Below are 72089 nucleotides of genomic sequence, written 5' to 3' on the forward strand. Positions count from 1 at the left end.
AAGGAAAAGTGAGGAAAGGGATGGAAATTTGCAACTTCCCCAGTAGAATTTTGCATAAACTTATGCTTGAAATAAAAAAAAAAAAAAACCCTCCAGACTTACCTGGATGGAACAACAGTAAAAAAAAGGGAAGGAAAATAGAGCCAATCTTGATATACTCACATTTCCATTAATCCCACAAGGACTGAAGGGCCAGAGTTAATATTTTCCTTTAATCATTAATTTCTAGTATTTCTTGAACATTGCACAAATTCATATACTCTATGAAATGGAATGCAAGGGCAATGAACAAATAAGACTATAAGTAAGAAAAATGTACTAAACGGTAATTATGGGCAGCTGGGGTGGCTCAGCGGTTTAGCACCGCCTTCGGCCCAGGGCGTGACCCTGGAGATCCGGGATCGAGTCCCTGCATGGAGCCTGCTTCTCCCTCTGCCTGCACCTCTGCCTCTCTCTCTCTCCTCTCTGTGTTTCTCATGAATAAATAAATAAAATCTTAAAAAATAAACTGTAATTATTGAGCAGAATTATAATATTTATATAATTAGTTCTTTAGCCATATGTATTCTTAATTACAGCATGACAGACAAGTGTATCATTGTTTTGTTTTTCCTTTCCCCAAAAAAGGCCATTTTATTCTGCAGTGAGGATCTAGACTGCTCTTCAGCCTTGTTTCCAAAAAAGGCTTCATGTGATGGAATGTATCAATCTTCCTTCTAAATGTGCATGACATTTTTTGAGTGAAAATGTTTTGTCATGTGTAGCTACAGAATGAAGACCATGATATGATATTCATTACTTTGACACTATCTTTCTGAGGAAACCATGCTTTAGGATTTCAAGACTTTGGTATAACCTGACTCTGACATTCAGCATTATATTCTCAAATTATTTAAAATCTACCCAGTCTGACTTACACAAAGATACTTCTTCTCATCTCAACATCCATGTTAGACTAGTATGAATGGGGTGGAATTAAGGGGCACAAATACTATGATCACTGGAAAAGAAATCTTCATTGATGACATTGGAGAAACCCTAGAACACATATATGTGTGTGCGCATGTGTATAGCAACATATATAATTATATATGTCATATTATATATTGTTACAACTGCCTTTAAATCAAAATGCAAGCTCTTATAGATTGGGAAAATCTATTGAAATGAATATCCAGGTACAAATATTATTAAAACTCAAAAGAATTTATCTAGTGTCCTCTAACCTTTTGAAAACATTGACATTTAATATCTATCTTGGTCTTCAGAGGATGTTATTACCTTAACAAAGAGAAGTCTTTGCTTAATGCAGTAATGCATATCTTAAACCAACAGAACTAAACTACCATTTAGTCTAGAAAAATTAAGAAAATTACTAGGCAATGAACCTCAAAAGCTAAACCAAACCTAGTGATTTAAAATATTTTTCTTCAAAATGAAAAGGATAAAAGCATGAGAAAAGCATATCTCATATCTATCGTCTGAAATAATAGCTCCATGTTATAAATATTAGTAGTGTCATTTAGGAAACAAAAAAGGAAGATTTTTCCTGATCAAATAAGTTTAAGCAATGTTTCTTGATCAAATATGTTTAAGTAATATTGTATAAAATGAAGTTTAACAGTTTTTCTTTACTGCAAAACTTACTGAAACATAGTATTTTGTTGTGGAATCCAAGAACAGAATGTATCTATGATTTTTCTTACAGATTTAGATTACCAACCTTTTTTAAAAAAAATATATTTTATTTATTTATTCATGAGAGACACAGAGAGAGAGAGAGGCAGAGACACAGGCAGAGGGAGAAGCAGGCTCCATGCAGGGAGTCCGACGAGGGACTCGATCCCGGGTCTCTAGGATCAGGCCCTGGGCTGAAGGTGGCACTAAACTGCTGAGCCATCCAGGCTACCCACCAACCTTTTTTTATACACTGAGCTTTGTTCAATCACCAAACCACAAAAATCACCTTGAAACTCATGTTTACAATCAATATCACATGCAAATATAGATATAATTATATTAATACAATTATTTGAAAATGCAACTATGTTAATAGTGCTCATAAGAGGGATCCATGATATACAACTATGTTTTCTCTCATAATTGTTCCCTTAATGGCCGTAAATAAAATATTTCTTTTACAACTTTCTAGAATGCTAATATTGCCACTGTTCTTTAATGTTTGACTGTTACTGAAAAAAAGTTATTAATGTTGTCAATGTATGTTGTATTTTTATGACACATTGATGATCTGTATACAGAGTAAAATAATCAAAAATAAATGTTGATTTACGACTCGACAACTATTTATCTGTTGTTTGATAACTTTCCTTTGAGCCTTTACCCTATACTATAAATGCAAGTCCATAATTTAGCCAATAACAATATTCTGAAAAGCCAAATCAGTGATGATGATGATACTAATGATGCTACCATGTAAAAACATGACATTACAAAAGCAAACTTTGATGCATGTAGATGAAAACTGTATTGACAAGATGGAAAATTAAAAGATATTTTTAAACATACTTGACTTTAGCAGAAAGTTCTGTAATTCTAAATTCCTCTTAGAGACATGGCACTCTTGAAAGTCCAGGTGCAGACAGTTACTGGATATTGCACCTAATTTGCACCAAAAATTACAGCATTTCTCTACTGTCATTAACCTTTTCCTGTATAAGACATTGAATTAATCAAATTTTTTCCTTGAAGGACTTTTTTTTTTTCCCTTTGGTATCATTCTTGTACTTTGCTGTTGCCTCCTTACAAAAAGTAGCAAGGAAACACACATACAGGCACACCCCACACAAATCCTGTCAGCCTTACACTCCTTAGTTACGTAAAAGGTTTAGTCCAAGGTACTCTCTCCCCACTCCAGGCCCTGATATACTGCTTCAAATATTTTTAGATCCATCTCTCATCATGAAAATCTCCCTCACCATTTCTCTTTCCTTGGGGACTTCCTTAAAATTAAGGTAGCATTTACATTTCAGTAAGGTATACCAGATTTTAAGCCAATAAAATTAAAAGTGAAAAATCTGTGCATCTCCAAGGAGGAGGTGCAAATTGTATATTACATTGGCAGACACCTATTGTTCCTAAAAATGAAATTAAAACTGACTCCAAAGCCATGTAGATTGGAATTTCAATAGGAGATACATGCTTTTATTTGATATGCAACTCTCGTTAAAAACTACTGAGATTGTATGTTGTGTATTTTTGTGTCAGGATATCTTTGGTTCTAAGTGACATAAAACATAACTAAGCTGATTAAAGCAATACAGAAGGTTGATAGGCTCACTTTAAAATCTGAGCACAGCCTGGGTTGTAGGTGATGGTCAATCAGCTTCTGATTTAGTTTATCTGCAGTGTTCTCTCTCCCCTCTTCCATCTGTTAGCTTCATTGTTAGTTAGGTGGACTTCTCTCCTCTTTACCAAATGGTGATATGCTTCTTCATTCATGTTGATAGGAAGGAGTGTTCCCAGTCACAACTATTAAAAAGTATCTTGAAATCTTCACTCATTGAATCACCCTTCAGGAATATCTACTTTCAGGTAATGTCACACAGAGATGAGATTAAATCTAGATTACCTGAACCAATGATTGTGGACAGGGAAATGTGATTGCCTTCAGTTGCTCTCTCTAAACCACAGGGCTATTGCCCAGTGTGGCATCGCTATAGCAAAGAAAAGCAAATGCCTAAATGCCTTGTATAGGGTTAGAAAAGTATAGGCTAATGATTCCGGTTATGTGAAATTTGATTTTCTTTAAAAGATGTGTTGCATCGACTAAAAAACATGCTGATATTTAAATCTTTATTCCAAAATTGGCATTGTGGATCACTTCATGCTCCAAATTTGAACTCTGTATGTTTATTTTAGGCTAGCGAGTTCTATGTAGTCTGGGTTTCGGACATTATAATACTTATCCTGCCCAAGTTGGAAATATTCCCCTATGGGTCATCTCCAAATTTTAGTGATATAAAAAATATATATATATTGCCCATGGAGTGCCTATGTTCATGTATTCCTTCACAAACTGTAAAATAACATCTCTAGTGTGCTATTAGAAAGTCTTCCTGGGATGCCTGGGTGGCTCAGCGGATGATCGCCTACCTCCAGCCCAGGGCGTGATCCTGGAGTCCCGGGATCAAGTCCTGCATTAGGCTCCCTGCATGGAGCCTGCTTCTCCCTCTGCCTATGTCACTGCCGTTCTCTCTCTCTCTCTCTCTTTTATGAATAAATAAATAAAATCTTTAAAAAGAAAAGAAAGTCTTCCTTTCTGAATATTAAGGCTTTGAAAAATAACAATTGTAACTCTAGAAAACACATAATTGAATGTAAAACATATTCTTTTGTTAGATGATAGTAGCTGCAGGTATTCCACTCAAACGATTTAAGCATTTTCCAATATAGATTCTTTTTAAGTAAGCTCAATTTAATATTTAATTAAATAACAAAAGTGAGAAAATGGTAATAATTTATGTATAATAATTTATTATAATAATTTATGTATATTGTTATAATAATAATTTATGTATATGTGTTACATATATACATATGTGTGTTTGTAAATGGTAAGATTTTTTTATTCCCCATTCATTAAATACATGGAGAGTCAACAAACACTCCCTCTATCCTGTATTCTGACAAAACCCCTATTCATCAATCAGAATTAACTCAGACATCACTTCTCCCTAATTCCTTTCCTGAATGGCTCAACCAGAATCAATCATGCACTACCCTAATGCCTATGCCCTTTATTTTCATTTCTGCTGTTAAGTTAGTTTCACTCTATTTTAAATACTTGTTTTCACATCTGTGACCCACTAGGCCACACCCTGTAAACTTTCTCTGTACAGATCCAGATAGTAAATATTTTAGGCTTTCAGAGCCATACAGCTTAAGTTGCAGCTATTAAATCTGCCATTAAAGCACAAAAGCTGCCACAGATGATAGGTAAGAAAGGGTGTGGCTATGTTCCAGAAACATTTTATTTACATAAGCAGGAGACAGGTTGGATCTGGCCGTAAGCTGTAGTCCACAAGATGATGGAACTCCTCAAATGTAAAGTCTGGAATTTTCAGTGTTTTGCATGCTTGTTTTGCACCTGTTAGCACGATGCCAAACACACAAAAGAGAATTGGCAAATGTGTTTTTAATTTTAGTTTAGTCGGATCAAATTACAACAAATCAATTTCTAGTAATTGTAATATTTAGAAGTCTGGTGCTTAAAACTAAGATATGTGCTGTACAATTTGTATCCAACAGAGATGTGTGGATCTTTAGTCTTAAATCAATTAAAATCAAATGAAATGTAAAATTCAGTTCCTTGGTTACATTAACCATATTCCAAGGATTCAATGGCTATATGATGCTAAGATACTATATTAAAACAGGAAAGATATAGAACATAACCTTCTTCATACAAAGTCCTATTGGACAGACCCAGATTATATGATGCACAAGGAGATATCTTCAAGAAGAATCTGGTAGTGCATCAAGTGTAGTTTGATAAGGCTCCAATATACCACCTGGAGGGATTTTTCAAAAACAGGAAGTTACAATATGCTCAACAAATTAGAGTGTGAATTCACTTAATAACCTAGGTCAATAGACACATTTATTCTATCATTTGAAGCAGAATGATTCACTAAAATTTTGTGTGTATGTGTGTTCACATGTACGTGGATAACTAAAACTCAAGATTTATAGTGGATGTTATGCAAAAAATATGACAGTTACTGTTATCAAGAAGTATTCAACATTATTGGCAAACTGTTGGAGGAACATGGAAAATACCTCTGTGTTATTTCTTGAGTGTGTCTGTGTGTCATATATGATTTTGCTCAAAGAATAGGATGAGTTAATGACTGTTTCTTAATATTTTAGAGTTTAACCTCCTGTTCTTCACCTTTGTTATTTCCTTTCCAATTTGATTTTTCATGATTTAATAATTTCTCACTTTGATTGCAACAATAATCTTCTAGTCTGTCTCCCTATAGGATTATTACCAGTAATCTATCTCCTACATAGTCATTTATGTGATAGATTTAAAAGGAAAAAAGGACTATGCAATGTTGCTCTCAGCCTTTCAGTGGCTCTTTCCTGCCTATAAAAGCTGAGGCATTAATAGTTTTTTCCAGCATTCGCAAACATATTTTGTCTCTTATACCTCATACTCTTAAATTACTGAACTACTTGAGTATCCCAATCATTGTATTTGTGACTTTATTAATGTTCTCTTTCCCTGTACATCCTTTTTGCCCTTTATCTTTCTTATAACTTACTATTCTTTAAGTCATTTGCTTAACATATGATATTCTTCAATCCACTTATTTCTACTAATAGAATAATAATGGTAGGTGGTTCTGATGGATAAGAACAGTAAGAGAAGACTCCCCATTAAAAGTGAAATCCAAATCATAACCACAAGGATGAATAAAATTCAGTTAAATCAAAAGGGACAAGAGAATATTCCAGTCAATTTCATCAAGGGAACTTCATGTGCCCTATCTCTGGGGGGCAGGGCCTGTGATGGGGTAGCTTCTACCCACCCAGATTAAATTACCTTATATGGCAAAGGGCATGCTATCTTCACTCTTCATGATTGTTATTTAGGATTTTTCCATAGCAGACTGGAGGGCGATTCACCTTCTGGTTTTGGAGAAGAAGCCACCTATGTTATAAGAAAGGCCCCATGGCTAGGACATAATTGTATCCTCTAGGAGTAGACAGTGATCTCCAATCAAAGCTAGCATGGCTGGGTGGCTCAGCAGTTGAGCATCTGCTTTTGGCTCAGGGTGTGAACCTGGGATCCAGGATGGAGTCCCACATGGCTCCCTCCAAGGAGCCTGCTTCTCCCTCTGCCAGTGTCTCCGCCTCTCTCTCTCTCTCTCTGTCTCTCATGAATAAATAAATAAATATTAATTTTTTAAAGCAGCTAACAAGGAAAACAAGGAACTCTGTCCAACCTGAATGACCTTGGAAGAGGCCCTGAGCTCCAGATGAGAGTGCAGCTTGGTCAACACCTTGATTTCAGTCTTGTGAGACCTGAGCAGAGACGTCAGCCATGCCATTCCCAAAATCATGATCCACAGATCTGTAAGATAATAAATGTATGTTGCCTTAAGATTAAAAAACAATTATGTAACTAAATCTTTGGTAATTTGTTGTATAGCAAACCAGCACAAGAGTATCCCAAAGTACCAATGAAGCATGAAACAAAATGTTTAACAGGTATTTGCCAGTAAGTTTGTTGGTGATACAAATGGAAGAAGTTTTAGTGGAAAGAGAGATGGAACTCAGATTTTACCATACAAAAAGGGGGAAAGGAGACAGGAGGTGGGATATTGACCATATCCATATCAACAATGATAATCAAAAACCTTTAATAGGGATCCCTGGGTGGCGCAGCGGTTTGGTGCTTGCCTTTGGCCCAGGGCGCGATCCTGGAGACCCGGGATCGAATCCCACGTCGGGCTCCCAGTGCATGGAGCCTGCTTCTCCCTCTGCCTGTGTCTCTGCCTCTCTCTCTCTCACTGTGTGCCTATCATAAATAAATAAAAATAAAAAAAAAATAAAATAAAAAAAAAACCTTTAATAGTATTGAAAGAATGATCATTTTTCCTTTTATGTCTTAAGATGGAGCTTCTATTATTATTGTCATTGTTGTTTTTTGAGATAGTGGAGAATATCTAGAGAAGAACATGGAGCCTAGAAAAGAGAAAGTGGATTACACAAAAATGAAGCTTCTTTGTAGGCAGAAGAGGATAATATTAGGTGCTCATAAACTCAAAAAGCAAAGCAACTTTGAAAATATTAGGAAAAAATGTGAAACAGAGGACACCAAATCCATTTAAAATGGAAACTTGGGGAAGAAGATTATTTTTATTATTGGATCCTCCATTCTCAGTAAAAGGGGCAAGTTTTTTTTTTCTTTTTTTTTTTCCTTTTTCCTTTCTTTCTTTTTTTTTTTTTTTTGCTGTTTAAGGAGACATTTAAGATTGTGAGGTTGTGAGTTCAAATTGAAACTTTAACTATTATTCATTATAGAACCTTGATATTTATTCTTTACCATTCTTACCTTCAGTTTACCTTCAGTAAAACAAAACTCTTGCAGAAGAGGATGAAACAAGATATTTGTAGACGGTTGAGTAGATTGCTTAGCACATTGAGTACTCAGAGAATTGTAGCTATTTTATTGGCGAGATTGAGCATGGCTTTGTGGGATAAAGATTTTGAGGGGAGTAAGAAACATTTGAAATAACTTTGTGAAGAATAAGAAAGGCAATTGAGTGGGAAAATATGGAATAATCCCCAAAAAGCATTTAGGGCTCAGGTGAGATAGAAGATAAAGAATTTCTTCTGCTACCAGTATTTGAGGGTACATGCCATTTGCGGCTGGGTATATAGAGCTGCCAAAAGCAGGAGAGAATGCAGGGAAACCAATCCTGGATAAAATTTACCTGGGCTCATTGTGATTGAGGAACAACACAGCAAAGGACTTGAGGGATAAGTAAGGGGATGATGAAGTGTTCAGAATTGATAAGGACCAAACTAAAGCCAGGGGTTAGTGATAGAAAGGATAAAGGAGAGAAGCCAAGGTACAGAAATTTCCATTGATACCAAGAGTATACTGTTCTCAGAAGAACATGAGAAAAGGAGAAAACTGGAAGTTTGTCATCACAGACTTTGATGGGAGCATTTACATATTTAGAGGTAAGGGGCACTTGGGTGGCTCAGTGGTTGAGCATCTATCTGCCTTTGGCTCAGGTCGTGATCCCAGGGTCCTGGGATCCAGTCCTGCATCAGGCTCCCTACGGGAAGCCTGCTTCTCCCTCTGCCTATGTCTCTGTCTCTCTGTGTCTCTCATGAGTAAATAAATAAAATCTTTAAAAAATAAACAAATAAATTTCTACAGGTAAAATTGATAAATATTGATTAATAAAACAAACAAATAAATTTTAAACATCCTAAATGTTGTTCAAGATGATGGCAAAAATTGAGGTTGGGAGCACCAAAAGCCAGCTATCAAAGAATTTTAAAAATAGAAGTCCCTTGTCAGTTGGTCGAAGACAGTGGCAGGGAACAATGGGGTGGCCTAGACAAATACTGCCTTAACCTCAAAGGTTTTAGTTTCTTGCCTCATTCTTGTTTATTATTATTAACATTTTAATTATGTTTTGTGAAGTGTTTCTCAGTAAGAATGAGAATACTGTGGAAATGCTGCTCATGCTGTAGATGCGTGTCAATGTCGTGGTGAAGTGTGAGTAAAAAAGCGGCACTATCCGAGCATTTAATGTATATAAGGAATCAAAAATGTTAGTTGTGCTAGACTATTTGGAGTCTCAAGAGTACTGAGGTACCAAGAGTTCCAAGTGCGGCTACATGAATACTAGTTCCTCCTATTGCTCAGTTAATAGAAAATGAACCATTACACAACAATTATTAGTGCTACAGTTCCAAACATCTTTAGAGTTTTATTACATGAACTACTTCATGATGTACCTTTTTGACCTTTTTCAAAATCAGGAGAAACTGGGGGATGAAGATGGAAAATTTCTGCTGTATACTTCCTTAAAATTTTTTTTTTTCAGAAATGCCAACGTCTGTATCTTTTTCTTCAACTCAAGATGGCACCTGCAACCTCTTGAGGTCCTGGCAGCAAAAGTGCCCAGCCTCACACAAACATGCTTAGCAGGGAAGGCTAGAGGCTTGTGACACACACTTTACACCTGTTTAGATGCCTTGTCTTTTCCACCTCATGTAAACTTTGGGGTGAACCTGCTGACTAATATTCTGCAGCAGAGTGTATTTTTGTCTGATTTTCGAACTCAGTTACCTTCTCTAAGTCAGCTCCATCTTCCACAAGTTAAAAAAAAAAAAAAAGTTTATGCTGGTTTTTGTAACTGGACTCTTATGACAGAAGCGTTCCCACTATGTGGTCGTGTAATCAGTCAGCTACGTTCCCCGCTGCATCTTAGTTATAATTGAGAATAGCTTTTGATATTCAAGCTTAATCACTTTTACAAGTTCAAGGACTCCCTTAATAATCTCTGTATGGTTCATGCCTTAGAAGCTATTTATTCTGCATGTCAATTCTGGAATAATCCAGGCACTGCTCTTAATTTTTGAAACTATTGCTTCTGTAGGGATTCGCACACACACAAAAAAATAAAATAAGATGAAATTGTAGGGGGCTTAGCTTCTCTTTTTTTTCCATTGTACTAACTGAAACAACACAGCAACAAACACATAATAAAATATTCTGAATTGGGCCTATTATAATAATAATGTTTTAAAGATATTGGGAAATAGTCTGGCTTTTGATGTTTAATATATAATATAAAATATAGATGGAGGGATTTTTTTTTTTTTTGCATTGCTCTTTGGAGACTATCCTTTCTCCATTCAATCACTTTTGCACCTTTGTTGAAAATCATATATATATATTTGCATCTATTTTTGAATTCTCTCTTCTACTTCATTTATTTATCATAATGCCCCAATACAATAGTTTTATAATGAGTGTTAAAATTGGATATTTTTTTAACTTATTTATTTATTTATTCATGATAGACAGAGAGAGAGAGAGGCAGAGACACAGGCAGAGGGAGAAGCAGGCTCCATGCAGGGAGCCCAACGTGGGACTTGATCCCGGGTTTCCAGGATCCGCCCTGAGCCGAAGGCAGTGCTAAACCGCTGAGCCACCCCGCCTGCCCAAAATTGGATAATTTAAGTCTTTCACCTTTTGCTCCTCTCTTTCAAAGTGTTTGGGTTATTCCAAATCACTTTCGTTTTTTCTATACAAATTGCAGAATCTGCTTGTGAATTTTTATGAAAAATCTTGTAAGATTTTTTTTGTAACCACATTTAATGTATAAATCAATTTAAAAATTATTTTAATATCAAAAATGGCATTATAACTTTAGTTAATTTTTAAAAATATTTTCTTTGTTTATTTGAAAGAGAGAGAGCATGAGCAAGGAGACAGGCAGAGGGAGAAGCAGGTTCACCAATGAGAAGGAACCCAATGTGGGGCTCAATCCCAGGACCGGAGCTGAAGGCAGATGCTAAAACTGAGTCACCCTGGCACCCCTTAAACTTTAATTTAAACTCATACTCAAATTGAGAGCTAAGTTCTTTTTAACTTCCTACGTTAGACTTAATTGGAGCAGGTTTTATTGATTAAAATAATCGCTGAGGGATCCCTGGGTGGTGCAGCCGTTTGGCGCCTGCCTTTGGCCCAGGGCGTGATCCTGGAGACCCCGGATCGAGTCCCACGTTGGGCTCCCTGCATGGAGCCTGCTTCTCCCTCTGCCTGTGTCTCTGCCTCTCTCTCTCTGTCTATCATGAATAAATAAATAAGTAAGTTTAAAAAATATCCAATTTTAACACTCATTATAAAACTATTGTATTGGGGCATTATGATAAATAAATAAATTAATTAAAAAAAATAAAATAAAATAATCGCTGATTTTTATTGGTCATGCACTATGCATCATACACTGTAATAATGTTGTATATCCTATAATTAAGCATTTAGTAACTGATGAACATCCAAATTGTTTCCAGTATTTTGCTCTAATACACAAGGTAGAGATAAGCACCTTTGTATAAACATTTCTAGGCATAAATTCTTAGATTTTGGTAGGATCATTTCTCAGAATTAAAATTGCTGGATCGCAAGTATATGCATTTATAATATACATAGACACTCCAAATTACCCTAAAATCAATATTTCCCAGTTAAATGTTTCCATCTACGTTAATCTTTGCCAACACTTATTTTCATTTTGTTTTATTTTTGCCACTCTAACAAAATAAATATTTTACTTTGGTAATACCAATGTTTATTACGACAAGCTGAGAATATTTAATATATTTTCTCTACAAATAATTCTGTGCATTTGTTTTTTTTTTTTTGTGCATTTGTTGTTAATATGTTTGGCAATTTCTCCTTTACTGTCATTATTCATGCTGAATACAGTTCTTTGAATTTTATGCCAATTCATTACCATGTATGTCACCCAGCTTTTCATAGCCTATTTCACCATTTTGACTTGATATTTACTTTATTTAATTGATACTTTACATATCTATGAAGGCAAATACTTGTTTTTTTAATTTTTATTTTGTTATTTTTTGGCTTAGGAAAGTATTCTTTATTCTGTAGATAAAGCAAATATACACAATCACATACACACACATATTACCCAGTATTTTCTATAATGTGCTTATCCACTCTCATAATAATAAATCTCCATTACAAACAATGTGGGAATGTCAGGCAGTTTAAGTAACACACATTTAATTTTCACGTTCTTGGGGCTGAATCAGCAGGAACCCTGTTGGGCTAATCTGTGATACACCGATTTTGTCCCAGGTTGTATATGGGGGTCAAAGTACTCGAGATATTTCTTCATTCTAGAGCAAAACTCCCTCTGGACCTGTTTTTGCCATAGTAAATAAAAAAGCAACAAAGCAAGTCAAATTGCACAACCACATTTTTAATCTCCTGGTCACATTTTGCCCGATAATTTTCCATTAAGTCACATGTTCAACTTGAAATAAAATGAGAGGTAATTGGATGTAGCCATCACTAAAACTAGGGCAAGGGCAGATAGGACAAGAAGAAATGGGAGTTTATTATCCGGTGTACCCAAAACTATTTCGCATTTTCATTTATAGTTCATTTTCACTTTAAATGTTACAACTTTTTTTTTACATATATGATAGTATATAGGTACTCTATTTTATTAGTAGTATTTCTTCATATATATAATTTAAGATATCAAAACAATATATTACTTGAATAATTATTGTTTAACATATACATATTACATTAATATATATTAAATGATAGCAACGAGATTCATTGAATAGTCCATCTCTTAATCACTGTTTTGAAATAGTCTCACTATCATGTATTTCAACATCATATATTCTTACTTTCTGATCTCATTGAGGTGCTTGTCTATGTTTACCCAACAAAATAGTATTATATTTGGTGAAAATTTAGACTGATGAAAAGGTACCCTTTCTCTACTATTTAGTAAACATATTTATGGCAATTCTGGGTCCCTTTCTCTTTATATGGTGTGATAGTTAACTTTACAAAATGTGACAGCTAATTTACAAGACAAATCAATGTGCCTAGGCTATCGTTCACCATTATTTAATCAATCACTAATGTAGGTGTTGCTCTAAAGCTATTTCGTAAATGTGGTTAACATCTACAATTCTAAAATACTTTAAGTAAAGATTTTCTCTTATGGTGGGCCTCGACCAATCAGTTGAAGGCCTTAAGCAAATAAACTGAGGTTTCCTAGAGAATAAATACTGCTTTAATAATAAAGCATCAACTCCTGCCTGAGTTTCCAACCTAAAAACCCTTACTGATCCATTAGATAGGTAGAAAAATGTTTCAAGTTTCACATGAAGACCTACTGGAAATAGCTTGCAAATTATATTTAAATATAGATTTATTTGGAGGCAGTTGACATCTTTAGAATATTGAATTTTCTTATAAAAGAAAGTGGGATGACATAATTTGCATCCTTTTATATTCTCTTAATAAAATGTTATATATTTCTCGCCCAGACGTGTCAGTTCATTACTAGATATTTTACAGTTTTTGTTCTATTGTGAATAGGTCTTTTTATTTGACATTTTATTTTTTTTTTTTTTTTTTTTTTTTTTTTTTTTTTTTTTTTTTTTTTTTTTTTTTTTTTTTTTTTTTTTTTATTTTATTTTATTTATTTATTTTTTTATTGGTGTTCAATTTACTAACATACAGAATAACACCCAGTGCCCGTCACCCATTCACTCCCACCCCCCGCCCTCCTCCCCTTCTACCACCCCTAGTTCGTTCCCCAGAGTTAGCAGTCTTTACGTTCTGTCTCCCTTTATGATATTTCCCACACATTTCTTCTCCCTTCCCTTATTTTCCCTTTCACTATTATTTATATTCCCCAAATGAATGAGAACATATAATGTTTGTCCTTCTCCAACTGACTTACTTCACTCAGCATAATACCCTCCAGTTCCATCCACGTTGAAGCAAATGGTGGGTATTTGTCATTTCTAATAGCTGAGTAATATTCCATTGTATACATAAACCACATCTTCTTTATCCATTCATCTTTCGTTGGACACCAAGGCTCCTTCCACAGTTTGGCTATAGTGGCCATTGCTGCTAGAAACATCGGGGTGCAGGTGTCCCGGCGTTTCATTGCATTTGTATCTTTGGGGTAAATCCCCAACAGTGCAATTGCTGGGTCGTAGGGCAGGTATATTTTTAACTGTTTGAGGAACCTCCACACAGTTTTCCAGAGTGGCTGCACCAGTTCACATTCCCACCAACAGTGTAAGAGGGTTCCCTTTTCTCCGCATCCTCTCCAACATTTGTTGTTTCCTGCCTTGTTAATTTTCCCCATTCTCACTGGTGTGAGGTGGTATCTCATTGTAGTTTTGATTTGTATTTCCCTGATGGCAAGTGATGCAGAGCATTTTCTCATATGCATGTTGGCCATGTCTATGTCTTCTTCTGTGAGATTTCTGTTCATGTCTTTTGCCCATTTCATGATTGGATTGTTTGTTTCTTTGGTGTTGAGTTTAGTAAGTTCTTTATAGATCTTGGAAACTAGCCCTTTATCTGATATGTCATTTGCAAATATCTTCTCCCATTCTGTAGGTTGTCTTTGAGTTTTGTTGACTGTATCCTTTGCTGTGCAAAAGCTTCTTATCTTGATGAAGTCCCAATAGTTCATTTTTGCTTTTGTTTCTTTTGCCTTTGTGGATGTATCTTGCAAGAAGTTACTATGGCCGAGTTCAAAAAGGGTGTTGCCTGTGTTCTTCTCTAGGATTTTGATGGAATCTTGTCTCACATTTAGATCTTTCATCCATTTTGAGTTTATCTTTGTGTATGGTGAAAGAGAGTGGTCTAGTTTCATTCTTCTGCATGTGGATGTCCAATTTTCCCAGCACCATTTATTGAAGAGACTGTCTTTCTTCCAATGGATAGTCTTTCCTCCTTTATCGAATATTAGTTGCCCATAAAGTTCAGGGTCCACTTCTGGATTCTCTATTCTGTTCCACTGATCTATGTGTCTGTTTTTGTGCCAGTACCACACTGTCTTGATGACCACAGCTTTGTAGTACAACCTGAAATCTGGCATTGTGATGCCCCCAGATATGGTTTTCTTTTTTAAAATTCCCCTGGCTATTCGGGGTCTTTTCTGATTCCACACAAATCTTAAAATAATTTGTTCTAACTCTCTGAAGAAAGTCCATGGTATTTTGATAGGGATTGCATTAAACGTGTATATTGCCCTGGGTAACATTGACATTTTCACAATATTAATTCTGCCAATCCATGAGCATGGAATATTTTTCCATCTCTTTGTGTCTTCCTCAATTTCTTTCAGAAGTGTTCTATAGTTTTGAGGGTGTAGATCCTTTACATCTTTGGTGAGGTTTATTCCTAGGTATCTTATGCTTTTGGGTGCAATTGTAAATGGGATTGACTCCTTAATTTCTCTTTCTTCAGTCTCATTGTTAGTGTATAGAAATGCCACTGACTTCTGGGCATTGATTTTGTATCCTGCCACGCTACCGAATTGCTGTATGAGTTCTAGCAATCTTGGGGTGGAGACTTTTGGGTTTTCTATGTAGAGTATCATGTCATCGGCGAAGAGAGAGAGTTTGACTTCTTCTTTGCCAATTTGAATGCCTTTAATGTCTTTTTGTTGTCTGATTGCTGAGGCTAGGACTTCCAGTACTATGTTGAATAGCAGTGGTGAGAGTGGACATCCCTGTCTTGTTCCTGATCTTAGGGGAAAGGCTCCCAGTGCTTCCCCATTGAGAATGATATTTGCTGTGGGCTTTTCATAGATGGCTTTTAAGATGTCGAGGAATGTTCCCTCTATCCCTACACTCTGAAGAGTTTTGATCAGGAATGGGTGCTGTATTTTGTCAAATGCTTTCTCTGCATCCAATGAGAGGATCATATGGTTCTTGGTTTTTCTCTTGCTGATATGATGAATCACATTGATTGTTTTACGGGTGTTGAACCAGCCTTGTGTCCCAGGGATAAATCCTACTTGGTCATGGTGAATAATTTTCTTAATGTACTGTTGGATCCTATTGGCCAGTATCTTGTTGAGAATTTTTGCATCCATGTTCATCAGGGATATTGGTCTGTAATTCTCCTTTTTGGCGGGGTCTTTGTCTGGCTTTGGAATTAAGGTGATGCTGGCTTCATAGAACGAATTTGGAAGTACTCCATCTCTTTCTATCTTTCCAAACAGCTTTAGGAGAATAGGTATGATTTCTTCTTTAAACGTTTGATAAAATTCTCCTGGGAAGCCATCTGGCCCTGGACTCTTGTGTCTTGGGAGGTTTTTGATGACTGCTTCAATTTCCTCCCTGGTTATTGGCCTGTTCAGGTTTTCTATTTCTTCCTGTTCCAGTTTTGGTAGTTTGTGGCTTTCCAGGAATGCGTCCATTTCTTCTAGATTGCCTAATTTATTGGCGTATAGCTGTTCATAATATGTTTTTAAAATCGTTTGTATTTCCTTGGTGTTGGTAGTGATCTCTCCTTTCTCATTCATGATTTTATTAATTTGAGTCTTCTCTCTCTTCTTTTTAATAAGACTGGCTAATGGTTTATCTATCTTATTAATTCTTTCAAAGAACCAACTCCTGGTTCTGTTGATCTGTTCCACAGTTCTTCTGGTCTCGATTTCATTGAGTTCTGCTCGAATCTTTATTAACTCCCTTCTTCTCTTGGGTGTAGGATCTATTTGCTGTTTTTTCTCTAGCTCCTTTATGTGTAAGGTTAGCTTTTGTATTTGAGTTCTTTCCAGTTTTTGAATGGATGCTTGTATTGCGATGTATTTCCCCCTTAGGACTGCTTTTGCTGCATCCCAAAGATTTTGAACGGTTGTATCTTCATTCTCATTAGTTTCCATGAATCTTTTTAATTCTTCCTTAATTTCCTGGTTGACCCTTTTATCTTTTAGCAGGATGGTCCTTAACCTCCATGTGTTTGAGGTCCTTCCAAACTTCTTGTTGTGATTTAGTTCTAATTTCAAGGCATTATGGTCCGAGAATATGCAGGGGACAATCCCAATCTTTTGGTATCGGTTCAGACCCGATTTGTGACCCAATATGTGGTCTATTCTGGAGAAAGTTCCATGTGCGCTTGAGAAGAATGTGTATTCAGTTGAGTTTGGATGTAAAGTTCTGTAGATATCTGTGAAATCCATCTGGTCCAGTGTATCATTTAAAGCTCTCGTTTCTTTGGAGATGTTTTGCTTAGAAGACCTATCGAGTATAGAAAGAGCTAGATTGAAGTCACCAAGTATAAGTGTATTATTATCTAAGTATTTCTTCACTTTGGTTAATAATTGATTTATATATTTGGCAGCTCCCACATTTGGAGCATATATATTGAGGATTGTTAAGTCCTCTTGTTGAATAGATCCTTTAAGTATGATATAGTGTCCCTCTTCATCTCTCACTACAGTCTTTGGGGTAAATTTTAGTTTATCTGATATAAGGATGGCTACCCCTGCTTTCTTTTGAGGACCATTCGAATGGTAAATGGTTCTCCAACCTTTTATTTTCAGGCTGTAGGTGTCCTTCTGTCTAAAATGAGTCTCTTGTAGACAGCAAATAGATGGGTCCTGCTTTTTTATCCAGTCTGAAACCCTGCGCCTTTTGATGGGGTCATTAAGCCCGTTCACATTCAGAGTTACTATTGAGAGATATGAGTTTAGTGTCATCATGATATCTATTCAGTCTTTGTTTTTGTGGACTGTTCCACTGAACTTCTTCTTAAAGGGGAATTTTAAGAGGCCCCCTTAAAATTTCTTGCAGAGCTGGTTTGGAGGTCACATATTCTTTTAGTTCCTGCCTGTCTTGGAAGCTCTTTATCTCTCCTTCCATTTTGAACGAGAGCCTTGCTGGATAAAGTATTCTTGGTTGCATGTTCTTCTCATTTAGGACCCTGAATATATCCTGCCAGCCCTTTCTGGCCTGCCAGGTCTCTGTGGAGAGGTCTGCTGTTACCCTAATACTCCTCCCCATAAAAGTCAGGGATTTCTTGTCTCTTGCTGCTTTAAGGATCTTCTCCTTATCTTTGGAATTTGCAAGCTTCACAATTAAATGTCGAGGTGTTGAACGGTTTTTATTGATTTTAGGGGGGGATCTCTCTATTTCCTGAATCTGAATGCCTGTTTCCCTTCCCAGATTAGGAAAGTTTTCAGCTAGAATTTGTTCAAATACATATTCTGGCCCTCTGTCCCTTTCGGCGCCCTCGGGAACCCCAATTAAACGTAGGTTTTTCTTCCTCAGGCTGTCGTTTATTTCCCTTAATCTATCTTCATGGTCTTTTAATTGTTTGTCTCTTTTTTCCTCAGTTTCCCTCTTTGCTATCAACTTGTCTTCTAGGTCACTCACTCGTTCTTCCACCTCGTTAACCCTCGTCGTTAGGACTTCTAGTTTGGATTGCATCTCATTCAATTGATTTTTAATTTCTGCCTGATTAGCTCTAAATTCTGCAGTCATGAAGTCTCTTGAGTCCTTTATACTTTTTTCTAGAGCCACCAGTAGCTGTATAATAGTGCTTCTGAATTGGCTTTCTGACATTGAATTGTAATCCAGATTTTGTAACTCTGTGGGAGAGAGGACTGTTTCTGATTCTTTCTTTTGAGGTGAGGTTTTCCTTCTAGTCATTTTGCTCAGTGCAGAGTGGCCAAAAGCAAGTTGTATTGGGAAAAAGAGAAAAAGAGAGGAGAGAAAGAAGGAAAGAAAAGAGAAAGAGAAAAAAAAAAGGGGAAGAAAAAGAAAAAAAAAAACGAAAAAAAAAAAAAAAAAAAGAAGAAAAAGAGAAAGAAAAAGAAAGGAGAAAAAAAAGGGGGTGGGGGAAGGAAACAAATCAAAAAGCAAAACAAAACAAAAACAAAAACAAAAACAAACAAACAAAAAAAGAACCACCGGGGAGTATCTTCTGATTCTGTGTACTTTAAGTCCCTTGGCTTCTCCTGGAAGTTGTCCGTCTAGCTGGTGTTCTGGGGGAGGGGCCTGTTGTGCTGATTTTCAGGTGTTAGCAGTTGGGGGAGCTGCTGTGCCCCTGCCTGGTGCAGGGCTCGGTGGGGGTTGTTTACCCCGTGAGGCCGCAGGAGGAACAGCCCCAGTGGCGGGGCAGCTCTGGGAACCTGGATTCAGCTCCGGCAGGAACTCCGTCTGCAGGGCCTGGAGGCTCCGGGCGGGGCCGCTGATCTGCTCAGCTGGGGCAGGAGCGTCCTCGCTGTCCTGGGCCCTCCCGGCCTCTGCCTGTCCCGGGGGAGGCGGGATCCTGGGCTGTGTCCCGGCTCCCTGTGCTCCGGAGCCTGCGCTGGTGGATTCGCGCTCCCGGGCCGTGCAGCCCCCTCCGCGGAGCCGCCGCCCAGGCCCCTCCGAGCTGCTCCTGGAACCGCGCAGCCCCCTCCGCACGGAGCCTCTTCTTCTGCCCGAGCCCCTCCGAGCTGCTCCCGGGGCCGCGCAGCCCCCTCCGCGGAGCCGCCGCCCGAGCCCCTTCAGCTGCTCCGGGTCCCGCCGGTCCCGCCGTGCGCGCTGCAGCCCTTAGGGAGCTCGGCGCACTCTCCCGGGGCGCAGGTGCCTGTTAGTGTCCCCGGGAGCCCGAGGGCATCCCCGCCCTCCTGGGTCCTGCTCCAACTCCCCACGAGCCCCTTTCCCCCGGGAAGGTCGGTGCAGCTCCTGCTCCTCCGGGACGGGGCTCTCCTGTCCTGGGGACACTCGCCCCGGCCTCAGCCCGGCTCCTCGCGGGCCCCTCCCCCTTGGAGGCCTTTTGTTTCTTTATTTCTTTTTCCCCGTCTTCCTACCTTGATAGAAGCGCGAACTCTTCTCACTGTCGCATTCCAGCTGGTCTCTCTTTAAATCTCAGGCCGAATTCATAGATTTTCAGGATAATTTGAAGGTTTTCTAGGTAGTTTGGTGGAGACAGGTGACTTGGGGACCCTACTCCTCCGCCATCTTGCTCTTCATTCCCTTGACATTTTAAAGTTGTGGCTGGTATCAAGTTCAGATTCTTTTTTTCCATATCTATCACTCATACCTGTGCCTACTGTTAACATTTTAAAAACTATTCTCTGGTCAAATATTTTGGATTTATTCAAACAGAATATTTAGGAAAGACATCTTTTCTCTGTGAAAATGTCTTCCACTTAGAAGTATCTCTCTGTGCATAACATTCTTGGACTTCCTCTGGCTTTCCATTCACTCATTTGTGTGAGAAATTTGAAGAAAGAAATATGTGTATCTTCTATAAACTGTTTTCTCCCAGGATAAATGAAGGAAGGAAGGAAGGAAGGAAGGAAGGAAGGAAGGAAGGAAGGAAGGAAGGAAGGAAAGAAGGAAGGACAGACACATTTCTCTTAATTGCGCTTGGCTCTTTGGTAAACTTCGTGTATAGGCCCTGCCTACAAGGAAGCCCTGTGGTGCTCTGGCATGACTGCAACCAAGTGTCTAATTTCTATTTCTGAGTTTCTGTAAAACGAAAAGCATCTGCTGCAATTTTAACCACCATTTTCCAGTACCAGCTCCAGTGATAATGAAGGTGATAGATCTCTTTCATCTATTACACTTCTGTTTCTTTCTAATGTTTTCAACACTCAGGAGGAGAAAGATGAGTTCTTAATTGAGTGCCCTAGGTATCCACTGAAATAGAAATCATTTGTAATTAATTAATGATTACTTTTTTCTTCTTTTACTTTTTGTCTTATTGCACTGAATATGATTACTAGCAAAACTGTGAAAAGTAGTTTATGCAAGAGAGTTTTCTTATTTTGTCCCTGGAACAATTCTGAGGTTAAATCATAAAAGTATTATATTTACTCTAAGTTTCTGGAAGGTGGTATTCATCAATATTAGAATGATACCTTTTAAATCTTGCTTATAGGGGATCCCTGAGTGGCTCAGCCTTTTAGCTTTTTAGCGCCTGCCTTCGGCCCAGGGCGTGATCCTGGAGTCCCGGGATTGAATCCCACATCTGCCTCCCTGCATGGTGCCTGCTTCTCCCTCTGCTTCTCTCCTCTCTCTCTCTTCTTTCTCTCTGTCTCTCTCTGTCTCTCACTCTCTGTCTCTCATGAATAAATAAATAAAATCTTTAAAAAAATAAAATAGGGATCCCTGGGTGGTGCAGCGGTTTGGCGCCTGCCTTTGGCCCAGGGCGCAATCCTGGAGACCCGGGATCGAATCCCACGTCAGGCTCCCGGTGCATGGAGCCTGCTTCTCCCTCTGCCTGTGTCTCTGCCTCTCTCTCTGTGTGTGTGTGACTATCATAAATAAAAAAATAAATAAATAAATAAATAAAAATTAAAAAAAAATAAAAAATAAAATAAATCTTGCTTATAAAAGTGTAATCAAATCACTACGGACATGATTTATCTCCTCTTTTATATTAAAGCAATGATTTTCTTTAATATTATGAGATGTGAGTGAACATTTAGATGGCTTAAATTGTGTGTATACACATACCTCTGCATGTGTAAAAGCAAATCATTAGGATGAGCTTCTGAATCAAACATATTTGTAAATATGCATTTCCATGTTTGGGTGACACTTCATTAATGAATTGTGTTTTTAGGTAGAGTTTAAGGTTATAGAGATAACAAAATCATAATTTAAAAAATTCTTTCCTAGCTCTATATCTCACTTCCATGTTCCTCCTCCTTATTTACATATGTTCTTTAAAAATGAATATTGTTTTGAATGCAAATACTTTGTAATTCACACATAAATGTCACTGTAATTTTCTATCTTGTAGTCATTCAATATTATTTAAATGATCGACTCCATGTTGTTATGTATACATGGAATTTGTTGTTTCCTACTTGTGCCTAGTAGTCCATGATATACATTTGATGGTGGACACCCAAGATGTGAGACTTACCAAACATTACTGCAATAAATCTCTTTCTATCTGTCCTCCTATGCAATGTGAGCACATTGTTTCAGGATATAAATCCATAATCAGAACTGCTATAAACAAGTTTATGTGAATATTGAATGTGAGTATATGGTACTATTTTTATTTAAAATTTCTTCACAATTCTACAATCCCACCAATAGAACATGATCAGTCCTATATATGTACTCCTCATTCAACACTTGACATTATTCAGTTTCTTCACATGCACTATTCTAATTGTCTAATAGGACTTTTATATCATAACTTCAAAACTTAAATTTCACATCTTTGATTTCTAGGCATTTTAAGAATTTCTTCAAATGCATGTTAGCATTTGTTTCTTCTCTTGCATACTGCTTTACTTACATAAATGATAATGTTCTTTTTTCTTGCACATGTCTCTTTTGGGATTGATATCTCTTCTTGTTGTCAATACAGTGTAAGTAGTAGAACTTTGAAAACTTTTAAACCTGTAATTGCCTGTCTCCTTTTGTCATCTTCTTTACTTCGTTACTGGTTTCTTTGCAAAATCGAAATCCTAAATTTTTATATAATCAGTTCATCATTTTGTGTCATATGATCTGGCTTTGGTAACGTGGTTAAGAAGTTTTTCCTACTCTAAGTTACATTTATAAAATAAATACCGTGGAAGTACAATGATAAGATATTACTATCTATTTTAACTGATTGTAAACTTTGATTATTTGGTAAGATCATTTATTTTTGCCTGAACACTTCTCTTTAATACCCCATATTTAGTTTGTATCTCTGCCTTTTTGTCTCTTTAGAAGTTATACAATACTAATTTCAGAAATAACTGAAAGTTTCATAATATGATTATAGCAAAGTACCTTAGAAATATGAGAAACATGATTCATAATAGTCTTCCAAGGAAGAATAAAGTTCTATCACCACTCACTCTAGCTCCGTGTGATTTCACTGACTCATCCCTTGCTCATTTCCTTTGTACACACTAGTTTCTAGTAACACTGTCCTCATTTTCTCAGACATACCGCTAGTTCCTACAACGGGGCTTGTACCCTGGCAAGTCTCTGGCTAGAAGGTTCTTCTTTCAGACTGAAACACAATTTGCTTCTTCACTCCCTGGGTCATTTTTCAAACATCACCTTCACTGGCATCATTTCTTGTAATTGCTCCCAATGCACCTTCACTTCTCCCTTGCTTTCTTTTTCTCCTCCTGACATATCATTCTGTAACCAGTAATTATTTTAATAATACATGTCATTTACTGTCTGACTCTCTAACTAGAAAATAAACTCCATGAAGGCAAGAGTGTTTTACATTCTTTATTCCTGTTTTCTTATCATATTGAAGAGTGACTGAATGGATAATCTCTTAAATACTTATCAGCTGAATGAATAAATAAATCAATAAATCCAGGTTAGTAAAAATTCAATTGTCGCTTTTTAATCTAGGAACTATCAAGTGTGACTGAAAGCTGTTGACACCCTTCAAGTACTCCACAAGTAACACAAAACAAAAACAAACAATAAAACCTTTTTTGGTCATTCTGACCAGCCCTTTCATAATTTAGCAATGATTCTAAACATTTCTAAATATGGAAACTTGACAGTAAAAAATAAATGATCAGAGATTACTAACAATGGAAATAATTACTTCTTCAAGGCTTCTAAAAGCATAGGATATCAGGGACAGAAACCTAAATGTATATTTAAATTTAAATTGCATTTAAAATCTTGTCTGCTTACCAAATATCACATAACTGCATGACATATACTTAAATTCCTCTGTGTTCAACATGTATAGTATGTGAAATGAGATAAATATTTTATAAATATTTTATCATGACCCTTATTTTCCAGTAGGGGGGATAGATAATAAACGATAGAAATGACTAAAATAATACCAAGTAATATGAGCTCTATTTTTCTGGACTAAAAGTAACACAAAATGTACTAAATAACAGATTTATATTTTTCTCCAAAAACTGGGACAAATTTAGTAAACATTTTTTCTCGTAAGATTTCATTAATTTCATAAAATATGGCAATGTGTTTATTAGCATACTGTGAAACATTACCATAGATGATTATAATTAAACTACACTTATCAAAATAATGAATAAAGCACATTTTGTGGTACAGCAGTGTTGATGTTTTTCATATTCATTCGTTCACCAACTAATCTGCCAAATTCAGTAATCTCTAGTGAGTCTCCCAGTTATTAGTGTAAATTACTGAGGGTCTACTCTGATAATAAATAATAATAGCAATTCTGGGAAACAAAGCATTAGCAGTTTAATGTCTAAACATATTTTGGTAGACACTATAAATTAAGAACACAGTGAAACATTTTTCATTCAATTAAAATATGTTTCCAGAGGGTTATAATGCAATTTAAAAGGCTGCTTATAATAGATATATCAAAGCACCTGGATTTTAATTCTATCAGAAAGTTTTCAAGATGGTCTAAAGATGAGGATTATGTACATAATGTATCATTCAAAAAAGAACCTACAACATGAGAACGTCTCTAAATCTAAGATGTCTAAAATCTCTTTGATTAGTTCATTCATTGCCTTAGATTTGAAACTGGAAACTACTATGCCTAAGTTCCAATATGGGCCAAGGATATCAACAAAATCTAGACAGGATATTAATCAATTAATTAGTTAACTAATTAATTAAAAAGTATCAATTGAGCAACTACTATAATCTGGTACTCTTCTAGACACTGAGGTATAATAATGAGCAAACACAACAAATTCCCTGCTTGTGTTGTGTTTTCAATTGAATTTGGAGAGAGAGAAAGACAAAATAAGATACATAAGTAAAAGCACATAGTCCATACTATACTAGTTAGGTTTCTAAATCTACCCTCCTTCTTCCTGAGCATATGTCTACCCTGTGTTTCCGGACTTCCTTTGCAATTAGGTGTAGCTGTGTAACACATTTTTCAAGCATGTATGGTAAGAAGCAGAAACTTATCTCTCTTTCAAGCCTGATCAGAAAAACCTGGAAATGGGTACCGTGACTGAATTAGTCACATGGACACATATCAATATGGCCTAAGATTATAAGCTAGGGTATACCTTAGGGTTACCCAATGATTACAAATTTTCCCTGGATCCGGACTTCCATCTTGAAGTACTTTGAGGGTCAGAAATAATGGTCTATTTTCTTTAGGAAACTTAATTATTTTTGGGTCACTTTGTTTCAACACCACAGGTTCACCCTGACTGATTCAGCATGTCTGATAGTGTTAAAAATTAAGGAGATAAACTATGTTAGATGATAGGGAGAATATGATGGAACATTTGCTTCTCTGCCATGTTTGGCAGCTGCCTCATGATCAGTATGACTGCTCAGTATCTAAATTTCATGTTTCTTTGCAGCCAAAAAGAAGGACAAAGATATTAAGACGAGACTGTTTAAATCCAAAGGATTTGGTGAAGATTAAATTGAAGAAAACTTCAAAGAAGTCATATGGGACAAGTCTGCTTGCATATTTCTGACTCAAATATTACATCATATGACCTCTTTGGACTTGAGAGGAGATTGGGAAATGCACTAATTTTTCCAGGCTGGCTTTTGTACACAAAAAAGGCAGAGCTTTTCCTAGTAGAGATCAAGGATATATATGGATCCACTAGAAATCTGGACACATTAAGTATGAGAGAATTCCTAGTGATACACATTGTTTAAAGTTGAATCTTGAAATAATTTGAAATTATCTAGGTAAACAAGTGTTGAAAGTAAGGGTGAGCTCAGGCAAAAGAATAGGCAAGTAGGCAAGAGAGAGTCTGGTGCATTTAGAAGATTCTTAAGCCTGCTCTGTATTTCACATGCTCAACAAAACTAAATCATCATCATCATCATCATCATCATCATCATCATCATCATCAAGCAGGGCTCAGAAAATGTATAAGAAATTAGAGAACTAAATTTGAGAGTTATCACAATGTAGGTAATTTGGAATTCAGGAATGTTGATTAGATTACAAGCTTGAATGTGTAGAGAAAGATGTTGGAATATATTTATATATCTGATGAAGAGAAATGAGTAGAAAAGAGAAAAAGGAATCTGAGGTGGGAAAAAGAGAGATTACTTATTATAAGGTTACTTAGTATTGGCACACTTAATGTTAGGGGCATCATCAGAGACATAGTCATACCAAGAAAGATAAAATTGATCAAGACTATGGAAAATTGAGTGAAATGTAATGGGAAAATGTAACTGAACTTACCCTTATTGATAAAGGATAGCAGACTATGCCACCCCAAAATATGACTGTGGGATTTCAAAACATGTCATCCAAAAAAATGCCTTTTTGGCATCTTGATTATTTTGAGCTGTAGGTACTTGAAAAACAGCAAATGGAGGAAGGGCTTTCTCTGAATTCTTGGTCATCTCCCTAAAATAAACTAAACAAAAGGAGCTCTATTGTCACATCCTCTTCTGAGGACTTTGCCAATTGGGGTAAATTGATTCTCATCACAAAAGAGGAGACAAAAATTGACAACACACCCACATAGACATATCACAAATTGTCATACTTTTCCATCTATTTTTCCAATAGCCCCTTCATCTTTCCTAAAAATAATTTACTCTTTCCTAAGAAGTCTGTATCCCTTCCTCTCTTTCTCTATGAAGATGGCATTTACCCTGAATTCTAAGCCACTTGAGGAGTTATTCATTTTTCCCTGAGTATTTTCCATGTATACATGAGGGATACATGTTAATAAATTTATTCGTTTTCCTCTTGTTAATTTGTCTTTTACTACACGGGTCTCAACTAGAGATTCAAAAATGTAGAAGGTAAAATATTTTTTCTTCTTCTATAATGGAACTTCTAAAACTTTGCTTTCTATGGAATATTTATTAAAAAATCAATTAAATCAATTAAAAAAGATTAAAAGGCAGTAAACAGAGGGTGTGTGGTGAAACTGAATGGGGGTGTTGGTCCACAGGTGAGCCCCTAGAATCAGACTGTGGCTAAAATCACAACACTAGCACTACCAGAAAGTGATATTTAAGAAAACTTACCTTCTGCATGCCTCAGTCTCCAACACATACATTAGTTTTAATAGTGTCAATTCCAAAAATAATGAAGATTAAATTGAATGATAAGTTAAATGATTTAAATTTCAAACTGTACTAAGGATAATCCTAAATTCATAGGAAATACTCAGTAAAAATTAGTTATTTATTGATGCACATTATTATTAAACATTTTGACAATAAAAGAAGGAAAAGAAATAGAAGAGCAGTTCAAGAAGGCTATGAGTTGATGGAGTTTTTGTTTTTTTTTTAGAGGGAGAAGAGTGAGAATATGTTTAAAAGTTGTGGGGTGGGCAGCCCAGGTGGCTCAGTGGTTTAGCATGGCCTTCAGCCCAGGGCATGATACTGGAGACCCAGGATCAAGTCCCACGTCAGGCTCCCTGCATGGAGTCTGCTTCTCCCTCTGCCTGTGTCTCTGCCTCTCTCTCTCTCTCTCTCTCCCTCTCTGTGTCTCTCATGAATAAATAAATAAAATCTTAAAAAAAAAGAAAAAAAGTTGTGGGACAAATGGACTTGTTAAGTGAATGAGAGGAAATAATGGTGATAGCTAAGATGCCTGACATAGATGTAAGTCTTAAAGGAAGAAGAGGTCTAGAGGTCCTGAAAATATCTGGCAAGCAGACACTATGCATAGGTCAAATAAAGTGTCTAAAAACTTGGCAGAAACCTGCTTTCCTTTTTTTTTTTTCCTCCCTTTTTACAGAAAGAAGCATTCAAATCAAGTTAGTGAAGAAAGAAAGAAAGAAATATAAGAGGTTGTAGAAAAAGAAAATAAAAGTTTAAGAGTAGTCAGGCAATCGGGTGGCTCAGTCAGTAGAACATCCAACTCTTGATCTCAGGCCCGAATGTCAGGGTTGTTAGTTCAAGCCCCATATTGGGCGTAAGGCCTACTCAAAAAAAAAAAAAAAAAAAAAAAAAGTTTAGAGAATAATAAACTTTACCAGACTTCATGATTATTCCAACACCCTCTGACCTTATTCTCAGTTCCTCACATTACATTTTGGAGGCTTTTTTTTTTTATCAGAGAATAATGAGGACAGTGGCTAACACTTGGTATGAGGAAGGTCTTTGGGTATTTTGAGAATGTACTCTTCTACTTTATTATAATGATTGCTTTTTCTAACAACACAGGGGTCTTGACTGTATAATTCCTCTTGTCTTGCTTTGGGTGACCTCCTGTTCAGACCAAGTCAGCTCATCTCACACTATATTCAATTATGACTAGGAAACACTTATGGCATGGGGGGATTGTTTATTAATTATAGACCATGTATTGTTCTTTAGATGTCTTCAGTCAATTTTGAGACACAGCTTTAATAGCTTTTTAATTTTCTTAGACCCTTGGCTTTTTACACATAAGGAAATGGGATTCTAAAGAGCAGTGTCACTTTTTATTGCCTTTAGAAATATCCGTTTATCATTCTCTAATCTGCATTCCCCCTCTTCTTGATACTACATGTTAATAAGATGAATATGACTCAAAGCATGAATATACATGACCCATCTTTTAGTACTGAATGATGAAAATATCAAGCTTCAAGATTTTAGAAGAGCAGATAATAATGTTCTCTGCCAAGCAAGAATTATATGTAAGGAATAAATGAAGTATATATAGTTGACCCTTGAACAATACAGGGGTTAGGGGCACCAAACACCTACACTGCTGCATATTTCCATATACCTTATGACTCCCCCAAAACTTAACTACTGATAGCCTACGTCAACCAGAAGCCTCTCTAGTAACATCAACAGACAATTAAGACATATTCTATATATTATGCATATTATATACTGTATTTTTACAATAAAGTAAGTAGAGAAAAAAGTAATTAAAATCATAAGAAAGAACAATTTTACAGTACTGTATTGTATTTATTGAAAAAAATCTCTGTATAGTGGATCCATGTAGTTCAAATCCTTGTTACTCGAGGGTTGGTTGTATATGCTTTTAAGAGGAATAATTTTTTTAATGTTTAAAAAAAATAAAAATACCAAAGAACAATGAAGAAAACCACACTAGTGTTCATAGTGTTAGAATAAATTTATGGAAAGTAATTAAAGATAGATAAAGCACTAGAAATAGTATTATGGAAGATCTTATATGACATACCAAAACCATGAATTAGTACATATGTGAACTTTTCTTCACATTATTTTCTCGTATTCTTTTTTCAGTTATAATGTCAATTCTTCAGATTAGGCCCTTGTTACTTCATGCCTGAATTGTTTAAACAACCTTCTTAATCAGTCCCTAGTACTTTGAGATCTTCTCGTCAACTAGGTTTTGAACATCATCACCAGATTTATATTCCTAATGCAATTTTTAGATTATGTGTTGGTTCACAAACCAGTTGGTAGCTTCCAGAGTTAAATTAGAAACCTCCATATGTGGAGGGCAGGAAAAGAGGGAAGAAAGAGGTAGACCATTACAGTTAGGGGACAGTTTTAAAAAGCAAGGGAATTTATATATGAGACTTGCCTTGGGTGGCCTCAAGATGAACAGATAGATCTCCCCACCCACCCACCACATCCTCCTGATGACTGTCCAATATTGTCATTACCCCAATAGTGTTTTTCAACCATTTGATCATTAGTTTGATCAACCATCCATCAGCCTACTGTTTTTAAGGCAGAACTAAGTCCTTATGCTTGATATTAAGGTAAAAAAGGCATATAATTTCCTTGAAGGAATTTACAAGTTAGCAGCTCTTTCCTCCTCCAGGATCAAGTCCAAATTATTTAACTCCTATGTAAGCAAGCCCTCTTTACCTAAATTTTAGCATCAGCATGTTTACTTACACTGATCTTCTGTACTCTAGAAATTCTTTTCCATAGTCTACCTTTAATTCATCCTGCCATTCTTTTGCCTTAAGTTCCCCCCTCTCCATTTACTGAAATGTTGACCTTTAAAAAAAAAAAAGCTCAAGTGCCACTTTTGCTTTCAAACTTGCCATAGTCATAATATTCTGAATCACTTTAAAATAACAGCAACACCAATAAATAGCTCATGATTATAGGGAATTACTGTGTATATAACACTGCACTAAGAGCTTTATATGGATTATCTTTTTAATACTTAGAAAAACTCATTTATTCATTCAACAAATATTTGTTGAACACTTACTCTGTAAACTGATCTGAAGCTAGGATGATGTGTAGACATTACAGTGAATCAAATAAGACCACTGTGCTTATTTAGTATTCCAGACTAGAAACACAAACAGACAAATATCAAGTGACATAGCTCCAGATAGTGATAAAACGCTCCAGAAAATAAAAAGAGCAAACTGTAGGAATAATTAATGTAATTCTTACGTTGTTTTTTGTCTAAACAACTAAGGTGTGTGTGTGTGTGTGTGTGTGTAATATTTTACATAAAAGTAATTTGTGTTTTTTTTTTAATTTGTGGTTTTAATTAAACACATTGACTACTTCAATTCTTCTAGACATAAATATCTTGAGATGAGAATTCACGTGCTCTAAAATAATTATCTTTCCTCCACATGGCCTATCCTAGTATCTTGTCCTAAATAAACCTAAACAGAAAATTAATAAATAATTTTATTTTTATTTTTACAGCTGTAATACAAAAGCAGAATATGGTAAGGCACATGGAAAACACATTTCCATTTTGTTGTATAGCATGTTTTCTTTACATAAGAATGTATTATAAATATTTTTTCATCTCCATGTGATGATCATGACTGAAAAAAAAATTCCTATGGTATGGAAAAGATGAGGTGCATTTAACCAATTTTAGTTGGTTTTAGGTTCTGCAATTTGTAGCAAAATATGAAATAGCTGTAAGTCTCCAGTGTACAGTAAATTTAGCCAATATATGTGCCAAAATTTTAAAAGGTAAGTGGAGATTTCAAACAATTACCCCATCGATTGACCAAGAGATAAATTATTAGAGTTCAATACACATACATTATAACATATATTATTACCTTTTGAATGTGCTTATGTGCAGCTAAATTTTCACTTCGGTTTAAAATTTATATTTCCTCTCCATCTTCAGTAATAAAGAATTATAATTTAGCTTATCTAAAATTTTTTTAAGTATATTTAGTCCTTTGCTGCTTTATAAGCTTTGCAATAGAATATAAACTTTCGTTTATTAAACTAAGTAAAAGTCTTAAATAGTTTTCAAAAGAATTAAGATATTTGTTTTTCTCTCTCTTTCTTACAATTCTTCTTCTCTATCCTTTAGTTTAGCTAATTGCTATTTTTTAAAACATGGGTTATAGCAATGTTTGAATGGTTATCCCCACAGTTTCTTTCTAACATTTAACTATGTAGCAACAACTATTGACATTGGAAATGCCAGGATTGTGTTCTTAAATTAATACCATTTATATAGTTAAACTAAGACCCAGGGAAATTCTATTGTGATGTTTAAAATAATATAACTTTTAGGTAATTAAAGCTTTAATATTATTTTAATAACAATCATGCAGGCATATAGGGGAGATTTCTTGAAACATTAAAAAATATCATGATTGTCTTCTTTTAAATTGCTAGGTAATTTATAATTTTTTAATTATTTCTACTACTTAATCTGTAGTTTAAGTTCTCAGGCTGAATCTTCTAAATGATTTTATATGTATATATGTACATAAGAATTTCATAAAACATGAGATCTTGCTTTTACTTCCTTAATTGATAAGATTAATATGCATTTATAATATCTTTAGATCTCATAGTTATTTAATATTAAAGTTGCCAGAGTAAATAAATCTCCATGCCCGCAGGATCTGGCAAGAGCTTTGAGTTCTCTGTGGTGATCATAGAGGGAGACTCCAAAGTGCATTATTGGTTTTGCTGTCGTGCTTCCGATCTCTTTGACCTTGGGAATGATGCAGGAAGAAGGTGATGAAAAAAATAATCTTGTAAAAAAAAATCAGAGACAGAAAAATGATCATATCTCTGTCAAATGTAAAGAAACAATTCAAATACTTTTAGGGCATTCAAAGTCTTCCACTTAAAATTATTTCTGCACAGAACTGTTAACTGATATTTACAACAAATGAGTGAATCATAAAGAAATCAGTAACGACAATAATACAAACTACCATTTATTGACAATTGACTGTATAAGGCACTATGCTAAGTATTTTAAGGTCAGACGTTAATTAATTCTTATAACATCTCAATACTGAGGGATCTATGATTTTTTATATTTTACAGAAGAGAAGATAAAAGCTCCACATAGGTTGGCTATTTTGGAAAGATTTATACAGCTAAGGGTAAATCCACACATAATGCCTAATCCTGACCTTGAAAAATTGAATGAGGATTGATCTTTTCAGCAACTGCATCCTTCCTTCCAGTAGTTGCCTTGCATTTTGTCCAGGTTATGGACCTTCTGGTTTAGATCACCTTTTCTATCTCTAGTATTTTCTCCAGTCATTTAACTGGGTATTTTACTGTAGTAGAACACTTTCTTTCAAATCAATCTAGTGTTTCTTTAGGTTTTGCAGATTTTAGCCCTACTTACTATTGATCAGAAAGGCTCCCTCACGAGGACACTACCTCTGCATCCCTGAACCTTGAACTTACTTTTCTTCAGAACACACTGTTGCTCCAGAATCAGTCCTCTCTTGAAGTTAATTATTTGCTTTTCAATATGAGGTGGTTCCTATTGATTACCAATACTTTCATATAATCCATCTCTTCCTCTCAATGTGGCTATTTTGTATCATTTTCTCTTTAAAGTATAAACACAAAGCAGGACAAGCTCCTATACTGAACTCTCCTTATATTTGCAAACTATTTGAAAATGTTTGTTTGGTGTTCTGCTACCAAGCATTTACACTCATTAAGATGACTACTATTTAGTTAACAACTTTTCCCTTAAATTTCTAGACGTATGAAGAATGTTATCTTTCTTCATATCCTGTCTAGTATAAAATATTTTTATATTTTTTTGTCCAGTCTCCTAAGGAATCTCATTTTTAATAAAGAATATTCATTCAGTTCATTCATTTGACACATTTAAAAGACATCTTCTGTAACTTCAGGTTGTTAGAGTATAGGGGTGCTGAAAATACTGACTCCATTTTTGGTCTTCCATCTTGTTTTTATTCACTCAATGACCTCTTTTGGGGTTACATGTTCCAGTCCCCTTGGAGATTAATATACACACCTTAGAAATGCCCTCCAAGCCTGAGATGGAGGGAAGCTTGTTTTGGATTCCAATGAATCTGTTAGAGATAATACAGTCTTGTCCATTCCTGAAGTGCAGATGGCATCACAAAAGGTCTGTTAAATGTTAGCTGTCAGTTAGGTGCACATGAATCCTTTGATCTCAAGACAATGCCCTTCTGTGCATCCCCTTGCTCTGTAAAATGAGGACTAAGGCCCAGACTTTGCAGAGAATAATTGCACAGGTGCATTGGCATCCACCTGATGTCCTTATTAGTAAGTGACCCTGAATAAAAAATCTGTGTAAACTGTATAAAGTAGTTTGCTTTATTTTTCAGCTTCAAAGTATCTTCTCACTTTGGAGGATACTTTACTGTCCCTCCTTCACTTTCTAACTTAGAATTTAAATGGTAAGGCGACACATTTCATAAATATAAAAGGGAGGATATTAGGTATATACCTTAAACATTATAGAAAAACCATAGATAAATGAAGTTAATATTTAGGATGTCCTAGAAATGAGACTGAGCAATATCCAAGAAGATAGGGTGATTAAGAGCATGGATTCTGTTACAAAAAAGCTCTTTAACTTCGGAAACTTATTTAATCTTTCAGTGCCTAAATTTACTCAGCTATAAAGTAGAATGAACACCAGCTCCTCTTATAATATTGTTTTTAGGAGAAATGAGTTAACCAACGTGAAGAACTTAGAGCACAGTGTGTCATTCTATGTCCTTGATAATTGTCAGCTATAATGATGAGGACTGGTGTGCAAGAAAGAAAAAGATCTATGCAGGAGAAACTTCACAGGATAATCACAAATACAGAAAAGTTTAGAATACACTCAGAAACAGAAATTACTTTGGTTGGCAGGACTTGGAAGAGCAATAAAGAATGGAAAAATAAAATGAAGCTAGGAAAATTAGCAGAGGCAACAGGTGAGGAACTATTTATTGGGCATAATAATTTTATGATGTAAGTTACAGGACAATGTTATTGAAATATTTTACACAGCAGAATTGTTATGGCCAAATGTGCATCTTAGAAACACAAATCTAGTGAGAAGTATACAAAATGGATTGGAGAGGAAAATTTAAAGGAAGAGCTGATGATAGAAATAAAGAGTGACAGAGATGATTAGGTAACCTTGGAACTCAGTATTTTTAGGATGTGAAAAGATAAAATTTGGAATGTAGAATATGTAACTCCTGGGACCATTTTAAGTATTAAGAATTTAATGGTCAATTTATATTAGCTTATAAGTATTATTGTGATGTTTGATGTATTTAAACAAGAATTACTAAATGTTATGACTTAAATGACTCTGGCATTGAATGATAAATTGACAAAATGGAAGAATGAGCTTGGATCAAGAGATGATGACTTAATTTTAGACACATAGTATATGAAATTTCCATGGGATCTGCACAAGCAGATGTGTGCAGAAATCAGATGAAAAAAGAGATTAGGAGTTCAAGTGAGAAGCCTGGGTATGTGCAATGGGGAGTAGAGATGTGTCCATGGCAACCAACAATATATGGGGTAGAGGAGGAGCATTGGGAATAAATGAGTTCACTTAGGGAGACAGATACAAATAAGAAGAGGATAAAGAAAAAAGTAAGAATATAACGTCAGTGTTCACTACTTTTTTCTTGTATGGATAAAAATCAGCCAGAGAGTGGATGGTCAAGGAGAGATGAGGAGAAATAATAATTAGTGGCTTTAAAGGAATTCATTAATCGTTAATATTTATTAAGTAATTACTAATATGTCAGCTGGTATTTGTACTTCAAAAGCATTAACCTTCTTAGTAATTAAAAAAGAAAACCACGAACTTTTGTGTAGGTTCTATTATTTAATATTTTTTATAGAGAATAAAACTCAACACACAGATGGGATAAGAAAACTACCCGAGATGGAAAAAATTCAAGAAGAGCAGTCTTCATAGCTTGCACATATCCTTAGGCCAGTACTGACAATGGCCCATTGACTTTGGTAATTAGATGTGGCCACCCAACTGCAGAATCATTGAGGCAGTGAGGTGGGGGTTGAAGTCAAACTGCAATAAAGTAGGAAGTGATAGGTCAATCGGGAAAGAGAGTATAAATACCTTGTCTAAAATTCATCAGTTCTTTTTTTTTAAACAAAGTTGTATACACATACCCATTATCAGAATAAACTACAATTGCTTTCTGATCGTTTGAGCATGTGGATTGTACATATGAGATTACTTTTCACAAAGGTAATTTTACCTTTCAGGATCTCCTTAAGTTATTTTTTCCCCCCTGACCAGCTGACTACAGTGTCTAGAAATTACCCTTCAACAAACTTTACATTGCCTAAAGTGTTTCAATATTTCAGTTTGATGAAGCCCCACAAAATTGGATTTTATTGAGCTTAATATGGGCCAAGCACTATGCCTAATTCTTCATAGAGAATAGTTCATTATACTCACAAAAGCAGAGATCCCTGAGTGGCTCAGCGGTTTAGTGTCACCTTCAGCCCAGGGTGTGATCCTGGGGTCCTAGGATCTAGTCTCACATTGGGCTCCCTGCATGGAGCCTACTTCTCCTTCTACCTATGCCTCTGCCTCTATCTCTGTGTCTCTCATGAATAAATAAATAAAATATTTTTTAAAAATCCTCACAAAAGTATAATTTAATATTATCTATTTTCCTGATGAAAAACCTGAGACCTGAAAGATGCCTAAGGTCATAGACCAGAAAACCATTGAGCTGCTAATTAATCCAAGGGCCAACTCATTCCAGGGCCTATGTGCTGCTTCTTGCTAACCAAAATTTCAAAAGACAGCTTATTTTTCCTCATTAATGATTCCAATTGGTGACAAAAATCTTACAGACAGTGAGTTTTAATAGTTTTATATATATAACTTAGTTTAATGAGTCATTGATAAATTTTGCATCTCATAGTTTTATTTGATCTTTTATTCTTGTTTTTGAAAAGTTTTGAAAGGATTATTAGTATTGCATGCACTTCCAGATTCCTTCTACTTATGTATGAAGTAAACATATTTAGAAAATAAAACAATGACATCTGGTCTTGGAAAAAAATTAATATTTTATTTATTTATTCATGAGAGACATACAGAGAGGCAGAGACACAGGCAGAGGGAGAAGCAGGCTCCAAGCAGGGAGCCTGACGTGGGACTCGATCTCAGGGCCCCGGGATCACCACCTGAGCCAAAGTCATATGCTCAACCACTGAGCCACCCAGGCGTCCCGCAAAAAATGTTTTTGAAAGAAATTCTAAGATTATCTTGTTTGTAAATGAACTTCTATTTTTTAAAATATTTTTTTTATTTATTTTAGAAGGAGAGAGAGAGCATGCTAATTAGCAGAGGGAGGAGCAGAGTGGTGGGAGGAGTAGGGGGAAAAATCTCAAACAGACTCTGTGCTGAGCATGGATCCAGATCTCACCTAATGAGCCCCCCAGTCGCCCTTGTACATACATTTTTAAATTTCGTCTCCCACCTTACAAAGATTATTAAACTTATTAAATGTTTTCTGTATGCTTTGACTAGATTTGACTGGGTTAAAACTTTAAGTAAATTAATGTCACATTTAACTTTAAGCAATATTTTAAAGAAATATACAATTTAACTTAAATTGTTTGTATTTTACTAATTGTTGAACTTTTCTTTGAGTCTTCCATATCTGAAAGACAAAAATAATCAATAATTCAAAATTACCGCTATTTAAAGAAAAAAATGGTTTTTAATTCATTAAATACAAGACACCTGTGTGGCTCAGTGGTTGAGCTTCTGCCTTCAGCTCAGGTCATGATCCCAGGGTCCTGGGATCAAGTTCCACATTGGGCTCCCTGCGGGGAGCCTGCTCCTCCCTCTGCCTGTGTCTTTGCCTCTCTCTCTGTGTCTTTCACAGAAATAAACAAAATAAATAAATAAAATCTTAAGTAAATAAATAAACAAATAAATAAATTTATTAAAACCATTTTCAATATTGTAATACAAATTTGGCATGAAAAAATAATTTCTACCATAACCTATATATTGCTTTTAATTTTATCAATAGAAGCATATTTGGAAAAGGAAATGTTTCTTTCTTGTCATATTCCAATTACTTAATTGAAAATTGCAGTAGGCTGGGATTCGGGAAACACATTTAGGGCATGTCATGTGACTGAGTTAACGTTGCACCAGTCTCCTAACCATGTGCCTGTGTTTAACATTCATACATTAGAGGAAGTTTGGTTCAAGGTTCTGTCTAATTTAATATTCCAAGGTTCTATGACATTAAGGTACTCACCTAGTTAAAATGCCATGCACATTTTCATCAGTGTTTTTTTGGGGGGAAAAAAAGTACTTTAAAGCACCTGTGATTGTCATTTCCTTCTTTTTTTTTTTTTTTTTTTTTTTTTTTATGATAGTCACAGAGAGAGAGAGAGAGGCAGAGACATAGGCAGAGGGAGAAGCAGGCCCCATGAACCAGGAGCCTGATGTGGGATTCGATCCTGGGTCTCCAGGATCACACCCTGGGCCAAAGGCAGGCGCCAAACCGCTGCGCCACCCAGGGATCCCCATTTCCTTCTTCTGATGGAAAAATCAATTAGCTTAATTAATAGTCATAAAAATAAATTGTAGAAATTGATATTGGATATAATATATCCATTGAGACCAGTGATCAGGAGACAGTTCCTGTATCAAATGACTCTTGCTGTCATTTTAATTTGCTTGAATATTTTATCTTACAAATATTTAAGAGTGTCAGAGTGTCTGACATATTTACAGAGTGTCATATTTTTTAAAAGGATATAATTTGTGTTTTTTTTTTAATTTCTGAAGCAAAAGTAGAGATCCTGTTCTATTTGCTTAAAATTTACAAGGTTTTCTTTCTAATTGATCTTCAAACTTCAGTGGAAATCAAATATCACCTCCTCAAATAAAGATTTTTACCCTTCAATTTGAGATTGTGTAATTCAAAGAATGAGTAAACTTTCCTAAGAAATTTTTCTCATTTGACCTTGAAGAGTAGTTGTGTTTGATTGTGTGTGTCTGAGAGAGACAAAGAGACAGAGACAGAAACAGAACTAAAGATTCCTAATTAGATTATGGATTCTAAATAAAAATGATTAATAATGATTCTCACAATGCCATACATAGTAGGCTTACAACTATCTCATAAATAACAGCATTTTAATGAATTTAAATACATTTGCTAAATATTATTATCTGTCTACATTTATAGTAGGTATTTCTAGTAAAATTCCCTATTGAGTTTTAAAAAAAAGGAAAGAAAGAAAAAGAAAAAAAACCATAGCTAGTTGCCTGAATTTTTTTTTATAAAGCTGCTGCTGCAAGTCCTGTATCTTTCTGTTACTAGATTCTAAAATTTTAAAATATTGCCCATTGCTAAGATGCTAACTAAATCTTAACTAGCAGGAACTAATAAGCCATATCCCAACAAGTGCCAAGATTATGGAGTAATTGTGTATTTTCCATGTGGCATAGACACAGTATCTTTAACAACTAAATTTTGACTTAGTAGGAACTTAGAAATTGAAACTTTCAGAACATTTCCTATTAGTCTTCAGTAAGGTGTGTTATAATGTATCACAAGGGACCAGGTATCATAAGCTGATTTTCACCATGTGTAGTCCTTTTTCCCTTTGTCCTTCACTGAGTCTTATGCTTCCTTTTTTTTTTTTTCTTCCCTATCTCTGAAGCACTCCTGAGGGGCTAGTTAAACCAAGATAGAACATTCACCTCCTGACTGCTTCAGTCCTTGAGAAGAAACTAACAGAGTTAAGGAAAAGAAAAAGAGGGAAAGAAAAGGATTAGAAAATCCAAATATTAAAAGAAAAACAATAGGCAATTATCAATAATTTAAGTTACCCATAAACCTTGGTATATACAGTTTCAAACCCAAGTGTGAAAAGTAGACATCCGTTAGAAGAGCATTAAACTTATCTTGTACATTTTTAGCCTTATCATGTATATTTTTAGTGAATTAACATTAATGTTTCACAATGTAATTATAAATGTGTTCTTATATTTCTTTAGGAAAAACTCTGAATTGATGTTGTCAAAGTCCCCATGCTAGAGATATATTTTCTGTAGTACAAAGAGATGAGGAAAATGATGATGGTTATATATAAAGGTAAATCACATATTATTTACCAATTGATAATAAAAAGGACATTATTTACATTAGAATTCATCCTGTGTTGGGTATCCCTGGGGGGCTCAGTGGTTTAGCACCTGCCTTTGGCCCAGGGCACGATCCTGGACTCCTGGGATCCAGTCCGGTATCAGGCTCCCTGCATGGAGCCTGCTTCTCCCTCTGCCTATGTCTCTGCACACCACCACCCCATCTGTCTCTCATGAATAAATAAATAAAATCTTTAAAAAAATAGAATTCATCCTATGTCAATGCAATAGCTACACAAAGAGAAAGATGTGACATTAAGACAAAATTGCTCAAGATAATTCTCTAAGATCATTCCACTACTTTCCTGCCTTTGTCTGCTCTAGACAGGAAAATCTTGACTAGAGTGTCATGTAATGTCTGACTCACTCAGGTTTAAACATATAGAGATCTTTATACATAGTTAGTAGGCTAAATTAGTAAATTTAATAGTCTTTCTTTTATTTCTTTCTTTTTTTTTCTTCTTTCTTTCTTTTCTTTCTTTCTTTCTTTCTTTCTTTCTTTCTTTCTTTCTTTCTTTCTTTCTTTCTTTCTTTCTTCTTTCTTTCTTTTCCCTATTAACAGCTTTTCAAAAACTACCAAAAGAATAATTGGATTGATATTTGTTTTTTTTTTAATTTTTTTAATTTATTTATGATAGTCACACAGAGAGAGAGAGACAGGCAGAGACATAGGCAGAGGGAGAAGCAGGCTCCATGCACCGGGAGCCCGACGTGGGATTCGATCCCGGGTCTCCAGGATTGTGCCCTGGGCCAAAGGCAGGTGCTAAACCACTGCGCCACCCAGGGATCCCTGGATTGATATTTGTAAGAGAAACTATGTTAAGTGTAGTTCTCATACTTTTATATATAAAACATAAAAGATGTACATAAGATTCTCATTTCAGATACTGGTTTTCCTCTCACTCAGTATCAAGTGATAACTGCCAGAGCCAAGGAAGTGGTTCTGTTCTAGTTGATAATATTTTCTTTATTCCAAATACTGTGACCTGCATTTTCTCCTTAGCTTATTGCTTCAACACTCAAATTAGCCTGCTTTTGTTTTGTTTATATGCTTACTCAAATAATAGCATTTAATAAGAGAGCTTTTATTGATTCATAAGAAATGCTTAATCCCCTCCAATATGCTATAGTCATGCCTGAATCACCTGTACTTTCTCTCTAATTGGAGAACTCAGTGTCTGAATTTGTGTTTTCTTTGGCAATTCTATTTTTTAAGGATCAGCAATTTTCTGTACAGCAGACAGAGAATTTGAAATCTCTTTGATGTTGAGATAATTCTCTATTCAGGCAATGGAGGCTTATTTAAGTTTCAATGTAGCTAATTTAGGGAGACTTATATGCTCACATGTTAGAATCACTTTCTCCAGAAAAATGAAATGAGAAACAATGAAGTGAACTCTTAGTTGCACAGGAACAGAAATCCCTTTTCCCTCAGATTTTTTATCTTTATATCCTTGACAAAAATATGGTAGATAGCTGACTTCAAAGTCCACTAACTACCATAAACTTCTGGTCTGTAGCTCTGGGTGCTATAAGACACTGAGGAAAATAGCTTTCAATGTTAAGAAATGAGCTTCTAGATTCTAAATTCAAATTCTATCACTTTTCACCATATGTGAGCTTGGACAAATTATCTTAATTTCTCTAAGCCTAGTCAAAATCCATTTCAACAAAAAGTAAAGAAAACACATGTCAACAAATATGGAAGAAAAATTATATGGTTAAAATATGTAGAGAATCAAACTAAGAAATTTTTAGAATGTGCTAGAATCATATTTCTCTATTTGATGAGAAAATTGAAGTTTTGGGTCTAAAGAACCTGCTATGTGTTGAGGAGAATAGATTATAAATGAAACAATCACTTTATAAATTGCAAATAATAAAGGCTTCCAAAGAAAGGATAAATCATATAAATAAAGAATAAACATCCCACAGAATTTTCAACTGCAACATGGGCTGTTCAAAAATAGTAAATCAAGGTCTTTATATAGAGAATATAGAAGACAAAACTGAAAAACGTTTAATTTTACATAAAGCTCTCTATTTTAAGTATGACTTAATTAAGTGCTTAAATTAAAGTTAAAATTATAACTATTACAAATAAAAAATTTAAGATATTTCAGAGATTTATTTAACCAAATAATTAATGAGGAAATCAGTAAGATGTAAAAATTAGTTCAGGGTAAGTACAAAAAAAGCATGTATGTACTAGGTGAGTACAAAAAGCATCATATGCAATCAAGAATCTGAAATAAACATGTTTTATAAATGCAATACTAGATTTTCTTTTTGTATTGAGTGGTGATCAACTACACCTCTAACAGATAAATTTCTTAAAATATTTTATTCATTCAATCATTCATTCATTCATGAGAAACACACAGAGAGGCAGAGACATAGGCAGAGGGAGAAACAAGCTTGCAGGTAGCCTGATGTGAGATCCCATCCCAGGACCCCAGGATCAAGACCCGAGCCAAAGGTAGATGCTCAATGATGAGCCGCCCAGGCATCTCTCAACTGTACCTATAACAGATAAATTTGTTTGTATTTCTATGGAAAATAATAGTTTCCATTGTTATTAATTTTCTACATCTTACAGAGCAGTAAGATAACAATGAGAGGCAGAGACTCCATGCAAATATAGCCTTTCTGGGTTATAGTCTTTCAATGAAAAGACTCTTTTTAGTCTATGCCAGTCCTTCCCAAGTGCTTAAATTAAATGACATTATTAGACATGGAAAAGATTCTGAATATTTGCTATCTGTGCACATTTTTTAAATACAAAAATCATAATGTTTCAATACACAGAATTAAAGTAAAAAATTCATAGATAAATCTCTTCCATTTCTAATAATAGCACCCCTGCTGGCCCATAGGGGGGATATATCTCAAATTTTAGGTGATGCTTTGATCATGGAATTAATACATTTAGGTATAAATTAGTGTGTTAATTAGGGAAATGCAGTAAATACACATAGTAAATAAGTACATTAAATAAACCTAGAAAAATATGGTGCACAGTTAGCAGATGTAAAAAAAGAAGAAACCTTAGTTGATTAAATATGTCATAGAAGAAAGAAAACAAGCATAGAATAGCATGCCAGACATAAATAAGTTCAAATATAATAGAAACTAAAATATACGTAATGAGATTGCATTCTTCACTTAAAAGGGTGTTTGGAGTCAACTAAATAATAATTCATAATAATATATGCTGTTATAAGAAGAAAATTTAAGTTATAATGGTACAGAGAGTTTTAGAAAAGAGAGCAGGTTATATTAATTATGATTCCGTGATATAATAATTTATACAATCATAGGATATAATTTGTGGCAAATCCACCCTTCCAGGTCCACAGACATGAAAAACTTAGAGATATCATTGATATGCATAGCCAATCAACAGAATATGCAATTAGCACTACCTCAAAATGTAGATAGAATACAATCATTTATCAACATTCTCCCACTATTTCCTTGAACCAAGTCACCATCATCTCTCATATAAGTTTTTTTAACCTCCCTCTAAATGGTTTCCATAATGGCTGATGGTGATCTTTTCAAAATAAAGCTAGCTACTTGTATTCCTCTACTCCAAACTGAAGTATTTTCTCATTTCAAACTGTTTTATCCTTGACAGTCATTGTAAGAACTTCGGCTTTTCCTCTTGGATTGATAAGGTGGGGATGGATTTCAAGTTTGGGGGCATGAACAATTAAAAGAATGAATTTTCCACCAATTAGACACCATATGACACATTGAAGTTGCTCAGTAAATAGTAACTGAATAAAAGAAAGAACAATGAGTGATTAAATCCTCTGACATGTCTTTTCTCCAAATAGAGAGACCAGACATGCGAAAGGATGGAAGATATAGTAATGCAAATAATCCTAGCATTAAAATTGATGCAATAAATTTGATTTAAAAATATGTCTTGGGCAGCCCAGGTGGCTCAGCAGTTTAGCACTGCTGCCTTCAGCCCAGGGCATGATCCTGGAGACCAGGGATCGAGTCCCACATCGGGCTCCCTGCATGGAGCCTGCTTCTCCCTCTGCCTGTGTCTCTGCCTTTCTCTCTCTCTCTGTGTCTCTCATGAATAAATAAATAAAATCTTAATAAATAAGTAAATAAATAAATAAAATAAAAATTCGTCTTAGTTCTCTAATACTTGATGAAAAATAAATTAATGCCTTTATAATTTATAGATGACAAAGAAAATAATTTTTATACTACTATAAAGGAAATCACCAAATAATCTGAGTGACAAATAAAATGTAAATATTAAAAATTATTATATATACCCAAAATACTTCTTAAAGGTAATTATATACACATATGATTTATATTATTTAAAATAAGCAAGCAAAAATATAAAATTAAAACCACGGAGTAGAAAACAAAGTAAAAAACAAAAATATAGATCAGAATAGAAATTAATAAAAATTATATTCTAAATGAAGATCTCATTCTTACAAAAGATTGGCAAACTAATAAATATCTCACATAACAGAGACAAAAATGGAGAAAGCATGCACACATATATGCACATTACTAAAAACAATAAATGTATATAATAAGAAATAAAACAGAAACTTTAATATCATCAAAGAACACTGAAAAATCTCATGGCAAAAGGTTTTTAAGATTAAATGAAACATTTTTTATAAAAACAAACATAAACTGACATAATTGGCTCAAGAAGAAACATTGAGTCTGAATAATCTATACTCACTAAAGAGTGGTTAATTGACTATTCACAAAGATGTACTCTTCCAAGTTAATTGTCTGGAAACCTTTACCAACTCTTCAAGAAAGAAGTGAACATTGTTTTATGAAGGGATGAAAGTATTTTATTAAACTATGATAAATTTATACAAAAATGGGACAAGAAAACAGAAAACAAAATTACTGGGCAATTTGGTTTTGAACATTGACACAAAATTATTAAATAAATTATTAGCAAGCTTTACCTGGCAACGCATATTAAAAATAAGATCTAAGGGGACACCTGGGCGGCTCAGTGGTTGAGCATCTGCCTTCGACTCAGGTCCTGACCCCGGGATCCTGGGATCAAGTCCCACATTGGGCTCACTGCAGGGAGCCTGCTTCTCCCTCTGCCTGTGTCTTTTCCTCTCTCTCTCTCTCTGTGTCTCTCATGAATAAATAAATAAAATCTTTATTTTTTTTTAAATAAGATATAGGTAAAATGATTATTTATTTAGGTTTATAAAAGAAGAATTAATGTTGATAATATAGCATTTTCCTTCATGAAAAAAAGCAAATTCATTCCTAATTAGTGAAGTAATAAGTGTAAAAATTCAAAGCAATACTAATCAAAATGTAGACAAAGATTTGTCCTAAAAATTGTAACAATGGCCCAAAACAGTGAAGAAAATGTTGAAAAAGAAGGAACAATGAGGAAGAACCTTCTTCATATCAAGGTAAGTCTACCAAAATGAAACAGTTCATTGAAGTATTTTTTAAAAAGTGATAAGAGAAAAATGAAATATATTTTTAAAGATTTATTTATTCATGAAAGACACAGAGACAGAGAGAGAGGCAGAGACACAGGCAGAGAGAGAAGCAGGCTCCATGCAGGGAGCCCCACATGGGACTCGACCCGGGTCTCCAGGATCACGCCCGGGTTGAAGGCAGCGATAAACCACTGAGCCACCGGGGCTGCTCAGAAAAATTAAATATTGAAAATAGGGACTGCACAAGGAAATTGTGATACCCTAGAAAGGATATGGTGGTAAACATGACCTAACAGTATCAGCTTAAAGCCCAGATAATAAACCCATGCATATATGACCAACTAATATTTGACAAGGAAGTCTAGAGTACTCAATGAGGAAAAGATCATCTTTTCAATAAATGGTGTTGAGAGAACTGGATATCCACATGCAAAAGATGAAATTGAATCCCATTTATGCTACTTACAAAAATTAACTCAAAATAAGTTAAGGACTTAAATGTAAGACCAGAATCCACAAAACTCCTAGCAGAAAATATAGGAAAAAAGGCTTGACATCAGTATTGGCAATATTTTTTTTGACCTTTTCTTTTCTTTTTTTCTTAATATTTTTAATTGGAAATTTACTATGTACATTGTATAAATTTAAGTGTAAAGCATGTTACTTTGATACATTTGTATATTGTTATGTGATTCTTATTGTAATGATTTTATCATTTTATATACTTAGAGTACCTTATTGTCTGTGTTCAATATACTGTACATTAGATCTCAATGGTTTCTTTAATATTTGTTACACGTTTGTACCAGGCCACTATTTTCTGGGATTTGACATCAAAAGCACAAGCAACAAAAGCAAAAATAAACAAGTGGAACTACATAAAAATAAGAATCTTATGCACAGCAAAAGAAGCAATCAATAAAATGAAAAGGTGATCTACAGAAAGGGAAAAAATATTTGCAACTATGTATATAAAAAAGTGACTAATATTCAAAATATATAAGGAGTTCATAAGACTCAATAGCAGGAAAACAAGCAATACAACTAAAAACTAGGTGAAAGATTTGAATAGACATTTTTCTTAAGATGATATACAGATGGCTATACATGCTAAGATGAACACCATCACAAATCATCAGGGAAATGCAAATCGACACCATAATGAGATACCATCTCACCTAAAAAAGGGAACATTTGCACAATGTTGGTGGGAACGTAGATATATCAACTATGGAGAAAAGTATGGAGGATCTTCAAAAAATTAAAGAATTAAAGACATAACTGTCATATGATCTAACACTCCCAGTTTATGGTATATACCTGAAAGAAATAAAAATAACATCACTATCTTGAAGAGATATCTGGACTTTTATGTTAATTGCTGCATTATTCACAGTAGCTAAGACATGGAAACAGCTTGTATCCATTATCATATGAATGGATAAAGAAACTGTAGAAATAGATATATGCACATACATATATGTATATATATGTACACACACATATATACACAAAAATATGGACACACACATACATACAAATATAAAGAGATGTAAATATTCATATTTATGAATGGAGATATATGGGAATATTTATATATATAGATATATAATATGATATCATGAATTTAGATATGTAGAATTTAAACAAATATCAAACACATATAAACAGTGTAGAATGGAGGTTGGCAGGGGTTGAGGGGTAGGGAAATGGGGAGATATTGGTTAAAGGGCACAAACTTTCATTTATAAAATAAATAAATTTGGGGGATCTAATGTATAGCATGGTGACTATAGTTAATAATATTCTATTGTTTGCTTTCAAGTTGCTATGAGGTTAGAGTTTTAATGGTCTCACTATGACAACAATAGTGAAATGGTATTTGATGAGGTAAAGGATGTGTTATGGTATATATTTCAATATATATATATAGTGAAATATATATATACGTATATATGTGCATCAAATCATCACAAACACTTCAAACTTACACAATGTCATATACCTCAACACAGCTAAAAAAAAAAAAAAAGAAACAGGTACTCTTACAAACAATATTCAATGAAAAAGAAAAATTGAAAATGCCAATTACAATTTTTGTAAAATTAAAACCACACAAACAAAGCAGTACTAATCTTTATGGATGTACACATTTACTTGTAAAAGTATACTTGAGAAAGATAACATAGCAGCTAGACCACCAGTAGTGGTAACATCTGGGCAGGGAGAGAAAGTAATGAGACCGCAGAGGTGAAATGGGGCTTGGGACATCAACTGCATAACTAAAATATGTGTCTTAAAAAAAAAAAAAAAAAGGAGCTAAAATTAATCTTGCCACATGCTAACTTTAAAATATATAAAGGGAAAGATGCTAAGTATATGTGTATATTGTTTTACACTTCGGTTTCCTGTTGGGTTGGAATATTTCACAATTAAAAATAAAACTTCTAAATGAAACAATTAAAATTTTGATAAGCAATATGTAGTAAGAAGTGGGTTTTAATGCCTGTTGCTGCATTTTCTTTCTGAGAACTTATGGAAAGCCACTGATTTGCTTCTTCATTTGAGGATGGGATCATACTACTCAAGATTGCAAAACAATAAGTTATAGATAATTGAAAAATCATATTTTATAATGTTTGTAAGAAGCTTTTGTAGCCTATATATTTATCATAGTCCAGATGTTTTTATTATTGTTTTGCTGTTATGAATAAAATGAATGCAAGCAGTATTTTTTTTTTTACCCATTTCCAGGTTATGTAGAGGTTTGATTCCAGAACAGATGGAACCTACAAAATCTGGCTTTCAGTATTTTATTTTATAAAACATATATACCATACATGATGTGAATGTATTTTTTTTTTTCCTGTGCGTATGTATTTTAAGCATCGGGGTGGAGGTGAAGTTTTGAAATTCGTATTTTTTACAACACTCTCAATTGCTGAATGCACACAATATCTCAAAAGAGGTGTTTAGTTGAAGCAAATTTGTGAAGTGAATTTAGACTGACACGTGCATTACATAGGTCAAAATGTTAAAAGAAGGAGAGGAGTGGGTGAGGAAAGTACAGGGCTATCCCTGAAATGGGAATGTGGAAAATAACAAGCTATTTCTGAGTAATAAGAGAAGATCTCATGGAGAAATTAATTCTCTGTGGTAAATATTTAAGGGCAGAGTGAATAAGCAGTGTAATTACAGAGTGCATTGTCTGACTTTTACAAACAAGAGGCTAGAGGCCCCTGAGCTGGGATGCATTGAATGGAAGGACGCTGGTCAAATGGCTTCTCTACTCGGCTTTCTAAATAGTTTATGACAATTGACTCTGTGTGTTTTGTAATTGGGCCTGATGGCTCTGTAATTACTTTGTCTCAACAAACACTAAAATTGTGAATAGGTTTTATTTTTTCATTTGTGTTTTTCTTGCCAGTTCCTCCTCTGGGACCTGTAGCTGTAGCAACTTGATGACAATGTGTTTGTGGGAGAAGAATGTGTCCAGTGACTGTTTCTTTCTTATTTCTGTTTTACTCAGCTTTGCTGCATAGGCATTGTACTTCACATTCCAATTCCCCAGGAAGACAGTAATGTCTTTGCTGAATTTACCTTTGTTACCTAGCTATTGGAGATTAATGTTGAGGGAATCTGATGTCAACTCTGCCTGGGAAGAAAGGGGTTCAACCAAGAAGCAGAGAGTCTTTAGAGACAAGAAAGGGCCTGGCTTTCAGTTATTTGAAGCTTGTTATATCAGCATGATTTATGTTGCTGCCCCTGCTACACGGTTTGTTCTGTGTATATATTTTTATGTCTATGTGCAAACTAACTTCTAATGATGCGCTGCATTCTTATCCTGTCTTTTCTGTATCCTTCAGTAAGATACTACCTCATATCACAGTTCCGCCTATGAGCCAGCGACTTAATGCTCAACAGACAAGATCACCTCTGTCCTAGGCTCAGGACACACATTTATGATTTTGAAATTAAGAAAAAAAAATCACAGTAACACTTCCTACTGACCTCAGTCATTTTCCAGGGGATATGATTATCTGAGCTTTGGTGATTCCAGAAAGTTCTATGCCATGCCAAGCTATATCTGCATGTTTTCTTTTCCTTTTCATAGGCTCAATATAAAAACCTCCTATTTAGTATGACTGACATAATAAAACAAACACAACTGTTCTAAATTAAAGTAGAATTTCCTGATAACTTGGAACAGCTTTAATTCCTATAATTCGCACATCAGATTTTTTCTATAATGTGCACTAACAAATTGATTGACTTCTACTTAGACAACAGTATATGATCAGATTTTTTTCCCCACATTTTATTATAGACTGTTGAGCTTTTGCCAACATTTCCTAAGCAATAGATAGAGAAATCATCTGGTGAGCTATCCAAAATCAAATATGATTCAGTATGCACGCAATGGGACCTGAGAATTTACTAAACACCTTAGGTGTTTATTACCGAGGTAAAAACCCTAGATGTTAATTACCACAGGTGGTCTGTGGACAATATTTTGAGAAATAGAGGCAAGAATTTCTGCTTACACAGGGATTCTCTTGATTTTAATATAAAGCATATTGATGACTCTGTTTGTCAGAACTCTAGGATAAAATAACAGTAGTGAAAGTATAATCTATACAATATTCTAGTCCACCTTAACCGAATTCAGTGTCGGTTCTCATTGATGATATTGAACTTTTATTTAGCAGGCCCTGATAAACAAACAAAAAGAATTTAATGTTTCACCAATGGACTAGAATAATGTAGAGTATATGTTATATGCTTTGTTGTCAGTATTGCTTATCTCCAATATAATAATGTTGAGTTAGGCCACATTTATCAACACCTCTCCAAACAAAGATAGGCATAACCTGTATAAGACCAATGGGACCACAGAGCCTCACAAGGTTGGAAGATGAAGGAGAATCATCCAATGGGTTAAGGGGAAGGTGTTTGATGAAAATAGATTGGAGAAATCTAATCTGGCCCTGAGAAACAGGCACCCTGACAATTATGAACTGATTGTAGTTAGAAAGGAGGCACCCTAATGAGGTAACAGAGTGTAGCACCTGGAGATGCAACAACAGTTATTTTTTTTGGCCATTTTTAAATTTTTTAATTTATTTTATTTTATTTTATTTTATTTTATTTTATTTTATTTTATTTTAATTCAATTTGCCAAGACATAGTATAACACTCAGTGCTCATCATATCATGTGCCCTCCTTAATGCCCAACACCCAGTTACCCTACTCCTTCCCTACATTCCCTTCTGCAACCATTTGTTTCCCAGAGTTAGGAGTTTCTTTTTTTCTTTTTTTTTTTTTATTTATTTATGATAGTCACAGAGAGAGAGAGAGAGGCAGAGACACAGGCAGAGGGAGAAGCAGGCTCCATGCACTGGGACCCTGACGTGGGATTTGATCCCGGGTCTCCAGGATCGCCCTTGGGCCAAAGGCAGGCTCCAAACCACTGCGCCACCCAGGGATCCTGAGTTAGGAGTTTCTTATGGTTTGTCTTCTTCTCTAATTTTTCCCCTCTCAGTTTCCCCCTTTCCCCTATGGGCCCTTTAACTATTCCTTATATTCCATATATAAGTGAAACCATATGATAATTGTCCTTCTCCAATTGGCTTATTTCATTCAGCATAATACCCTGCAGTTCCATCCACATCAGTGTAAATGGTAGGTATTCATCCTTTCTGATGGCTGAATAATATTCCATTATATATATACCATATCTTCTTTATCCATGCATCTGTCAGAGGGAATCTTGGCTCCTTCCACAGATTGGCTATTGTGGACATTACTGCTATGAATGTTGGAATGCAGATGTCCTGTAGTTTTGCTAATCTGTGTCTTTGAGGTAAATACTCAGTAGTGCAATTGCTGTGTCATAGGGTAGCTCTATTTTTAACTTCTTGAAGAGTCTTCACATTGTTTTCAGAGTGGCTACTCTAGCTTGCATTCCCACCAACAACGCAAGAGAGTTCCTGTTTCTCCACATCCTCGCCAACATTTGTTGTTTCTTGTCTTGTTAATTTTAGCCATTCTCACTGGTGTGAGGCGGTATCTCATTGTGGTTTTGATTTGTATTTCCCTGATGACAAATGATATGGAGCATTTTTTCCATGTGCTTGTTGGTCATGTGTATGTCTTCTTTGGAGAAATGTCTGTTCATGTCTTCTGCCCATTTCTTGACTGTTTTTTGGGTGTTGAATTTGATAGGTTATTTATAGATCTTGGTATCAGATAAAGGGCTAGTATCTAAGATCTATCTATTGACATTTTTTATTATTAAATTTACAATGCAGAAATCAACATCAACCTTGGGCTATCAGCAGACAACAAATTCCCAGCTCCTAGGACAGTTCACCAGTTAATCAAGTCAGAGTTCTGGTCTTCTAACAGAGAAAGGAGAGGGATGCATGCAGTGTAGACACAACAGCATTCAAACCCATACAGTTTCTAATGGTAAGCCCATGCTCTTTAAACTCCCTCAAGTTATAACCATGGTAGAGAACATAAGTTACAGAATACAAAGTTGTCCTTCCATCGAAAGGCGAGATTGTTTTTCTTGAAGACACTTGATATCCAAATAACAACAAAAAAAAAGTACACATATTTTGGCCAGACCAGTTAGTAAAGGATCATTCTGAAAGGAGTCAAGAAAAGACAGAGAACAACTGCACTCCTTATGGAAATGCATTTTTTATCTGGTCAAAATGAGAGGGATATTCCATTGTTTAATTTTGGCTTTCATAGTTGGAATAATATGAACTTACAGAGTCACATCTTATTCAGGAGTGATTATAGAAATTTAGCATATAAATGAAATTTCAGATAAACTTTGTCTTACCCTTAAAAATGTCTTTTTTATTTTAAACTTGAAGATGAATGTACTGTTTGTCAATAAATTCAATAGCCAGTTTTCCCATCACTACTACAAAAGAGCATTGTTTCTGCAAATATAGCAGATGAAGTGGTTGCCTTCATAATGTTTAGGTGCTAATTCATACCCAAAATGCATATCTTTAATTCTAGAATTTTAGGGATACAAGATACTGCCATCGTGGGATGGTAGGGTCATGGAAACTGAAATGCACCAAGAGATCAAACACATTTACCTCATTTCATACTTACTTAGAGGCATAGGCTTATTCCAAATAATTAGTTCACATCACCTCTTCTCCAGTCTGTTTAAATATTCTTGTAAAGTAATGAAAATAGCTAAAGTGTACTGAAGAGTTAATACAGTAGTAACTCCTCAAAACAAGTTATTTTTTTAGTAAGTTTACAAATAATGAGACTGAGAAAGAATAATCAAAATGACTTCACCAGACCACATGACTAGAAATCAGCAGTGTCACTGATATAAAGACCAGTCCTTAGGCTCCACCAGAGTCCTGCATTTAATTCCCATAGTAAGCAGAATTCTAAAGTGTCACCCTTCATAGTCCCTGGGACTATGAATTTTATTGATTTTCTTCCCATGAATAGGTGATGTTATATAGCAGTTGATCTTCAAATAAGATTATCTGGATAGCTCTAGCCTATTCACATGAACCCTTAAAAGAGTTTTCTCCAGCTCATTACAGAGAAGATGTCAGAGAGATGTACTTTGTCTTGTCTGGAAGAGAGCTGACATCCTGGTTCCAAACTTCTGAGGAAGAGAAGTGCTTCCAGCAGCTAAGAACAGTCATCACCCAACAGCCATCAGGGAAATGGAGACCTCAGTCCTACAACCACAAAGGAACTGATTTCTGCTAGGCATAAAACTGAACTTGGAGGTGAATTTTTCTCCAGGTTCTCCAGACAAAAACCCAGCCTGGATAGCATCTTGAGTTCAGGCTTGTGATAACCTGAGCAGAAAACTAAGCCGGGTCCTGCCAGACTTCTGACCTATAAAACTGGGAGCTAGTCAATGACTATTGTTAGGTTTGTCGTCCTTTGTTACTCAGTAATAAAAAAATCTCACCACCCACTGTTTGCTGCCACTCTGTGAGGAAACTCTATCCACTTTGTGTTTATACATGCTAGTCCCTGTGCAAGGCTCTAAAGATATAAAAATCAGTTGGAGTAGTTTTATTGTTGATTTGAATCAATTTACTGGGTGTTAAAGATAGTCAAGAGAAGTATAATATGATTATTTTAGTAAACACATGCCTTGAAAAAAAAATTCAGCCATCTATCAAATGCCTTTGAACATATCTGCACTATGCTTTTATCTATATCTGTATAGTCCCTATGTTAAGAATATAACTCTCCCAGGACGCCTGAATGGCTCAGCGGTTAAGGGTCTGCCTTTGGCTCAAGGTGTGGTCTCTGAGTCCTGGGATCAAGCCCCACATCAGGCTCCCTGCATGGAACCTGCTTCTTCCTCTGGCTGTGTCTCTGCCTCTCTCTCTGTCTCTCTCATGAATAAATAAATAAAATCTTAAAAAAAGACATTGAAATGTTGATGCTAATGCTATTGAAAATCTCATTTTATCTGCTAGTTATTCCAGAAAATCTGTGGTATCTTTAGAGAATGATCTAAATTTTCCTTTGTCTACAAATTTAGGTTTTCCAGCCTTTTTTCCTCATCTGCTTATATTTGCTCTTTATAAAATAAAAAAAAATATGAAATATATCCAATCCATACATCATTATTTAATGAAACATCTTCATTTTGTCACAACCTGGCCAGATTTTAGTTTCAAATAAATTAACAGGGATGGCTACGTCTAATACTTTTGTTATGACATATGCTAAGGTTGTTCTTAAAGATCTGCATGCAGATTATATCTAAGCAACTAATATTCACTGAAGTATGAGATTAACCAATATTTAAGTTGTAATAGTTAAGTTTGAATGTCTTATACTTACTAATAACAATTAGATGAAAATTATTATCAATAATATGAAAGCATAGAAAGATTTGTATGAAAACAATATTATTCCAATCTCCCATGATAAATTATGAAGTTGATCATGAGTTATTAACAGATCCGCTTTTCAGTAAGACAAATAACAATACCATCACTATTAGCAACATCCATATTGTAATTGCTGCAAAAATTTGAGGCATCTCAATTAGGAAGATACCCTGGAGCAATTTTACTTATAGGCAGCATAAATGAAGAAAACAGAATAAACTTAACTGATCGAACTTCTTTCTTAAGGGGTTTGAACTCTTCCTGAATCCCATATAAATTCTAAAAAGGAAAACACAATAAGTATTAACTAAATACTCTGTTATAGTTTATTGTGGTAGAAATATGAACAAAAGCTAAATTATGACATATATGGGCAATTATATTGAACTATGCCTCATGAATAATTTTACAGCTGAAAAGAACCTGCAGGTCTTCTAATTCACCTATGTAAGTCTCAAGATGAAGAAATAAGTCCATAGTGTCAAACAAATCAAAAATAATAAATATATGTTGGTGAAAATCTGGATAAGTATGTGAGCATCCTATTGTTTGATGTTTTTCCAGATCTTCAATCACTCCCATTTCAGGGAAGTCAAAGCCCCCTCTGTCCATGCTCTTCTCCAGGATCTGTCCACTCCAATGACTTCAAAAGAGATCTCTTTGTCTCTGACAACCAAATCAATAGTTTCAGCCCTGACCTCACATACAAACTCTAGATCAATATTTCCTAATATTTCTGCAATGTCTTCAGCTATTTGCTTTTCCCTCATCTCAAACTCATGGAATTTTGAATTGAAGTTTTCAAAACTATATATTCACATTTTATAAAACTTGGTGCACCATTATAAATGAATAAACACTTCCAGGTTGTATGTTTGTTTGTATGTTTGATTTATTTAAAACAGAAATCTTGGTCAGAAATTCAACTTGATTTGGTTTCTGGAGAAGTAAAATCTTCTTTATGGCATAACTACAGCAATATTTTGGGGAAATTTAAGGACTTGCTCCATTTTTATAATTGTACCTATGCTTCTTTATTTAAAAAAAAACATAGACTTAGAAAGTGAAGTCAAAAACAGCATTTATTATTATTTTTTTTATTTTTTAGTAGGAGAATGACTTTTTATAATCCCTAAGGCTGACTGTTCTGATCCTCAAGAATTCAAGAACCTTTTTACTCCTTAGATCTGGAGCACGTATCAATCCCTCTTTGGGACTCAGAAGTACTCCATACTTTTCTGTTAGAATAGATCTGTGCTCGCCACTCAATTAGCACACGTAGGATACTGTCTTCTTACCCAACTCTAATGTGTGTTCTTCACGGAAAAGGACTGAATTCTCACTAACACAGTGAGTTTACACTATAAATTATTATTCAGATACTGTTTTGGTTGTGATACAATTTCTGAACTGGAAAAAGAATTTTAAATGGTAAAACGAGTTTCCTTACATCACTTTCACTTTACTCCCTATTCCTTACACAACTGACTGTTCAAACTCTACAGTGTTGTCAGAGGTCTGTTCTTTCATTAATTCCATAATGGATTTTCAAGGCCCATTTTAGGGCAAATTGCTGTGACAGACATAGTGTGGTAAGGAAGATGAATAGGGTATGATCTCTTCCCTTGAGGAATTCACAGTCTCATATGGAGGTCAGCCAATGAAAGCCTGTGGGCCAAATCCAGTCCACCACCTATTTTTGTATATTAATTTTTTTATTGAAATACAGTCATGGTGCTTAAGTTACAAATTGTCTGTGGCTGCTTGTGCACACTGCAATGACAGAGCTGAATATTTGTAACAAAGTTTGAATGGCCTGAAATGTTTAATTTGTTTATTTTTTGACCCTTTGCAAGAAAGTTTACCTATAGCTGGGTAGGTAGATATTATAGACTGGAATAAAAGAACAAGCAAAATGTTAAAACTGGGCTTGAAAATGTTATGGAAGGGATAGTTTAATTAAAACTGTAAGAATGAAGGAAAATCCTGCAAGCAAAAATTTATGTGGACTCTGAGAAACAAGTAGGGATTTTTTTTTTTAAATGCAATGAATAGTGAGCAGTGGTTGTGAACAGTTTTGAAGTGCAGACAAAGATGAAGTGCAGACCTCCATAAAATGCACACCTAATTAATGGGACAGTAGCAGAGGAATGTCTCCAGGCAATAATACAAAGGGTTTCATGTTTTAAAGGGGCCAGTTCTAGATATTGTTAATGTGATTATACAAATCTCTTCTTATACCCACATCACATATATGCTGGATCCTATTTATTATTACAGATTAGGCCAACCAGTAAAATCAACATCCACATTTGTATTTATAAAAATAAGAGTCTATATTAACAAATAAAACTCTATAAAGTATATACCTTTGGATTTTCTAATTATGAACTTAATAAATTAAACTATTTTAATATATTTGCATGAAATATAGCACATTTATGGAGGGAGAAAAGAAGAAAAAACATAATTGGTGAGATGTTTTGGGTATATAGACATTTATGGGTGATGGTGATAGGTAAATATTCATATAAGTTCAAGGGTTCAAACATATTTGCTAGAATCATATACGAAAATTAGTATTCTCACTTTTGTTTAATTACCCATTGTCATTATACCTTTACATTTTATAATCTTACATGATATCCTTCAGATTAAGAATATTTTAACTCAGGGATGTCTGGGAGGCTCAGTGTTTAAGGATCTACCTTCAGCTCAGAGCGTGATCTTGGAGTCCTGGGATCAAGTCCCACATCCATATCCCTACGAGAAGCCTGTTTTACCCTCTGCTTATGTCTCTGCCTCTTTCTGTATCTCCCCTGTAAATAAATAAAATCTTTTATAAAAAAGAATATTGTAGCTCAAAATGTCTCCTAACTTTTCTCTGATTTTCACATTACTTTTAATTCTGTGTTCATTTATTTCCTAATAATTAAGGCAGAAATTATATAAATTATGTTTTATTTATGAATTGTGAACTAATCAATTATTCTATAACATTATGTTAAACAATAGTTTAAAAACAAGAATAGGATACAATTGCTACTGATAGTACTAAGAACATATTGTCTTGGTAATATAATTGAAAATTATAATAGTGTAAAAATTTCACCATAAAAATGTTATATATTGAAAATGAAAGATATATGCCTTTAAAAAATATTATTTCCATGTAAAAGTATTCTAGAATATTAAAATATTTATATGATCTAGAGAGAAGGTTAAAAAATGTAGGTCTCCAATGTAAATCATAGTTTTCATGCATTTGGGATAATCTTGAAATATTTAGGGTTTTTTGCTCCAATCCAAGCGAATAATATGAAAACAAATCTTTGATAAGAATTAAGCTATTATCCCGGCATTGAGCTCATTTAGGTTCATTGGGGACAGCAAATAATGCTATCTAATTAATTAGAATGACAGGAAACTGCATGACACATTTCTTATGGCTGGCTGGTTTAACATTCTAAAACCCTCCTGTTGATTAGAACTTGCATGTTTTAAATAGAAAAGGATGTTAGACATCCCATCTGTTGTGAAGCAGAGCTTCAGGAAAAAAATAAAAAAGGTACACTCAAGTCTTGATAAGTTCAAGTCAGTAGAACAAGACAAATGTAACATGTTATCTGATACACAACATAGCAGGTGAACTAATTGTTTCCAAAATTATTTTGTTTTACATCAAGTTATAATTAAGGAAAATAACTATTTGAAATTTTGGCAGATTAATCCTATTTGTCATATTGCAGAACACCTAGCTCAAGTTCAGAATTTTTCTTCCTTGTGTGTATATGTGTACAATAGGCACAAAGAAGTGCTATTGTTTTACCCTCAGCACATTATGCTATAATATAAACTATTACTCATACCTTCACTCCCAATTATACATATATTCTGGGAGAAATTTGCTAGAAAGCATACACTTAAAATATACTATTCTATTTCATGGCTGAAAACACTAATGGAAAAATCATGTACTTATTTTACATTTCACATATATTTGACAAGTATATGAATGGAAACTGAATGAATATATTTAAGTACATCTGAATTAGGGTGAAACTAGATTTACTGTATATTTATATGACATCATATGCAGTCTTCTATAAAATATGAATGTGTAATTATGCTAGTTGATACATACTTGGCCTAAAGCAGAACTGAATCAAAATCCACAATTATTTACCAAAACAGGATTAGCTGGTGCTCTGGGAGGACCATCTATAAAGGCTGTAAAACTCTCATACCCATAGAACTACTCATCAAAAATAACAATAAGCAAATTAAAAGTGAAATTTTAAAAATCCCAATCACCTTTATACTTTTTTTTTCATTTAATTCTATTAGAAATACCCTTCTTTAGTTTGAATAATGGAAAGAGCAAGCTATTCAACAATAGATTGTTTAATCCATGACTAATTTTTAAGTCACATGCAAAGCAGGAAGTGGGACCACTGGATGGATCAAGGACAGAAGCTGAGAAGAAATTTATCTTGGTAGATAATGAAAAGAGGAATAATGGCAAGTAATTGCCACTAGCAAAATTTCAGCTCATCAAGGCAAATCTGCCAAATGCTATACTTATCTAGAGATAAGTAGAGATGAAAATGAGATACCATCAACCAGGAAATGGAACTAGATTAGAAGGCCAAGATGTAAGCCATAGGTGTTCAAAAAAGGAGATCTTATTTTGAAAGCATAAAGATAAGAAGCAGCAAAAAATTCAACAAGGGTGATCAAGAAAATAAATTAAGGTATTAGTGGGGAAAACAAGGATATAGGCAAATAGATTGATAGAGTTAGCTATAGTCATAAACACACAAGTATATATATTTTATACGTGTGTGTATGTGTGTGTGTGTGTACTCAAACACAAAAAAAGTTACCTCATGCACACTACACCAGCAATGTGTGGATTCTTTATAGAGAACCACAAGGAAACGGACACTGGTGAGGTTTATTGTCTCCAGTTCAAATCTGTATTTTTCTAGCTCTGATGTCTCTTGCCACCATTTTTTCTATCTCATAATTTCTTTCTGCTAAACCTTTCTCAGATTTGTCTGTTTTGTTTTTTTGTTTTGTTTTGTTTTGTTTTGTTTTGTTTTGGTGTTGTTGTTGTTTCTTTGTTTGCAATTCCATAAAGGAAATATCACTTACTTCCATTATACTGATCTTTCAGATACATTTATACTTCCCCATAAGTGGTTCTTCTACATATAAAATGAGATCTTAATGCATTCTTTGCTTTTTTTTTTAAGATACAGTATAAAGTTATTAAACTAATCTACCTACACTTCTTTGATATCATTTTCATCATATATACAGTGGAGAATAAAAGAGTAACAAAGATGGTTCAATTCCAGCTCTTTCCTGGAGCAGAATTCTGAGCAAGTTTCTCAACTCTCTAAGCCTCAGTTCAATTATCTCTAAAATGGGAAATTATAATTACTTGGCTTGAGAGATAACTGTGAGGATTAGAAATTATAAATATAAAATGCTAGTTTATAATCAAAGTAGTCTATCTCTATTCAGGACTTTCCAAAAGAAGCTAAGTTTGGGGAGTTTTAATGACTTGATCAAAGTTACAAAACTAAGAGATGACAGAGATGGGAATATCTCTCACACACGCACTTTTTTCCCTAACATACTCTGAACCCACCAACAATACAGCTTTCTAGAGATGGGGGAGAGATAAGTACATGGTAATTCAGTAACTGATAGCTGCTGGTATTTGATTACTCTTTCTAGTTTCCTTTTCTTGAATATTCTCCCTCTTTCTATGCTCACTATCTAACTCCATCGAAAAATTTTCAACATGGGCCTTCTGACTATGAAGGTATCTTCTCTCACCTTTAGACTGGAAAGTGAAGTGGTCCCTGCAATCTTACAAAGGAGAAGGGAAATGTGTCTGCCTTGAAGTCAGTACCCCAGTGACTTTTGATCACAGAGCTCAGTAGACTAGTTCTTGTTGCTCGTAATAGAAATGGATAGGATTTGAGGGAAGATTTGCATTAATGAGATATAGGTTACTCAAGTCAGTACCCACTGTTTACACATCCAATCTCTCATGCACACAATCACAATACATTTCATCCATAAAACTTATTTTCTGGAATTCAAACTAGACATAACTTAATTAAATATTAACTTCTATATCTTTGGCATCATAGGAGGGGTGTGTGTGTGTGTGTGTGTGTGTGTGTGCATAATCAACAGATGAAATCTAAGAGGTCACCTTAAATCAATAGGAAAGTGATTGATATGTCACAGCCTACTAAAGCTTTTCCCAAGTATTTTAGATTTGAGGAGTTGTAGGAATTCTATTTTGATTTTCTGGATTTCACATAGATTCTATTTTGGATCCAAACGTTTCACAGGATGCTATTTTGGTTTAAAAAAGAAAAGAGCTTTACTTAGCTATTTAAAAAGACATTAATTGAACAAAGTAGGTGGATGTAAATCCAACCATGGTATCATGCATGGCACAGATTAAGCCACTGTGTATGCAAAATACAGGGTCTACACTTAGAATATGGGCAAAGATTTATTTCTAATATGTCTAGGACAAAAGGGCATTGTAAAACACTTGCCTAAAAAATCTTTTCTTTCTTTTTTTTTTCTTTTTTTGCTACTGACATTACCTATACTAAACTCTTACATGATATTTTTAAATTAAAAAAATAACTCATTTCATTAACCAACTCCACCATGAAAATACAATGTACATTCAAATCAGATCTCCTCTATTTTAAAGAGCTTAATTTCCAATTCTATGGAGTTTCATAGAAGAGGCATAATTAAAGTGTAAATAGCTTGGTTGCATGAAAATTCTACCCCTGCCGTACATTGCCTGTGGAAAGGCTATATCTCGAAATTACCCAGCAACCAAGAAGGGTTGTGAATCATCCTGTCTAAACTACTACTACCTCCCTTCGAGTTGTTCTCAATCTCCATCCCTAGAACCTGTTCTCAATCTTTTGCATCTCTTTCTTGTTTTGTGCTGAAAGTGGAGATGGATATTGGCTGACCTCTATAGACTACATCATTCAGGTTCCCTACTAGCCAGTTGGATTCTGGTTGGTTGAAACCATTGGATAGGAGAAAAAAAAGTTCCTGACCCCATCCTCTTAGCACTGACTAATTTTTGGCCATAGGTGCATTCCTTTAGCACACCACCAGGTGACCTCTCCTTCATGACTCCCAATCTCCCTAATCTATGGTAACACTACTTCATTTCCTTAGTACTTCAATCCCATGCTTCCCTAATCCTGAGAGTCTCAGGGATCCTCACCATCCCGTTTGTTCTTTTATCTTTGACCCTGTTCTTGTTTGTAATTCCTAACATTTGAACTATCTAGGGTGAATTCTGTTTCCTCCTGGAATGCTGATGGATACATTCAGTATATCCAATTGATGAGATCCATTTCTAACATTTCTAATCTGTTTTTTTTTTTTTTGCTGTAATTATTCCATAAGTTGATGAAAGCTTAATAATATAAGAAAAAATGTCCTATACCAGATTTCACACCACTTTCCTCGGCAATATATTGTTCAACATAGTGTAAGGACATGCACTATCCTTGCAATCACTCTTTACATATACAAATTCAGGTCTTATAAACATACATCACCATTTTATTCCAAGCAAAACTCCTATCTTTAAAATGCCATGTGTAACTCATACTTCCTCTAGATACCTTTTCCCAAGTAGTGATGTGAAATTGTGACTTCCCTGACATACCTTATTCTATAATTTCCAGAAGTTACAATAAGTGTCACATATGTGCTCATGGACAGCTTCTCCTCATGTCCAAGAATATTCTCGAATTGACCCAACTCTCCTACAATACTGAAGTTTTGAAGACCTAAACAGCATAATGTGCAGGATTGATCTTTCTGCAGTCTTTGTAATGGCATTGTGTGCAGCAGCACCAAGTGCTAAAACCCGCAACAGGATGAATACATGTACTAAAGTCTTCTGTTGACTAAAACGACATCTCACTAAAGAAACTGAGTCTGTCCTTTACTTTCCATTCACTTTCTTACTTAACCATAAAGGCAATATTACTCGAATCTCCAATTTCTCACTGATGTCTTAGTAAATTTAATTCCTTTAGATTGCCCATATCATTTGCCTGGAGTTTATTAAGAATCACAGAATTCAGGCTAAGTCCCAGATATATCAGACATACACTACTGCTGGTTGTAAAACCAAAACAAATCAAAAAAACACCGAAAAAATGTTTTTTTTTTTCCAGTTTCTTATGTGTGAGCATGTTATTATACCTTTTCCTGACAAACCCTCATGCAGATTTTGACACTTAATCCAGGTTGGCAGACATGATTAAATCTATCTGAACCCAAGGGATCCAGCTGAGATTATATGACTTATGAAAGTTAATGTATAGGGCACAAGATTAATAGATCTGCTTTGTAGGTGTTTTTCTTCCTGTTACCTTTTAACAACAAAAGTTCTATTGTCAAATAGTCTTAGAAATAATACTCCCTCTTCATGATGCTAAAACTCTGACATCCAGTGAACAATGCCTAAATTAACAATATATTTTTCATAAAATACTGTTTGCATATAATAAATGTAGTAATTCAACTTTAATTTACATTTTTCAGGCTAACAAAAAGTTACTTCCTTAAATATTTTCTAAATACCATGTAACAGTTGATATTTAGAATCTTGAACAATGAAATGGAAGACAGGATGAAAGATAAAAGAAATCCAAAACTATATAATTTTTTGATTCAAAAGTCTGAAAGAAATTCTTAAGATTAACTAAGAAACATTTTCATGTTTAAAGCTTCTTTTATAGCTATACTTTTTGAAGTGAATTCTATGCATAATCACTAATGCTGTTTTATTTCAAAGAGTGGCCCACCAGTCAGTCTCCTGCTCATTTTCATGTAGACGGACCATAACTCACAGTGACTAAAGCTAAAACTATGTGGAATGGAAGGTGGAGTATTTTCAGAAGCAGCCTGGGGGACATCGATGCCTTCTAAAGTTCAAGTAATTTCTTTAAGGTAGAAACTATTTTGCATTACTCTTTATATTGCCAACACCTCCTGCAGTGACTAGAACAAAACAAATCAATAAATATTTATTAAATAAATAATGGAATGATTGATTTCTTTGGCTGTCATTTCTCCTCACTGTGGCTTTTATCCTACTTGACATACTTTCTTTATTCTCTAACATTTGGGAGGTAACATGAAATCTCTTCTCTTGCTCTCATGACCTATGTCACCTAGTTCTTATTCTACCTCATAGGCCACTTTTTAAAAATTTTATTTACTTCTTTCCCTTCTCATAAGGAAACTTACTATTATTTCCACTTTACAGAAGAGATAAATGAATCAAAAAAGTCAAAAGAATTATCCAAATGCTAAATATTATGTTGCAAAGCAAAAATAATGACTCACCTTTTTCACACTTTTTGAAATTTTTTTTAATTTTAATTTTTTTTAAGATTTTATTTATTTGAGAGAGAGAACACAAATGGTGGGAGGGGGGGCAGAAAGAGAAGTAGACCTCCCACTGAGCAGGGAGCCAGATCTCCAAGGGGCTCTATCTCCAGGACCTTGGGATCATGACCTGAGCTGAAGGCAGATACTTAATTAACTGAGCCACTCAGGCGCTCCTTCTTTACACTTTTGAATTCATTTTTAGTACTTAACTAACACCATTTTAGTCATTAAGAAAAAATAGTATAATATTTATTAAATAGATGAATGTCTTAATGAATGTGTAATGGGATCTCCACATTGAGAGAACATTAGGAGTTGTATAATCTAATCTCTGAAATATTAAAATCCTAAATTTACCATGTATGTGTGGGAGCTTCTAGATTAAACATTGAAGGTGTCTATGACTGTAATTGCCCAAGTGTAGATAATTTAAGACTTTTATCCATTAATAGTCTGTCTTTATGAGATTTAGTGAACTCCTAAGATGTTTCAAATTAATTTCCCCAAAAAAGGAGGTCTGTTTTTTCTGACTTGACCTAAGGAAGTTCTAGGTCCATCGATGAGTTTTCCCTAGTTTTGGTCTCCCTGGCTAGCCTTCCATGGATTCAACTTTGGTATCAATAAGTCACCTTAACCCAGTTTTATAGCTATCAGAGATCCCAGCAGCACACTTATGAAAGAAGGACATGACTGCCGATGAAAAAGAAGAAAGTCATATGATAACTGAAAGATTTTCTCATAAGACAAAGTAAATACTTGAAGTTTTCTAAGATAATTGGGAGAAAAATAATTTGTAGAACAAAGATTTGGAAGTGTCTTAATAGGAAGTGCAGATAATATTCAGGAAAATGTAGGTAATTCGTTTGGTAATTATTCCATTTTTTTCAGTATCTAAAGAATAATGGTAATAAAACAATTACATATTTTCAAGACACAAATTTAAACACCACTACAATATTCCAGGTTTCCTTTGAGAGGTGTAAGCATCTCAAATTCCAGATTTGAGTCTTTTGTTTGTACATTTATTCATTCATCTTTTAATAAGCATTTTCTGAATACAAACAATGGGTCAAGCACGGTACAAGATTTTTCAATACAGAATTGAATACAACATAATACTTATTATCATGTAACTCATAGTCTAGTGGATGATACAGATATATAAACATATAATTATATTGAGATAAGTTTTCAAGGAATATTATAAAAAATAATTGTGACAACACAAAAGAGGGAACACTAAATTTACTATTTCATGAGAAACTTATAAATATGTTCACTTCTATTTCTTGTAGCCTACTTTTTCTCACAATGTTCAGTTCACAAATCCCTTCTCAAGCTGATGCATGTCAATAAAAAAGAATTCATTTCAACATCTGGGACTGCATTAATTAAAATTCAATTTAGCAAATACAAACTGAATACTTATTCTGAGGAATTCCTAGTTATTATTTATACAAAAGTCCACCTATAGAAGTTACTAGGAGTTTGAACTGTATCTAGTGAAATATATTGCTATCAATAAATTTAAAAATGAGAAAAATTTTCATGGAAAAATTATTCTAACAGCTTACAAAAAGAAAATAGGAGTTAGATAGGTTTAACTCAAAGTAGGAAACTGGGGAGGGGTGGAGGCATGTCATAGTAAAAACATAAAATAACCTGAAAAGACATTTTAAACTTTGAAAAATATCTTAAAGGAGTACTTTCAAGGTGAAGGGATTTGTGTAAGCAAATATAAAACAAAAAGTACAGGGAATGCTTAACTGATCAGTTTTAGATAACTAAAGAGGTTGCACAAGTGTAAGAGGATTTAACACAACCTAAGTGTTGGTTAAAAGATAAATGGATAAAGAAAAAAGAAAACATGAGATGGTAGATAGATTAGATAGATAGATAAAAGGTGTCTATCCTGCTCCTGAACCCCCGTGTGCCATGTGCCACATTAGCATGTGGATTATTTTGAGCTGAAGGCACAGAAGACCTTGCAGGCTCAAGAGAAAATTTGTCTTCCCTTAATCACACGGAAGAATCTAAATTGGAGTTCTTTCCCAGAATAAGTGTTATTAACATAGATTTTTTTTTCTTAATGACCTATTTATATGATAGGGCAAACATCTAAATACCAGTCATCCACTTTTCTTATAGCCCAAAAAACTGCATTCCTTTCCTCTGAAGTCCCAAACTTCTACCCCTTTTCCCAAAATTCAGAATGACACGTATACCTCATTTTGCCTTTCTTTTTATTTTCCATGTCTATATGAATTACCCACTCATATGTTTATTAAATTTGATCTCCTGTTAATCTGTCTTAGATCAATTTGTTTCTTAGTTCAGCTAGAAGGAATTTTGAGGGAACATGAATTTCTGTCATTTGAGTCAACATGGATGGACCTCGAAGACATGCCACCTGAGGTAAGTCAGACAGAGAAAGATAAATCTTGTATGATATCCTATATATGTGAAATCCAAAAAAGTTGAACTCATAGAAACAGAATATGATGGTGGTTCCTAAGGGCTGGGAGCAAAGGGAATTGGGGAGACATTGGTCAAAGGATACACACTCTCAGTTAGAAGATGAAGAAATTCTATATAATAATAAGACACAGCCAAAAATAGTGTATTAGTCGCTTCAACTAATTTGCAACTTCAAAGTTGCTGAGACTAGATCTTAAATATTCTGTCTGCAAAATAAAATGATAATTATGTGACATGATGGAGGTGTTAGCTAATGTTATGGTGGTAATCATATTGTAATACATAAATGTTGAATCAACATTGTTCACCTTAAACTTACACAATGTTATATGTCAGTTATATCTCAATTAAAAAAAAGAAAAAAAACTAGAAAATTTGAGTGGACTTGGATTACAAAAACACTTGGGAATTTGCATTTTGTTTAGTATGTAAATAGGGTCATTAAGGGTTTTAATAAAATAAGTGAAATATTTTGTTCTGATTTAGAATGTCTCAAGAGACGATGTATAGAATAGCTCAGAGAAGGAGAAAAGGTAGAGAACATAGTTTAAATATGCAAAGGTCAAAAAAACAAATAAACAGATGTAAAACTTTAGGAAACAGCTAATGAAAGGAATTAGAGCACGGAAATATCTCACAAATGGTAAAAGAGCACCCCAAAAGTACGAAAATAAACAGAACCAAAGAATGAATAACAATTTCCATATATCCAAGATTATGCGTCAACTTTTTTCTTTTTTTTCTAAAGTGCATCAACTTTTCTATCATCACCAGCAATGCCAAGTAGTAGCCTTAGCCCAATTAAAAAGCTTGTGATCTGCGTTGTATTTACATTTTTAACATAATCAAATTAATCCTGTTGAGTCAAACATCCCAAACTATCGGACAACAAAGTGAACTGGGATGTGTCATTCTATTTTCAGTATGTTTTTTTATTTTAAAAGGAACAACATAAAGAAAAATTATTGGGTTTATATAAATAGATATCTGGAATTCTGTCTTCTTAAAAATTATGAAAATAATACAAGATGATTTGAAAGTATTTGGCTTATGTCTTTCTGCACATCAACGACTGGTTGTTGCCATTAAACAATATAGTACACTAAAAATTTTACCACCATCCATGGAATTTCTTATGCCACTCCACAGTCAGTTAATATTTGTCATCAGGCTTGCTATTATTATGTTTATAGAAAGTAAATATTTCTCTGTAATCATACTTCTATCGATTGTGCAAAAACTAGGTATTATAAACCAAGGGAGATGAGGATCTCAAGAAAATTGGTACAAAATCAACTTCAGTACCTAAGAAAGCTCCTGGCATAAAGTAGGCTTTCAATAAATATGTATTCAATGAATGAATAAATTTCTACTACCTATCTATTTCTAATTACCTGCATCTGTCACAGTAGGGTTTTCAATGTTTAAATCACTTCCAAATATTTAAGGCATACACCGAGGATGTATAGGTTCTTCGTAACTCAGTTTATTTATTACCAATAACAAAGAGGCAACTGATGACCTCACAGGTTACTGAAACAACAATGGAATTTAAGAATTCCAAAAATATAATGACTGTTTTCTGCCTTTCACATTCAATAATGCTAATGATTCTTTCCAAAACAATTTTCACCAATGAAGTGATTATAGACCCAATGTTGCCAATTACAATAGTAAACATTTACTTTAAAAATACTTGAAATGTGAAATATGAAGAGCTATCTTGATAATAAGTTATCATTTATATACTTGTAAGAAAGATTCTGTCAAAAATAACGTAAAATACTACATCTGAAACAATTTAATGGAAGCAAGAAGAATGTGCCCATGGTATCTCACTCGTCAGTTTGATCAATTTCTCTTCCCTTTCCCCTCCCTGTTTCTAATGAAAATGTGTTGGTTTCAAACCCTGTTTTTGTTTATTGTTGCATTTTCTTTTTCTCTGCTTGTGTCTGCTGTTAGAGCAGAAAGAAACTTTCTGCCAAGATATAATCCTCTCGGTTATTTTATTATTCATATGCAGAAACCTTGATTTTAGTCCTTCATGAAACTAGAGAATGTTTATAGAAATGCCATCAACACTTTGATATGGAAATGGGATATAATAGTGTTAGAAACTAGGAACAAAGAGAGAGAATTACAATCAGTGTACCAGTATAAAAACTAGTGTATTGTTGATGAGAGACTGAATATACAAATGGACCGTGGCCAGACCACATAGAAAAATAGAACTTGGGCCCACAAACCTACAGCAATCAGCTGAGAAAACCGACCTTTTATCTATAATACACAACCCAGGAGGCCAGCTTGATGTAAATCAGATTTGCAAGAAGACAGATTGCTATCTCTACTGATAATCCAGGAAGTTAAACAATAACTCTGTAACACTTGGCTCAAAATGGCCAGAGTTTGATTGATTTTTGTCCCCCCTTCTAATTTAGGACCACCAGAGAAGCCAAATATATCCTCTTAACCAGTTATGCTCTGCTTCTAGTTAGCTTATCTATAGCTTCCTCATGCCAAGGCTCCCTCAAGGTTATACCTGAGTTTCTTTCTTTCCATTATAAACTTCCTCACTCCTCTGCCTTCTTTTGAGTTTCTGCCAAAATGCAAGTGATAGTGGCTGAACTGATCTTTTTGCTATAGCAAATTCAGAATAAATAGTGTTTACTTTGCTTATTTGGTTGGCCCTTATTTTTTTTTCCCCATTGAAGATGTCAAGGAAGGTGACTAATTCAATGATCAACAGTTACAGAAAAACAAGAACATTATAATTGATATAATGTTTGTCAGTACATCCTGCCTTATTTTTTGATCTCTTACAATCAACTTTATTTTATTTTTTTTTAAAGATTTTATTTGTTTATTCATGAGAGACAGAGATAGAGGCAGAGACTTAGAGAAGCAGGCTCCATGCAGGAAGCCCTATGTGAGACTCAATCCCAGGAATCCAGGATCACGCCCTGGGCAGAAGGCAGGCGCTCAACTGCTGAGCTAGCTACCCAGGCACCCCTACAAGCAATTTTAAACATACTATTTATTAAGCTGATTTCTGCATGCTTTATTTTTTTTTGGTTTGAGCTCTTAGCTTTCCATCTGTAGATAAAAAATACACATAAATCATTCATCTATCTTCCTCTCTCTTTCACTATCAAAATTCCTTTTCTTCCAGACCCCTCTCTTTGCATTCCTTCCTCACTTCTCACCTTGTACCAGCATATCAGTGAAGCTGTTACTGTATCAGGACTTCCCAACAATGACAACGCCCAAAACAGATCATAGATGTCTCTTCTGTGCTAGAGTATTCACGGGGAAAATAATAAGAGAATCCTAGTAGCTTGTTATCTTATGCCCAAACTCAACCAATGATCTATAAGAATAATGTGCTTAACAATTATGCAGAACTCATGATAAGATGGACATTGCTTTAAGTGTTTATTAATGCTTTATTGCTGAAATAATAAATTACTCCAAAATTGAGTGGCTTAAAACAACCAACTTTTATTTACTCAAAGTTTCTGTGTGGTTAGCTCTCAGGTTTTGACAGAGTCTCTCAGAAGGAGGTCAGGTTCATAGCCATGTAAAGATCTGATGGATGGAGCCGAAGGATCTGATTCCAAGAGGACTCATTAACTTGGCTGTTTTTAGTAGAACTTATGAGAAACCAGATTCAATGAGTAACCAGATCAGTCCTCATGATATAGATCTCTCCAAAGGGTTGCTTGGATTGTCTCCACAAGATAGTTGACTTTCTTCATAGTGGATGGTTAGAGAGAGATGCAATAGGAAGCGACAGTATTTTTGGTGATCTGATCCCCGAAGTCACACCAATAACTTCTGCCTTTTTCTATTTGTTAGAAGTGACTCACTAAGTCTAGCCCATACTCAAGAAAAGGGGGACTTATGTTCCACGTTTTGCAGAGCAGGTCAAGGATTTTGTGAATATATTGTAAACTACAACAAAGTGTTTTATACGGTTATTAACTCAATCTCTCCTAACACTCCATCAAATAGATATTTCTATTCTCATTTCATAGCTGAAAAGGTGAAGTTCAAAGAAATTAAGTAATTTGTCCTCACAGCCGGTACACTGCAGAGCTAGGATTTGGACTTTGACAATCTGGCTTACATGTCTGTACCTTTAACTTCTATGCTTTCTGTCTACAAGGCATATATACCTCATTGAACAGCTTATTTTTCAGCTCTGAAAACATCTCCTAGGTTCATATCACCTGTAATACCTGATTCCCAATCTCTCCCTCTTTTCTAGTTCTTTCTCCTTTCTGTCAGAGTAGTGCCCTTGCCTACCAGAGCTCCCATCTCCTTGCCTACTGGGGAAAACTGCCTTGTCCAACAACACAGTGTTCTTTTTTTTGACTGATTGTATCCCAGATTCTCGCCATGGATGGATTATTACATTTAGAAGACACGAAGACACTGAAGAGATTATTGACTAAAGAACATTATGGGAGAGGCAGGAGCACTTGTAATTCAAAATAAGAACAATGTTCATTTGAAAGATATGGTAATACAAAGAAATGCCTAGTGCTTTCCTCTCGCCTCCAAACCCGGCCCCCCCAGTTTTGATTGATGCTCCTTTGAAATATCCCATAACAAATACTCTTATTTTGTTGTCATGGTTCTTGTTTATAAGTGCCCTAAGCACCCATTTGATTTAAGTCTTAAATAATCCTAGCACTGGGGCACTGGCATGGCTCAGTGGTTGAGCATCTGCCTTTGGCTCGGGTCCTCATCCCAGGGTCCTGGGATCAAGTCTCACATCAGGGGCCCTACTGGGAGCTGCTTCTCCCTCTGCCTATGTCTCTGCCTCTCTGTGTGTGTCTCTCATGAATACATAAATAATAATCTTTTTAAAAATGGTAACACTAATCCTATCACTGAATGGAGGCATAGGCCCCAAAAGGACACAGCCCTAGAATTATGTTGTCCTAATTCTTAAGACCCACACCAGCAATGTACACTATATCAGTGGTATTGTGGGTTAATTAGGCAATTACTGATAATATTTCCTCAATGGGGGAACTATGTTTTACGATCTAAAGAGCCGACATAAAACAGTTGAGAACAAAATGGGTATTAATTGTATTCCAAAGTAGAAATCCTCCTATAATTAGGAAGAGTATTTCAGTCTGTGCAGAGATCCAATATTTTAACATTCTTAGATTCAGCAAGCATAATTCTTTTCTTTCTAACGTATTTCTAAAATACTTCTCCTGGTATAAGTTATTTAAGAATTTCAGGAAAACAATTAAAGAAGCTGATCTAACAAACTGGCAAATCACTGTTGGGAATCAATCCTATAGATTTATGCAAATTTTAGGATTAAATACAAATCATTGGAGAAAAGTTTTAAATGGTGCTGATTTTAATATACTTTCTGTCCCCATGTATTAACACATGCACACATCTTTCCCAAAATAACTGCACTAGGACAAATGTATAATTTAAATGTTGGTTTATCTTCTTAATTGCTGGTCAGTTTTAACAGTTTTCCTGTGATGTCTGTCAGCAAGCTTTCTCTTCCATTTTGTGATTTCAACAAAACCTTCAGAGAAGCTTGATGAGACCTCTATTTTTTTTAAATGATTTTGTTTATTTATTTGAGAGAGAAAGAGTGCATGAGAGGGGGGGAGAGGGGCACAAGGAGAGGGAGAAGTAGACTCTACACTGAACAGGGACCCAAACCTGAGGCTCAATCCCAGGACCCCAAGATCATGACCTGAGCCGAAGGCAGCCATTTAACCAACTGAGCCACCCAGGTGCCATGGTAAGACTTATTTTTAAAAAAATATTGGACATGCTGATGGATCAGTCATAATCACACTATCAAAATTTTGACCCATTTATCCTTTTCTAGTGCGTGGAGTAAGTAAATTAACAGTGTGGATGATCTCTTAGGACAGGTTGAGCCAGCCTGGAGGCAGCTCACATTAATGTTAATAAAAACAACATACAAGGCCCAATATGGACCACATGAGCAAAAATAGTCCATACATGGGAAACTATATGGAATTCTCTTCTAATGCACATTTATTTGTAACATTGGAAGAAAAACACTTTTTAACCTAATATTAAATCAATTATCCAGAGTCTCTGTCTTCTAGAAACCCTAAGAATCACAAACCTCATCTGTTTAAATTTGTACCAACCATTCCACTAAAGATCCCAGGCTGGGACTCAATGTGATGGGATTATTTATTTGAACACCTGAACTCCATAACCTTCTGTGGTCCTAGGAGCTTATTACTAAAGATGACTTGACTTCGATTGAATTAAAGGAGGACCAGAGGGGGATTGGGTCAAAAGTGCATGCCAAGCATGTATATCATTTCTCCTCCTATCTTAACTCCTAAGTGGCAGAGAAT

The sequence above is a fragment of the Canis lupus genome, chromosome 3, assembly GCF_011100685.1.
Source record: "Canis lupus familiaris isolate Mischka breed German Shepherd chromosome 3, alternate assembly UU_Cfam_GSD_1.0, whole genome shotgun sequence".
Taxonomy (NCBI): Eukaryota; Metazoa; Chordata; class Mammalia; order Carnivora; family Canidae; genus Canis; species Canis lupus.